This window comes from Glandiceps talaboti, chromosome 3, assembly GCF_964340395.1.
Source record: "Glandiceps talaboti chromosome 3, keGlaTala1.1, whole genome shotgun sequence".
NCBI lineage: Eukaryota > Metazoa > Hemichordata > Enteropneusta > Spengelidae > Glandiceps > Glandiceps talaboti.
In genome coordinates, this window is record NC_135551.1 from 4,162,056 (window position 1) to 4,223,003 (window position 60,948).

Here is a 60,948-nt window from a genome sequence, read left to right on the forward strand (position 1 = left end):
TTTTAATCGTATTGCTCACCACCGACAAGGACTATCGCTACCTCCTTGACCTTGTACTTGGGGAAGGTTTAGCTAGACTCTGTGCAGTATTGTACATGTATACAAATGCGACGGTAACGTCGATTTTTCAGGCCAAACACTCCCCATGCGACAATTTACATGTCAACTCTTGTTTTTTGTAAATTCATGATCGTAGATTATCTTGTATGGTTTGATATAATCATGAATTTACAAGAAATAATAGTTGACAATGTAAATCGTTGCAAGGGGAATGCTTGTGGTGAAAAATCGAAGTTACTGTCAAATTTGTATGTAGTATACAGCACATTGTCTAGCTAATACTGAAATCCAGTTTGTTTATTTATCAAAATTATCCGGACAAATTTACCTACGGTTTGACAATTTCCAAACTGCATATCATTACATAAATGACTGTCGTGCATTAACTTTTATTTAAAACATGACATTTATCAACACGCACTTCACACAAAAATTGTTGTGTGCAGACAATTTACAGTATCCATAGTATTGACTCATAACTATGTTTTCTTCTCTCCATTGAAAGGATACTCCATGGCTCCAGGAATATTACAGAAAGTGAGAAGACAGATCGTAAAGAGGAAGAAATGTTGTGCCGGACAAGTTTTGACGATCATCGTACACATGCGGTTTGCTTTTTTAGGCATTCATCATATTGATATTGTTTTAATACTGTAATGCAATTTATGTTTGGAATAAAATTGGGTTATAACTAAATGGGGAAGTGTTACTAGTTTATATGGATGTTTTTATGCAATAATGAGCATGAAAGGGCCATAAAATTGGTGAAGACCATGATAGCTGGTACATGGCTGTGAGAATAGCTGTAACGGGGTGTGAACACGGGCTGCTGCTACATGGTATGATTCTATAGCTGGTACATGGATGTGCACAACTGTGTGCTAGGTATGTTGTGTACAGCTATGTTACATAGCTGTGAGAATAGCTGTAATTGGGATGTGAACAAAAGGACTGCTACAGGGTATACTCTGTGGGAGTAGCTGTAACAGTATGCTGTACACAGCTATGGCACATGACGTTGAGAATAGCTTTAACCAACTGAGATGTGGATAAAAGGGCTGCTACAGAGTATGATTTCAACATAGCTTTTACATGGATGTGCACAGCTATGGTACTGGGGTGTACAAAACAATCATGGCACATAGTCATAGGTGGTATGCTCATCCATGTAACAGGCATATTTTTCACAAGAACTTAGCAGAGCTGTGGAAAATATACCCTGTGTGCGGGGCACACAGCTAGTACATAGTTGTGCTCCTCTTCCTGGCACTAGGGTGTGGCCATATCCTAGCACTAGGATGTGCACATCCTAGTGCTAGGATGTGCAAGGTTCCCTGTGAATGCTACGTGCTTGCCATGGTTCTAGGTGTAGACTTTCGGCTTCAACAAGAACTGTGTGTAGCCTGAGCTAATTCCCTAAAATTCAAGTGATCCCGGTACTTGTATAGAAGTTGAGTCGGTACATGAGATGTGAGAGTGATTCGAGTGTAGTTACTTGATCTGTCAGCTGAGTGCGAAGATCAGAAAGTAACATAAGTTTACGGTAAAATGATAATAAGCAGACATGATATAAAGTGACGAATGTTTCCTTATGCAATGCAATCAATGACATGTTCCATTCTTTATTGCAGCATAAAGAATGGTATATTTACCACAAGAGTACTGGTGTTGTGCAATAAATCGAATATTCGATCAACAAAATATTATTTTTAGAAATTGAATAAGAATATTTACCGATAAACTGAAAGTGTCATTAATGTGCCCAGTCCCTAAATAAGAACTTCAAGACTCCTTTAATGACCGGCCCGAACTTTCGGTAGACACCTATAGAATGGACTCAACTGATCGAAAATAACTATTTCATAGCACAAATCTCTCTGCAGTAGTTTTAATTGAAATTGTAGAACATATAACAAACTAAATATACAACACAATACACACGTCATTTGCTATGAGAAATAAAGTGCAATGATACACAAGTTTATTTATTTTTTATGATTATTATTGACGCGATAAAAATGTAATGGTAAATTGATAAAAGATAATACATCCCTATAGCTAGTGCTAGTAAATACTGTCTCAATCAGAACAAGTGGAAAATTAATCAAGACTAGTGGATTTCATTTCCACTGGTACTGGTCTAGTATGTTTTGACAGAAAAATGTTAACCCCTGTGTATGTTAAAAATCATTCGATCTGTACTGGTGGCGGTGGTGGTGGTGGTGGGCCGTTATTTATGAGTAAGGACCAACAGTTTCTGCAAGGGCCAATAGCTTTTGATGCCTTTCCGTCTTTATACCCAACAGTCATTTTCCTTAATTTCACAAACTGAAAGTGATAGGTGAAGATTGTCAGGGACTCTATAGGGTAACAGGACAAACGCCCCCCGGACAAACGCCAAACGCCCCGGACAAATGCCCTCCGGACAAACGCCCCCGAACAAATGTTTATGGTAGGACTATGGCGCACGATTCGACAAAGAAAGGCATGTTTTAGGGTTACTTGGAATTACTACTATAGTGCGAGTGAAAGGAGTAATTTCAGGCGGTATACTTAAAATATGGCTTTATCACGGACTTGTTATGTATATAACAGTGACTGTGTTTGAGTTAAGTCATTTTTAACATAAGTATACCACTGAAATCACACATTTCTTGGTAATTGGTCGAATTAAACATCTTCCCGGCCAGCTTCAGTCCATTCATCAATAATACAACAGAATCGTTAAAAAGCGTATTTTAAGTAAGCCGCCCCAAAATGCGCCTTTCTTGGTCACATTAGCGGCTTTATAAGCATGTTTTTGGTAATAATTAATAAAAGTGATAAAACCAAATCATGCCCTGTTTGGTCGAGTTCAACTTAGAACATCTGTCTATTCATCGAACAATAAAAGTGATAAAACCATATTTTAAGTGGACTACCCAAAATCTGGATTTTTTTTATCTCTATTCGTAGGCAATGACAGTCCTACCGGGGGGCGTTTGTCCGGGGGGGGGGCGTTTGTCGGGGGGCATTTGTCAGGGGGCGTTTGTCCTAGAACCACTCTACAGAACTTACAAGGGGGTATTGGGAGGGATTAACCTTTTCCAAATAGGTTCTCAGGGGAGTACCATATTTTCACAAATGTAATGAGTGGAGGGTCACACTTTACTTTGTTGCTTTGCTTTATCTAACTGAACGTTTGCATTATTTAGTGATTTTGGCATGATCCCATTGCTGCCACATCTCGCCCCTCCCACGATTGTGCCATAATACTGTATTACTGATATAACATATCAGTCTTATCGCTAGTGACAATTGTGCGATGTCACGTGAGTAGAGGAGTGGGTATCACTGAGTGGAAATTAAACAATGCCAGATAACGTTGTGATCCAGGAGAGAGAATGTTCACCATGGTCACAATGTCAGTATTGCGCCAATCTAGTCTTTGGCAGCTCTGGCCTTGAGCTCTGCCAATTAGATCCAATCACGGGAAATTAATTAATGCATTGCCTTCACACACATTCACTGTGTTAGTGGTGGTAATAGTGGGAAACAGCCAGTGCCATTGAAATCATCAATGTGCTACAGCGGTCGGATCGAGTCTATACCATTGATTCTGGTACTCGTGTCACCTTTCGTGCTTAACAGCATTTATTACAAAACAAACATTTGAACATGGGAGGGTCATGTTTTAAAGGAAGGGTTTTGAGGAGGTGCTAATTTTTAGAGTTTTACCTTTTAATGCAAAAGGCTTATATGGTGGAAATACTTTGTTATCAATCCATGTTTTATTCTGATATTCTGAGTTGGGGTGATTCTGCATTGTACATGTGAAGAGCACCATTATTTAGTACTTTCCGCACAGTTGCCAATATCAGTACCACGAGGATATTTGTATATAGATGTAATTGTTGCTAACTGTTTTTATGGCAACTATATTATATATGTGTTGTCGTTGCAGAATATTACACTCCGTAAATCAGACATTAGAAAGAGCTTTTGTCCCTCTGAGATTCTCATTTTAAACCAATCCTTGGATCATTAAACGATCGCGTTAATTTCATGTTATTTGTCACTGCGTTTCTATCTTTTTAGTGTCATGTGCGTGTTAACCTTTTCAAGTATTAATTTTCAATTGCTGGTATCTTTCCAATCGTTAGTATTTAATTCCAATTATATCCATATCTTTTTATGAATGCATGTGGAAAGCTAAAATCCAATACATTATGCAAATGGAAATAAAGTTATATTATTACTATTGTCATTAAAAGTCTAGTGGAGGTGACACCCCTCCTATGTTTTGCATGTCAATCAAATCATCTCATTTTGGTCTGAGAACACAAAATTAGTGTTTTAAAGATGAGATGAATTTCCTTGTATATTTATCAGTAATCCTTTCATGAAAATGCTTCTGTTTTGTTTTAAAGGTACATTTGAGTGGTGCATCACCAGGTAAGAGTGACACTATTAAAGAAAAGTAACGTTTGAATATTGTATACATTTCCATCTGTTTCCATTCACTGCATCATCTAAAATTTCCAAATGAGACGTAATTGTATCTTTGATACTTAAGTTGGTGACATCATCGTAACAATTGGTTTGGTTTGGTTTGGTTTGGTTTGGTTTATTGATTTCACCAGGAAAAAAACATACATAACAAATAAATTAACAAAATATATAAATTAAATTAAGTCAAAGAATATTCAATCAAATACATGTACATCAGTAATTACATGGACCTGGTGGGGGTTGTAGGAATAGTTCTACAGAACTAGTCAAGCCCACAACCCTTACAGAATGAGTTATAAAGTCGAAAATACTGGGTAAAACTCGGGTAGCGGAAAAATAAACAAAATGTGATAAGAATAATTGTCAAAATAATGCTTTGCATGAACGAATAAATAGGATTTACAACAACAACAACAACAACAACAAAAACAGCAAGATAGACATACATACATACATTGAAGTACCTATTACTAAGTACTTACTTACTTATTGAAGTAAGTAAGCTTTTAAGGCATGTTTGAATGAATGTCTGTAGGATATGTTTTTTATGTAGTCTGGGAGTGAATTCCAGTGTGTTACAGCTGCATAATTGCTCTATGCATACAACGTTTATCCACGAATTATAATTATAATTCAAATTTTTACTTCTAATATTCAATTCTATTTCATTCTGATTTAGATTTAAATTTAAATTTTAGATATATAATAATTTCAATTCAGATTAAAATTTACATTTTTGATTTTAAATTTAACTATAAAAAAGACAGATTAAGATGGACTTTCCGTACTTTTATTGTGGACAAGTATGAACAAATATTATTCGAAGGGGAATATATTTGATGCATCAGGATGTATATTTGTAGTATAATTGGTCATGTATCCCTTTTAACTTAAACACACCATCCCAGTACATTAGTATCATTGGTTTAATGCCAATGGCAGTTTGCTTTTGCCATATATTCACATTTCACCAACTTGAAGTCATATTTGTAGTCGAAAATCAATATGGACTTTTTAACTAAAAAGCTATAACACATACATACTTCCTCCCAGTGTCTACCAATATCTTATGATGTGTAAGCATTGTTTAACAGAATTCACCTTTAATCTTGATCTGCAGGTTCAAAATTGTCAAAACCTAGGTAATCTACACATTTAAACCTTCCTTTGGGTGTATTTCTCAAATGAATCAGATAAGAGTTATCAAGTTTCCTTCTGTTAACAAATCAATATGATGTACACTTCCAAATGATTTAACAAAAATTCTCAGCAAAGGCAATAAATCTAATCACGTTGGTATAATTCTTTTCAACCCCTAGAATGTACCAATGCCGTAACTTTACCAACAACCAACACTGAAGTAGTAGTTCAAGCATCTGTGCCACAATTGTCTGCACTAACAACATGTATCTGGATGAAAGTTAATGACAACCAAATTGGTACACTTGTCTCCTATGCTGTACCTGGTACTGATAATGAGTTTCTCATGTACAACACATCAGGCCTGTATATCTTCATCAAAGCAGCCAATAAGAAAACAAATCTGAATTTAAATGATGGCACTTGGCATCATGTTTGTGCTACATGGTCGTCTACTGACGGTAGCTGGACGTTATACAATGATGGTGGCCGTTATGATGGTGGTACTGGTTTCAAACGGGGAAGTACGATCACTGCTAGTGGTAGTTTGGTTCTCGGTCAGGAACAAGATGTCGTTGGTGGAGGATATGATCATAACCAAGCTTTCAAAGGCATCATCGCCTTTTTCAATATGTGGTCTAAAGCTCTGTCAGCAGCTGAGATATTCGATGTTTATACAGACTGTTCAATTGGTGGTGACGTGTTTAGGTGGAGTCCTGCTAGTCTAGACATCAGTGGTGATGCTACCTTGACCTGTACAGATGTCTGTGGTAAGTTGAAGATTTAATGGCTTGTAATTAGTCCCATGAAAGCGCCCTATTCATATCTGACAGTTTCTTTAGCGCCCTATTCATATCTGACCAATTGTGGTCATACTTATCGTCAGAAATCAATGCGTACTGCACAATTCAAAAACCTTAAAGACATAGACCCTTCATCCAATTGTCTACTCCTATATTATGATATGCAAGCATTCTTTAATAACATTCACCATTACACTAAATTACTTTGACTTTCAGTTTCAATTGTAAAAACGTGCGCTATCAACGAATTTAAAACTTCCTTTGGGTGTATTTCTGGAATGATTAAAATCAGAGTTATCAAGTTTCCTTCTGTGAACACATGATTTATGCTTGCGAAAGGTTTAACAAAAAAATTCTCAGCAAAGGCATAAATGTAATCAAATTGGTATAATTCTTTTCAACCCCTAGAATGTACCAATGCCGTAACTTTACCAACAACCAACACTGAAGTAGTAGTTCAAGCACCTGTGCCACAATTGTCTGCACTGACAACATGTATCTGGATGAAAGTTAATGACAACCAAATTGGTACACTTGTCTCCTATGCTGTACCCGGTACTGATAATGAGTTTCTCATGTACAACACATCAGGCCTGTATATCTTCATCAAAGCAGCCAATAAGAAAACAAATCTGAATTTAAATGATGGCACTTGGCATCATGTTTGTGCTACATGGTCGTCTACTGACGGTAGCTGGTCGTTATACAATGATGGTGGCCGTTATGATGGTGGTACTGGTTTCAAACGGGGAAGTACGATCACTGCTAGTGGTAGTTTGGTTCTCGGTCAGGAACAAGATGTCGTTGGTGGAGGATATGATCATAACCAAGCTTTCAAAGGTGTCATCGCCTTTTTCAATATGTGGTCTAAAACTCTGTCAGCAGCTGAGATATTCGATGTTTATACAGACTGTTCAATTGGTGGTGACGTGTTTAGGTGGAGACCTGCTAGTCTAGACATAAGTGGTGATGCTACCTTGACCTGTGTAGATGTCTGTGGTAAGATGAAGATTTAATGGCTTGTAATTAGTCCCATGAAAGGTGATGGTATTACAATGCGTTCCACCCATATGTGTATATCCGTTACGTTGGTAATACTTCATTTCTAGAAAAATGAAATATTCATATTCTTTTAAACCTATCACATCACATACCGTATGAAGCGTTCAAATGGCAGTTTCTTTAGCGCCCTATTCATATCTGACAATATGTGGTCATACTTATCGTCAGAAATCAATGCGTACTGCACAAATCAAAAACCTTAAAGACATAGACCCTTCATCCAATTGTCTACTCCAATATTATGATATGCAAGCATTCTTTAATAACATTCACCATTACACTAAATTACTTTGACCTTGAGTTTCAATTGTAAAAACGTGCGTTATCAACGAATTTAAAACTTCCTTTGGGTGTATTTCTGGAATGATTAAAATCAGAGTTATCAAGTTTCCTTCTGTGAACACATGATTTATGCTTGCGAAAGATTTAACAAAAAAATTCTAAGCAAAGGCATAAATGTAATCAAATTGGTATAATTCTTTTCAACCCCTAGAATGTACCAATGCCGTAACTTTACCAACAACCAACACTGAAGTAATAGTTCAAGCATCTGTGCCACAGTTGTCTGCACTGACAACATGTATCTGGATGAAAGTTAATGACAACCAAATTGGTACACTTGTCTCCTATGCTGTACCTGGTACTGATAATGAGTTTCTCATGTACAACACATCAGGCCTGTATATCTTCATCAAAGCAGCCAATAAGAAAACAAATCTGAATTTAAATGATGGCACTTGGCATCATGTTTGTGCTACATGGTCGTCTACTGACGGTAGCTGGTCGTTATACAATGATGGTGGCCGTTATGATGGTGGTACTGGTTTCAAACGGGGAAGTACGATCACTGCTAGTGGTAGTTTGGTTCTCGGTCAGGAACAAGATGTCGTTGGTGGAGGATATGATCATAACCAAGCTTTCAAAGGCGTCATCGCCTTTTTCAATATGTGGTCTAAAGCTCTGTCAGCAGCTGAGATATTCGATGTTTCTACAGACTGTTCAATTGGTGGTGACGTGTTTAGGTGGAGACCTGCTAGTCTAGACATCAGTGGTGATGCTACCTTGACCTGTGTAGATGTCTATGGTAAGATGAAGATTTAATGGCTTGTAATTAGTCCCATGAAAGGTGATGGTATTACAATGCGTTCCACCCATATGTGTATATCCGTTTATACGTTGATAATACTTCATTTCTAGAAAAATGAAATATCCATATTCTTTTAAACCTATCACATCACATACCGTATGAAGCGTTCGAATGACAGTTTCTTTAGCGCCCTATTCATATCTGACCAAATGTGGTCATACTTATCGTCAGAAATCAATGCGTACTGCACAATTCAAAAACCATAAAGACATAGACCCTTCATCCAATTGTCTACTCCTATATTATGATATGCAAGCATTCTTTAATAACATTCACCATTACACTAAATTACTTTGACCGTGAGTTTCAATTGTAAAAACGTGCGTTATCAACGAATTTAAAACTTCCTTTGGGTGTATTTCTGGAATGATTAAAATCAGAGTTATCAAGTTTCCTTCTGTGAACACATGATTTATGCTTGCGAAAGATTTAACAAAAAAATTCTCAGCAAAGGCATAAATGTAATCAAATTGGTATAATTCTTTTCAACCCCTAGAATGTACCAATGCCGTAACTTTGCCAACAACCAACACTGAAGTAGTAGTTCAAGCACCTGTGCCACAATTGTCTGCACTGACAACATGTATCTGGATGAAAGTTAATGACAACCAAATTGGTACACTTGTCTCCTATGCTGTACCCGGTACTGATAATGAGTTTCTCATGTACAACACATCAGGCCTGTATATCTTCATCAAAGCAGCCAATAAGAAAACAAATCTGAATTTAAATGATGGCACTTGGCATCATGTTTGTGCTACATGGTCGTCTACTGACGGTAGCTGGTCGTTATACAATGATGGTGGCCGTTATGATGGTGGTACTGGTTTCAAACGGGGAAGTACGATCACTGCTAGTGGTAGTTTGGTTCTCGGTCAGGAACAAGATGTCGTTGGTGGAGGATATGATCATAACCAAGCTTTCAAAGGTGTCATCGCCTTTTTCAATATGTGGTCTAAAACTCTGTCAGCAGCTGAGATATTCGATGTTTATACAGACTGTTCAATTGGTGGTGACGTGTTTAGGTGGAGACCTGCTAGTCTAGACATCAGTGGTGATGCTACCTTGACCTGTGTAGATGTCTGTGGTAAGATGAAGATTTAATGGCTTGTAATTAGTCCCATGAAAGGTGATGGTATTACAATGCGTTCCACCCATATGTGTATATCCGTTTATACGTTGGTAATACTTCATTTCTAGAAAAATGAAATATTCATATTCTTTTAAACCTATCACATCACATACCGTATGAAGTGTTCAAATGGCAGTTTCTTTAGCGCCCTATTCATATCTGACCAAATGTGGTCATACTTATCGTCAGAAATCAATGCGTACTGCACAAATCAAAAACCATAAAGACATAGACCCTTCATCCAATTGTGTACTCCTATATTATGATATGCAAGCATTCTTTAATAACATTCACCATTACACTAAATTACTTTGACCCTGAGTTTCAAATGTAAAAACGTGCGTTATCAACGAATTTAAAACTTCCTTTGGGTGTATTTCTGGAATGATTAAAATCAGAGTTATCAAGTTTCCTTCTGTGAACACATGATTTATGCTTGCGAAAGATTTAACAAAAAAATTCTCAGCAAAGGCATAAATGTAATCAAATTGGTATAATTCTTTTCAACCCCTAGAATGTACCAATGCCGTAACTTTACCAACAACCAACACTGAAGTAGTAGTTCAAGCATCTGTGCCACAGTTGTCTGCACTGACAACATGTATCTGGATGAAAGTTAATGACAACCAAATTGGTACACTTGTCTCCTATGCTGTACCTGGTACTGATAATGAGTTTCTCATGTACAACACATCAGGCCTGTATATCTTCATCAAAGCAGCCAATAAGAAAACAAATCTGAATTTAAATGATGGCACTTGGCATCATGTTTGTGCTACATGGTCGTCTACTGACGGTAGCTGGACGTTATACAATGATGGTGGCCGTTATGATGGTGGTACTGGTTTCAAACGGGGAAGTACGATCACTGCTAGTGGTAGTTTGGTTCTCGGTCAGGAACAAGATGTCGTTGGTGGAGGATATGATGATAACCAAGCTTTCAAAGGCATCATCGCCTTTTTCAATATGTGGTCTAAAGCTCTGTCAGCAGCTGAGATATTCGATGTTTATACAGACTGTTCAATTGGTGGTGACGTGTTTAGGTGGAGTCCTGCTAGTCTAGACATCAGTGGTGATGCTACCTTGACCTGTACAGATGTCTGTGGTAAGTTGAAGATTTAATGGCTTGTAATTAGTCCCATGAAAGCGCCCTATTCATATCTGACAGTTTCTTTAGCGCCCTATTCATATCTGACCAATTGTGGTCATACTTATCGTCAGAAATCAATGCGTACTGCACAAATCAAAAACCTTAAAGACATAGACCCTTCATCCAATTGTCTACTCCTATATTATGATATGCAAGCATTCTTTAATAACATTCACCATTACACTAAATTACTTTGACCTTCAGTTTCAATTGTAAAAACGTGCGCTATCAACGAATTTAAAACTTCCTTTGGGTGTATTTCTGGAATGATTAAAATCAGAGTTATCAAGTTTCCTTCTGTGAACACATGATTTATGCTTGCGAAAGATTTAACAAAAAAATTCTCAGCAAAGGCATAAATGTAATCAAATTGGTATAATTCTTTTCAACCCCTAGAATGTACCAATGCCGTAACTTTACCAACAACCAACACTGAAGTAGTAGTTCAAGCACCTGTGCCACAATTGTCTGCACTGACAACATGTATCTGGATGAAAGTTAATGACAACCAAATTGGTACACTTGTCTCCTATGCTGTACCCGGTACTGATAATGAGTTTCTCATGTACAACACATCAGGCCTGTATATCTTCATCAAAGCAGCCAATAAGAAAACAAATCTGAATTTAAATGATGGCACTTGGCATCATGTTTGTGCTACATGGTCGTCTACTGACGGTAGCTGGTCGTTATACAATGATGGTGGCCGTTATGATGGTGGTACTGGTTTCAAACGGGGAAGTACGATCACTGCTAGTGGTAGTTTGGTTCTCGGTCAGGAACAAGATGTCGTTGGTGGAGGATATGATCATAACCAAGCTTTCAAAGGTGTCATCGCCTTTTTCAATATGTGGTCTAAAACTCTGTCAGCAGCTGAGATATTCGATGTTTATACAGACTGTTCAATTGGTGGTGACGTGTTTAGGTGGAGACCTGCTAGTCTAGACATAAGTGGTGATGCTACCTTGACCTGTGTAGATGTCTGTGGTAAGATGAAGATTTAATGGCTTGTAATTAGTCCCATGAAAGGTGATGGTATTACAATGCGTTCCACCCATATGTGTATATCCGTTACGTTGGTAATACTTCATTTCTAGAAAAATGAAATATTCATATTCTTTTAAACCTATCACATCACATACCGTATGAAGCGTTCAAATGGCAGTTTCTTTAGCGCCCTATTCATATCTGACAATATGTGGTCATACTTATCGTCAGAAATCAATGCGTACTGCACAAATCAAAAACCTTAAAGACATAGACCCTTCATCCAATTGTCTACTCCAATATTATGATATGCAAGCATTCTTTAATAACATTCACCATTACACTAAATTACTTTGACCTTGAGTTTCAATTGTAAAAACGTGCGTTATCAACGAATTTAAAACTTCCTTTGGGTGTATTTCTGGAATGATTAAAATCAGAGTTATCAAGTTTCCTTCTGTGAACACATGATTTATGCTTGCGAAAGATTTAACAAAAAAATTCTCAGCAAAGGCATAAATGTAATCAAATTGGTATAATTCTTTTCAACCCCTAGAATGTACCAATGCCGTAACTTTACCAACAACCAACACTGAAGTAGTAGTTCAAGCATCTGTGCCACAGTTGTCTGCACTGACAACATGTATCTGGATGAAAGTTAATGACAACCAAATTGGTACACTTGTCTCCTATGCTGTACCTGGTACTGATAATGAGTTTCTCATGTACAACACATCAGGCCTGTATATCTTCATCAAAGCAGCCAATAAGAAAACAAATCTGAATTTAAATGATGGCACTTGGCATCATGTTTGTGCTACATGGTCGTCTACTGACGGTAGCTGGACGTTATACAATGATGGTGGCCGTTATGATGGTGGTACTGGTTTCAAACGGGGAAGTACGATCACTGCTAGTGGTAGTTTGGTTCTCGGTCAGGAACAAGATGTCGTTGGTGGAGGATATGATCATAACCAAGCTTTCAAAGGCATCATCGCCTTTTTCAATATGTGGTCTAAAGCTCTGTCAGCAGCTGAGATATTCGATGTTTATACAGACTGTTCAATTGGTGGTGACGTGTTTAGGTGGAGTCCTGCTAGTCTAGACATCAGTGGTGATGCTACCTTGACCTGTACAGATGTCTGTGGTAAGTTGAAGATTTAATGGCTTGTAATTAGTCCCATGAAAGCGCCCTATTCATATCTGACAGTTTCTTTAGCGCCCTATTCATATCTGACCAATTGTGGTCATACTTATCGTCAGAAATCAATGCGTACTGCACAAATCAAAAACCTTAAAGACATAGACCCTTCATCCAATTGTCTACTCCTATATTATGATATGCAAGCATTCTTTAATAACATTCACCATTACACTAAATTACTTTGACCTTCAGTTTCAATTGTAAAAACGTGCGCTATCAACGAATTTAAAACTTCCTTTGGGTGTATTTCTGGAATGATTAAAATCAGAGTTATCAAGTTTCCTTCTGTGAACACATGATTTATGCTTGCGAAAGATTTAACAAAAAAATTCTCAGCAAAGGCATAAATGTAATCAAATTGGTATAATTCTTTTCAACCCCTAGAATGTACCAATGCCGTAACTTTACCAACAACCAACACTGAAGTAGTAGTTCAAGCACCTGTGCCACAATTGTCTGCACTGACAACATGTATCTGGATGAAAGTTAATGACAACCAAATTGGTACACTTGTCTCCTATGCTGTACCCGGTACTGATAATGAGTTTCTCATGTACAACACATCAGGCCTGTATATCTTCATCAAAGCAGCCAATAAGAAAACAAATCTGAATTTAAATGATGGCACTTGGCATCATGTTTGTGCTACATGGTCGTCTACTGACGGTAGCTGGTCGTTATACAATGATGGTGGCCGTTATGATGGTGGTACTGGTTTCAAACGGGGAAGTACGATCACTGCTAGTGGTAGTTTGGTTCTCGGTCAGGAACAAGATGTCGTTGGTGGAGGATATGATCATAACCAAGCTTTCAAAGGTGTCATCGCCTTTTTCAATATGTGGTCTAAAACTCTGTCAGCAGTTGAGATATTCGATGTTTATACAGACTGTTCAATTGGTGGTGACGTGTTTAGGTGGAGACCTGCTAGTCTAGACATAAGTGGTGATGCTACCTTGACCTGTGTAGATGTCTGTGGTAAGATGAAGATTTAATGGCTTGTAATTAGTCCCATGAAAGGTGATGGTATTACAATGCGTTCCACCCATATGTGTATATCCGTTACGTTGGTAATACTTCATTTCTAGAAAAATGAAATATTCATATTCTTTTAAACCTATCACATCACATACCGTATGAAGCGTTCAAATGGCAGTTTCTTTAGCGCCCTATTCATATCTGACAATATGTGGTCATACTTATCGTCAGAAATCAATGCGTACTGCACAAATCAAAAACCTTAAAGACATAGACCCTTCATCCAATTGTCTACTCCAATATTATGATATGCAAGCATTCTTTAATAACATTCACCATTACACTAAATTACTTTGACCTTGAGTTTCAATTGTAAAAACGTGCGTTATCAACGAATTTAAAACTTCCTTTGGGTGTATTTCTGGAATGATTAAAATCAGAGTTATCAAGTTTCCTTCTGTGAACACATGATTTATGCTTGCGAAAGATTTAACAAAAAAATTCTCAGCAAAGGCATAAATGTAATCAAATTGGTATAATTCTTTTCAACCCCTAGAATGTACCAATGCCGTAACTTTACCAACAACCAACACTGAAGTAGTAGTTCAAGCATCTGTGCCACAGTTGTCTGCACTGACAACATGTATCTGGATGAAAGTTAATGACAACCAAATTGGTACACTTGTCTCCTATGCTGTACCTGGTACTGATAATGAGTTTCTCATGTACAACACATCAGGCCTGTATATCTTCATCAAAGCAGCCAATAAGAAAACAAATCTGAATTTAAATGATGGCACTTGGCATCATGTTTGTGCTACATGGTCGTCTACTGACGGTAGCTGGACGTTATACAATGATGGTGGCCGTTATGATGGTGGTACTGGTTTCAAACGGGGAAGTACGATCACTGCTAGTGGTAGTTTGGTTCTCGGTCAGGAACAAGATGTCGTTGGTGGAGGATATGATCATAACCAAGCTTTCAAAGGCATCATCGCCTTTTTCAATATGTGGTCTAAAGCTCTGTCAGCAGCTGAGATATTCGATGTTTATACAGACTGTTCAATTGGTGGTGACGTGTTTAGGTGGAGTCCTGCTAGTCTAGACATCAGTGGTGATGCTACCTTGACCTGTACAGATGTCTGTGGTAAGTTGAAGATTTAATGGCTTGTAATTAGTCCCATGAAAGCGCCCTATTCATATCTGACAGTTTCTTTAGCGCCCTATTCATATCTGACCAATTGTGGTCATACTTATCGTCAGAAATCAATGCGTACTGCACAAATCAAAAACCTTAAAGACATAGACCCTTCATCCAATTGTCTACTCCTATATTATGATATGCAAGCATTCTTTAATAACATTCACCATTACACTAAATTACTTTGACCTTCAGTTTCAATTGTAAAAACGTGCGCTATCAACGAATTTAAAACTTCCTTTGGGTGTATTTCTGGAATGATTAAAATCAGAGTTATCAAGTTTCCTTCTGTGAACACATGATTTATGCTTGCGAAAGATTTAACAAAAAAATTCTCAGCAAAGGCATAAATGTAATCAAATTGGTATAATTCTTTTCAACCCCTAGAATGTACCAATGCCGTAACTTTACCAACAACCAACACTGAAGTAGTAGTTCAAGCACCTGTGCCACAATTGTCTGCACTGACAACATGTATCTGGATGAAAGTTAATGACAACCAAATTGGTACACTTGTCTCCTATGCTGTACCCGGTACTGATAATGAGTTTCTCATGTACAACACATCAGGCCTGTATATCTTCATCAAAGCAGCCAATAAGAAAACAAATCTGAATTTAAATGATGGCACTTGGCATCATGTTTGTGCTACATGGTCGTCTACTGACGGTAGCTGGTCGTTATACAATGATGGTGGCCGTTATGATGGTGGTACTGGTTTCAAACGGGGAAGTACGATCACTGCTAGTGGTAGTTTGGTTCTCGGTCAGGAACAAGATGTCGTTGGTGGAGGATATGATCATAACCAAGCTTTCAAAGGTGTCATCGCCTTTTTCAATATGTGGTCTAAAACTCTGTCAGCAGCTGAGATATTCGATGTTTATACAGACTGTTCAATTGGTGGTGACGTGTTTAGGTGGAGACCTGCTAGTCTAGACATAAGTGGTGATGCTACCTTGACCTGTGTAGATGTCTGTGGTAAGATGAAGATTTAATGGCTTGTAATTAGTCCCATGAAAGGTGATGGTATTACAATGCGTTCCACCCATATGTGTATATCCGTTACGTTGGTAATACTTCATTTCTAGAAAAATGAAATATTCATATTCTTTTAAACCTATCACATCACATACCGTATGAAGCGTTCAAATGGCAGTTTCTTTAGCGCCCTATTCATATCTGACAATATGTGGTCATACTTATCGTCAGAAATCAATGCGTACTGCACAAATCAAAAACCTTAAAGACATAGACCCTTCATCCAATTGTCTACTCCAATATTATGATATGCAAGCATTCTTTAATAACATTCACCATTACACTAAATTACTTTGACCTTGAGTTTCAATTGTAAAAACGTGCGTTATCAACGAATTTAAAACTTCCTTTGGGTGTATTTCTGGAATGATTAAAATCAGAGTTATCAAGTTTCCTTCTGTGAACACATGATTTATGCTTGCGAAAGATTTAACAAAAAAATTCTAAGCAAAGGCATAAATGTAATCAAATTGGTATAATTCTTTTCAACCCCTAGAATGTACCAATGCCGTAACTTTACCAACAACCAACACTGAAGTAATAGTTCAAGCATCTGTGCCACAGTTGTCTGCACTGACAACATGTATCTGGATGAAAGTTAATGACAACCAAATTGGTACACTTGTCTCCTATGCTGTACCTGGTACTGATAATGAGTTTCTCATGTACAACACATCAGGCCTGTATATCTTCATCAAAGCAGCCAATAAGAAAACAAATCTGAATTTAAATGATGGCACTTGGCATCATGTTTGTGCTACATGGTCGTCTACTGACGGTAGCTGGTCGTTATACAATGATGGTGGCCGTTATGATGGTGGTACTGGTTTCAAACGGGGAAGTACGATCACTGCTAGTGGTAGTTTGGTTCTCGGTCAGGAACAAGATGTCGTTGGTGGAGGATATGATCATAACCAAGCTTTCAAAGGCGTCATCGCCTTTTTCAATATGTGGTCTAAAGCTCTGTCAGCAGCTGAGATATTCGATGTTTCTACAGACTGTTCAATTGGTGGTGACGTGTTTAGGTGGAGACCTGCTAGTCTAGACATCAGTGGTGATGCTACCTTGACCTGTGTAGATGTCTATGGTAAGATGAAGATTTAATGGCTTGTAATTAGTCCCATGAAAGGTGATGGTATTACAATGCGTTCCACCCATATGTGTATATCCGTTTATACGTTGATAATACTTCATTTCTAGAAAAATGAAATATCCATATTCTTTTAAACCTATCACATCACATACCGTATGAAGCGTTCGAATGACAGTTTCTTTAGCGCCCTATTCATATCTGACCAAATGTGGTCATACTTATCGTCAGAAATCAATGCGTACTGCACAATTCAAAAACCATAAAGACATAGACCCTTCATCCAATTGTCTACTCCTATATTATGATATGCAAGCATTCTTTAATAACATTCACCATTACACTAAATTACTTTGACCGTGAGTTTCAATTGTAAAAACGTGCGTTATCAACGAATTTAAAACTTCCTTTGGGTGTATTTCTGGAATGATTAAAATCAGAGTTATCAAGTTTCCTTCTGTGAACACATGATTTATGCTTGCGAAAGATTTAACAAAAAAATTCTCAGCAAAGGCATAAATGTAATCAAATTGGTATAATTCTTTTCAACCCCTAGAATGTACCAATGCCGTAACTTTGCCAACAACCAACACTGAAGTAGTAGTTCAAGCACCTGTGCCACAATTGTCTGCACTGACAACATGTATCTGGATGAAAGTTAATGACAACCAAATTGGTACACTTGTCTCCTATGCTGTACCCGGTACTGATAATGAGTTTCTCATGTACAACACATCAGGCCTGTATATCTTCATCAAAGCAGCCAATAAGAAAACAAATCTGAATTTAAATGATGGCACTTGGCATCATGTTTGTGCTACATGGTCGTCTACTGACGGTAGCTGGTCGTTATACAATGATGGTGGCCGTTATGATGGTGGTACTGGTTTCAAACGGGGAAGTACGATCACTGCTAGTGGTAGTTTGGTTCTCGGTCAGGAACAAGATGTCGTTGGTGGAGGATATGATCATAACCAAGCTTTCAAAGGTGTCATCGCCTTTTTCAATATGTGGTCTAAAACTCTGTCAGCAGCTGAGATATTCGATGTTTATACAGACTGTTCAATTGGTGGTGACGTGTTTAGGTGGAGACCTGCTAGTCTAGACATCAGTGGTGATGCTACCTTGACCTGTGTAGATGTCTGTGGTAAGATGAAGATTTAATGGCTTGTAATTAGTCCCATGAAAGGTGATGGTATTACAATGCGTTCCACCCATATGTGTATATCCGTTACGTTGGTAATACTTCATTTCTAGAAAAATGAAATATTCATATTCTTTTAAACCTATCACATCACATACCGTATGAAGCGTTCAAATGGCAGTTTCTTTAGCGCCCTATTCATATCTGACAATATGTGGTCATACTTATCGTCAGAAATCAATGCGTACTGCACAAATCAAAAACCTTAAAGACATAGACCCTTCATCCAATTGTCTACTCCAATATTATGATATGCAAGCATTCTTTAATAACATTCACCATTACACTAAATTACTTTGACCTTGAGTTTCAATTGTAAAAACGTGCGTTATCAACGAATTTAAAACTTCCTTTGGGTGTATTTCTGGAATGATTAAAATCAGAGTTATCAAGTTTCCTTCTGTGAACACATGATTTATGCTTGCGAAAGATTTAACAAAAAAATTCTAAGCAAAGGCATAAATGTAATCAAATTGGTATAATTCTTTTCAACCCCTAGAATGTACCAATGCCGTAACTTTACCAACAACCAACACTGAAGTAATAGTTCAAGCATCTGTGCCACAGTTGTCTGCACTGACAACATGTATCTGGATGAAAGTTAATGACAACCAAATTGGTACACTTGTCTCCTATGCTGTACCTGGTACTGATAATGAGTTTCTCATGTACAACACATCAGGCCTGTATATCTTCATCAAAGCAGCCAATAAGAAAACAAATCTGAATTTAAATGATGGCACTTGGCATCATGTTTGTGCTACATGGTCGTCTACTGACGGTAGCTGGTCGTTATACAATGATGGTGGCCGTTATGATGGTGGTACTGGTTTCAAACGGGGAAGTACGATCACTGCTAGTGGTAGTTTGGTTCTCGGTCAGGAACAAGATGTCGTTGGTGGAGGATATGATCATAACCAAGCTTTCAAAGGCGTCATTGCCTTTTTCAATATGTGGTCTAAAGCTCTGTCAGCAGCTGAGATATTCGATGTTTATACAGACTGTTCAATTGGTGGTGACGTGTTTAGGTGGAGTCCTGCTAGTCTAGACATCAGTGGTGATGCTACCTTGACCTGTACAGATGTCTGTGGTAAGTTGAAGATTTAATGGCTTGTAATTAGTCCCATGAAAGCGCCCTATTCATATCTGACAGTTTCTTTAGCGCCCTATTCATATCTGACCAAATGTGGTCATACTTATCGTCAGAAATCAATGCGTACTGCACAAATCAAAAACCTTAAAGACATAGACCCTTCATCCAATTGTCTACTCCTATATTATGATATGCAAGCATTCTTTAATAACATTCACCATTACACTAAATTACTTTGACCTTCAGTTTCAATTGTAAAAACGTGCGCTATCAACGAATTTAAAACTTCCTTTGGGTGTATTTCTGGAATGATTAAAATCAGAGTTATCAAGTTTCCTTCTGTGAACACATGATTTATGCTTGCGAAAGATTTAACAAAAAAATTCTCAGCAAAGGCATAAATGTAATCAAATTGGTATAATTCTTTTCAACCCCTAGAATGTACCAATGCCGTAACTTTACCAACAACCAACACTGAAGTAGTAGTTCAAGCACCTGTGCCACAATTGTCTGCACTGACAACATGTATCTGGATGAAAGTTAATGACAACCAAATTGGTACACTTGTCTCCTATGCTGTACCCGGTACTGATAATGAGTTTCTCATGTACAACACATCAGGCCTGTATATCTTCATCAAAGCAGCCAATAAGAAAACAAATCTGAATTTAAATGATGGCACTTGGCATCATGTTTGTGCTACATGGTCGTCTACTGACGGTAGCTGGTCGTTATACAATGATGGTGGCCGTTATGATGGTGGTACTGGTTTCAAACGGGGAAGTACGATCACTGCTAGTGGTAGTTTGGTTCTCGGTCAGGAACAAGATGTCGTTGGTGGAGGATATGATCATAACCAAGCTTTCAAAGGTGTCATCGCCTTTTTCAATATGTGGTCTAAAACTCTGTCAGCAGCTGAGATATTCGATGTTTATACAGACTGTTCAATTGGTGGTGACGTGTTTAGGTGGAGACCTGCTAGTCTAGACATAAGTGGTGATGCTACCTTGACCTGTGTAGATGTCTGTGGTAAGATGAAGATTTAATGGCTTGTAATTAGTCCCATGAAAGGTGATGGTATTACAATGCGTTCCACCCATATGTGTATATCCGTTACGTTGGTAATACTTCATTTCTAGAAAAATGAAATATTCATATTCTTTTAAACCTATCACATCACATACCGTATGAAGCGTTCAAATGGCAGTTTCTTTAGCGCCCTATTCATATCTGACAATATGTGGTCATACTTATCGTCAGAAATCAATGCGTACTGCACAAATCAAAAACCTTAAAGACATAGACCCTTCATCCAATTGTCTACTCCAATATTATGATATGCAAGCATTCTTTAATAACATTCACCATTACACTAAATTACTTTGACCTTGAGTTTCAATTGTAAAAACGTGCGTTATCAACGAATTTAAAACTTCCTTTGGGTGTATTTCTGGAATGATTAAAATCAGAGTTATCAAGTTTCCTTCTGTGAACACATGATTTATGCTTGCGAAAGATTTAACAAAAAAATTCTAAGCAAAGGCATAAATGTAATCAAATTGGTATAATTCTTTTCAACCCCTAGAATGTACCAATGCCGTAACTTTACCAACAACCAACACTGAAGTAGTAGTTCAAGCACCTGTGCCACAATTGTCTGCACTGACAACATGTATCTGGATGAAAGTTAATGACAACCAAATTGGTACACTTGTCTCCTATGCTGTACCCGGTACTGATAATGAGTTTCTCATGTACAACACATCAGGCCTGTATATCTTCATCAAAGCAGCCAATAAGAAAACAAATCTGAATTTAAATGATGGCACTTGGCATCATGTTTGTGCTACATGGTCGTCTACTGACGGTAGCTGGTCGTTATACAATGATGGTGGCCGTTATGATGGTGGTACTGGTTTCAAACGGGGAAGTACGATCACTGCTAGTGGTAGTTTGGTTCTCGGTCAGGAACAAGATGTCGTTGGTGGAGGATATGATCATAACCAAGCTTTCAAAGGTGTCATCGCCTTTTTCAATATGTGGTCTAAAACTCTGTCAGCAGCTGAGATATTCGATGTTTATACAGACTGTTCAATTGGTGGTGACGTGTTTAGGTGGAGACCTGCTAGTCTAGACATCAGTGGTGATGCTACCTTGACCTGTGTAGATGTCTGTGGTAAGATGAAGATTTAATGGCTTGTAATTAGTCCCATGAAAGGTGATGGTATTACAATGCGTTCCACCCATATGTGTATATCCGTTTATACGTTGGTAATACTTCATTTCTAGAAAAATGAAATATTCATATTCTTTTAAACCTATCACATCACATACCGTATGAAGTGTTCAAATGGCAGTTTCTTTAGCGCCCTATTCATATCTGACCAAATGTGGTCATACTTATCGTCAGAAATCAATGCGTACTGCACAAATCAAAAACCATAAAGACATAGACCCTTCATCCAATTGTGTACTCCTATATTATGATATGCAAGCATTCTTTAATAACATTCACCATTACACTAAATTACTTTGACCCTGAGTTTCAAATGTAAAAACGTGCGTTATCAACGAATTTAAAACTTCCTTTGGGTGTATTTCTGGAATGATTAAAATCAGAGTTATCAAGTTTCCTTCTGTGAACACATGATTTATGCTTGCGAAAGATTTAACAAAAAAATTCTCAGCAAAGGCATAAATGTAATCAAATTGGTATAATTCTTTTCAACCCCTAGAATGTACCAATGCCGTAACTTTACCAACAACCAACACTGAAGTAGTAGTTCAAGCATCTGTGCCACAGTTGTCTGCACTGACAACATGTATCTGGATGAAAGTTAATGACAACCAAATTGGTACACTTGTCTCCTATGCTGTACCTGGTACTGATAATGAGTTTCTCATGTACAACACATCAGGCCTGTATATCTTCATCAAAGCAGCCAATAAGAAAACAAATCTGAATTTAAATGATGGCACTTGGCATCATGTTTGTGCTACATGGTCGTCTACTGACGGTAGCTGGACGTTATACAATGATGGTGGCCGTTATGATGGTGGTACTGGTTTCAAACGGGGAAGTACGATCACTGCTAGTGGTAGTTTGGTTCTCGGTCAGGAACAAGATGTCGTTGGTGGAGGATATGATGATAACCAAGCTTTCAAAGGCATCATCGCCTTTTTCAATATGTGGTCTAAAGCTCTGTCAGCAGCTGAGATATTCGATGTTTATACAGACTGTTCAATTGGTGGTGACGTGTTTAGGTGGAGTCCTGCTAGTCTAGACATCAGTGGTGATGCTACCTTGACCTGTACAGATGTCTGTGGTAAGTTGAAGATTTAATGGCTTGTAATTAGTCCCATGAAAGCGCCCTATTCATATCTGACAGTTTCTTTAGCGCCCTATTCATATCTGACCAATTGTGGTCATACTTATCGTCAGAAATCAATGCGTACTGCACAAATCAAAAACCTTAAAGACATAGACCCTTCATCCAATTGTCTACTCCTATATTATGATATGCAAGCATTCTTTAATAACATTCACCATTACACTAAATTACTTTGACCTTCAGTTTAAATTGTAAAAACGTGCGCTATCAACGAATTTAAAACTTCCTTTGGGTGTATTTCTGGAATGATTAAAATCAGAGTTATCAAGTTTCCTTCTGTGAACACATGATTTATGCTTGCGAAAGATTTAACAAAAAAATTCTCAGCAAAGGCATAAATGTAATCAAATTGGTATAATTCTTTTCAACCCCTAGAATGTACCAATGCCGTAACTTTACCAACAACCAACACTGAAGTAGTAGTTCAAGCACCTGTGCCACAATTGTCTGCACTGACAACATGTATCTGGATGAAAGTTAATGACAACCAAATTGGTACACTTGTCTCCTATGCTGTACCCGGTACTGATAATGAGTTTCTCATGTATATCTTCATCAAAGCAGCCAATAAGAAAACAAATCTGAATTTAAATGATGGCACTTGGCATCATGTTTGTGCTACATGGTCGTCTACTGACGGTAGCTGGTCGTTATACAATGATGGTGGCCGTTATGATGGTGGTACTGGTTTCAAACGGGGAAGTACGATCACTGCTAGTGGTAGTTTGGTTCTCGGTCAGGAACAAGATGTCGTTGGTGGAGGATATGATCATAACCAAGCTTTCAAAGGTGTCATCGCCTTTTTCAATATGTGGTCTAAAACTCTGTCAGCAGCTGAGATATTCGATGTTTATACAGACTGTTCAATTGGTGGTGACGTGTTTAGGTGGAGACCTGCTAGTCTAGACATAAGTGGTGATGCTACCTTGACCTGTGTAGATGTCTGTGGTAAGATGAAGATTTAATGGCTTGTAATTAGTCCCATGAAAGGTGATGGTATTACAATGCGTTCCACCCATATGTGTATATCCGTTACGTTGGTAATACTTCATTTCTAGAAAAATGAAATATTCATATTCTTTTAAACCTATCACATCACATACCGTATGAAGCGTTCAAATGGCAGTTTCTTTAGCGCCCTATTCATATCTGACAATATGTGGTCATACTTATCGTCAGAAATCAATGCGTACTGCACAAATCAAAAACCTTAAAGACATAGACCCTTCATCCAATTGTCTACTCCAATATTATGATATGCAAGCATTCTTTAATAACATTCACCATTACACTAAATTACTTTGACCTTGAGTTTCAATTGTAAAAACGTGCGTTATCAACGAATTTAAAACTTCCTTTGGGTGTATTTCTGGAATGATTAAAATCAGAGTTATCAAGTTTCCTTCTGTGAACACATGATTTATGCTTGCGAAAGATTTAACAAAAAAATTCTCAGCAAAGGCATAAATGTAATCAAATTGGTATAATTCTTTTCAACCCCTAGAATGTACCAATGCCGTAACTTTACCAACAACCAACACTGAAGTAGTAGTTCAAGCATCTGTGCCACAGTTGTCTGCACTGACAACATGTATCTGGATGAAAGTTAATGACAACCAAATTGGTACACTTGTCTCCTATGCTGTACCTGGTACTGATAATGAGTTTCTCATGTACAACACATCAGGCCTGTATATCTTCATCAAAGCAGCCAATAAGAAAACAAATCTGAATTTAAATGATGGCACTTGGCATCATGTTTGTGCTACATGGTCGTCTACTGACGGTAGCTGGACGTTATACAATGATGGTGGCCGTTATGATGGTGGTACTGGTTTCAAACGGGGAAGTACGATCACTGCTAGTGGTAGTTTGGTTCTCGGTCAGGAACAAGATGTCGTTGGTGGAGGATATGATCATAACCAAGCTTTCAAAGGCATCATCGCCTTTTTCAATATGTGGTCTAAAGCTCTGTCAGCAGCTGAGATATTCGATGTTTATACAGACTGTTCAATTGGTGGTGACGTGTTTAGGTGGAGTCCTGCTAGTCTAGACATCAGTGGTGATGCTACCTTGACCTGTACAGATGTCTGTGGTAAGTTGAAGATTTAATGGCTTGTAATTAGTCCCATGAAAGCGCCCTATTCATATCTGACAGTTTCTTTAGCGCCCTATTCATATCTGACCAATTGTGGTCATACTTATCGTCAGAAATCAATGCGTACTGCACAAATCAAAAACCTTAAAGACATAGACCCTTCATCCAATTGTCTACTCCTATATTATGATATGCAAGCATTCTTTAATAACATTCACCATTACACTAAATTACTTTGACCTTCAGTTTCAATTGTAAAAACGTGCGCTATCAACGAATTTAAAACTTCCTTTGGGTGTATTTCTGGAATGATTAAAATCAGAGTTATCAAGTTTCCTTCTGTGAACACATGATTTATGCTTGCGAAAGATTTAACAAAAAAATTCTCAGCAAAGGCATAAATGTAATCAAATTGGTATAATTCTTTTCAACCCCTAGAATGTACCAATGCCGTAACTTTACCAACAACCAACACTGAAGTAGTAGTTCAAGCACCTGTGCCACAATTGTCTGCACTGACAACATGTATCTGGATGAAAGTTAATGACAACCAAATTGGTACACTTGTCTCCTATGCTGTACCCGGTACTGATAATGAGTTTCTCATGTACAACACATCAGGCCTGTATATCTTCATCAAAGCAGCCAATAAGAAAACAAATCTGAATTTAAATGATGGCACTTGGCATCATGTTTGTGCTACATGGTCGTCTACTGACGGTAGCTGGTCGTTATACAATGATGGTGGCCGTTATGATGGTGGTACTGGTTTCAAACGGGGAAGTACGATCACTGCTAGTGGTAGTTTGGTTCTCGGTCAGGAACAAGATGTCGTTGGTGGAGGATATGATCATAACCAAGCTTTCAAAGGTGTCATCGCCTTTTTCAATATGTGGTCTAAAACTCTGTCAGCAGCTGAGATATTCGATGTTTATACAGACTGTTCAATTGGTGGTGACGTGTTTAGGTGGAGACCTGCTAGTCTAGACATAAGTGGTGATGCTACCTTGACCTGTGTAGATGTCTGTGGTAAGATGAAGATTTAATGGCTTGTAATTAGTCCCATGAAAGGTGATGGTATTACAATGCGTTCCACCCATATGTGTATATCCGTTACGTTGGTAATACTTCATTTCTAGAAAAATGAAATATTCATATTCTTTTAAACCTATCACATCACATACCGTATGAAGCGTTCAAATGGCAGTTTCTTTAGCGCCCTATTCATATCTGACAATATGTGGTCATACTTATCGTCAGAAATCAATGCGTACTGCACAAATCAAAAACCTTAAAGACATAGACCCTTCATCCAATTGTCTACTCCAATATTATGATATGCAAGCATTCTTTAATAACATTCACCATTACACTAAATTACTTTGACCTTGAGTTTCAATTGTAAAAACGTGCGTTATCAACGAATTTAAAACTTCCTTTGGGTGTATTTCTGGAATGATTAAAATCAGAGTTATCAAGTTTCCTTCTGTGAACACATGATTTATGCTTGCGAAAGATTTAACAAAAAAATTCTAAGCAAAGGCATAAATGTAATCAAATTGGTATAATTCTTTTCAACCCCTAGAATGTACCAATGCCGTAACTTTACCAACAACCAACACTGAAGTAATAGTTCAAGCATCTGTGCCACAGTTGTCTGCACTGACAACATGTATCTGGATGAAAGTTAATGACAACCAAATTGGTACACTTGTCTCCTATGCTGTACCTGGTACTGATAATGAGTTTCTCATGTACAACACATCAGGCCTGTATATCTTCATCAAAGCAGCCAATAAGAAAACAAATCTGAATTTAAATGATGGCACTTGGCATCATGTTTGTGCTACATGGTCGTCTACTGACGGTAGCTGGTCGTTATACAATGATGGTGGCCGTTATGATGGTGGTACTGGTTTCAAACGGGGAAGTACGATCACTGCTAGTGGTAGTTTGGTTCTCGGTCAGGAACAAGATGTCGTTGGTGGAGGATATGATCATAACCAAGCTTTCAAAGGCGTCATCGCCTTTTTCAATATGTGGTCTAAAGCTCTGTCAGCAGCTGAGATATTCGATGTTTCTACAGACTGTTCAATTGGTGGTGACGTGTTTAGGTGGAGACCTGCTAGTCTAGACATCAGTGGTGATGCTACCTTGACCTGTGTAGATGTCTATGGTAAGATGAAGATTTAATGGCTTGTAATTAGTCCCATGAAAGGTGATGGTATTACAATGCGTTCCACCCATATGTGTATATCCGTTTATACGTTGATAATACTTCATTTCTAGAAAAATGAAATATCCATATTCTTTTAAACCTATCACATCACATACCGTATGAAGCGTTCGAATGACAGTTTCTTTAGCGCCCTATTCATATCTGACCAAATGTGGTCATACTTATCGTCAGAAATCAATGCGTACTGCACAATTCAAAAACCATAAAGACATAGACCCTTCATCCAATTGTCTACTCCTATATTATGATATGCAAGCATTCTTTAATAACATTCACCATTACACTAAATTACTTTGACCGTGAGTTTCAATTGTAAAAACGTGCGTTATCAACGAATTTAAAACTTCCTTTGGGTGTATTTCTGGAATGATTAAAATCAGAGTTATCAAGTTTCCTTCTGTGAACACATGATTTATGCTTGCGAAAGATTTAACAAAAAAATTCTCAGCAAAGGCATAAATGTAATCAAATTGGTATAATTCTTTTCAACCCCTAGAATGTACCAATGCCGTAACTTTGCCAACAACCAACACTGAAGTAGTAGTTCAAGCACCTGTGCCACAATTGTCTGCACTGACAACATGTATCTGGATGAAAGTTAATGACAACCAAATTGGTACACTTGTCTCCTATGCTATACCCGGTACTGATAATGAGTTTCTCATGTACAACACATCAGGCCTGTATATCTTCATCAAAGCAGCCAATAAGAAAACAAATCTGAATTTAAATGATGGCACTTGGCATCATGTTTGTGCTACATGGTCGTCTACTGACGGTAGCTGGTCGTTATACAATGATGGTGGCCGTTATGATGGTGGTACTGGTTTCAAACGGGGAAGTACGATCACTGCTAGTGGTAGTTTGGTTCTCGGTCAGGAACAAGATGTCGTTGGTGGAGGATATGATCATAACCAAGCTTTCAAAGGTGTCATCGCCTTTTTCAATATGTGGTCTAAAACTCTGTCAGCAGCTGAGATATTCGATGTTTATACAGACTGTTCAATTGGTGGTGAGTGTTTAGGTGGAGACCTGCTAGTCTAGACATCAGTGGTGATGCTACCTTGACCTGTGTAGATGTCTGTGGTAAGATGAAGATTTAATGGCTTGTAATTAGTCCCATGAAAGGTGATGGTATTACAATGCGTTCCACCCATATGTGTATATCCGTTACGTTGGTAATACTTCATTTCTAGAAAAATGAAATATTCATATTCTTTTAAACCTATCACATCACATACCGTATGAAGTGTTCAAATGGCAGTTTCTTTAGCGCCCTATTCATATCTGACCAAATGTGGTCATACTTATCGTCAGAAATCAATGCGTACTGCACAAATCAAAAACCATAAAGACATAGACCCTTCATCCAATTGTGTACTCCTATATTATGATATGCAAGCATTCTTTAATAACATTCACCATTACACTAAATTACTTTGACCCTGAGTTTCAAATGTAAAAACGTGCGTTATCAACGAATTTAAAACTTCCTTTGGGTGTATTTCTGGAATGATTAAAATCAGAGTTATCAAGTTTCCTTCTGTGAACACATGATTTATGCTTGCGAAAGATTTAAGAAAAAAATTCTCAGCAAAGGCATAAATGTAATCAAATTGGTATAATTCTTTTCAACCCCTAGAATGTACCAATGCCGTAACTTTACCAACAACCAACACTGAAGTAGTAGTTCAAGCATCTGTGCCACAGTTGTCTGCACTGACAACATGTATCTGGATGAAAGTTAATGACAACCAAATTGGTACACTTGTCTCCTATGCTGTACCTGGTACTGATAATGAGTTTCTCATGTACAACACATCAGGCCTGTATATCTTCATCAAAGCAGCCAATAAGAAAACAAATCTGAATTTAAATGATGGCACTTGGCATCATGTTTGTGCTACATGGTCGTCTACTGACGGTAGCTGGTCGTTATACAATGATGGTGGCCGTTATGATGGTGGTACTGGTTTCAAACGGGGAAGTACGATCACTGCTAGTGGTAGTTTGGTTCTCGGTCAGGAACAAGATGTCGTTGGTGGAGGATATGATCATAACCAAGCTTTCAAAGGTGTCATCGCCTTTTTCAATATGTGGTCTAAAGCTCTGTCAGCAGCTGAGATATTCGATGTTTATACAGACTGTTCAATTGGTGGTGACGTGTTTAGGTGGAGACCTGCTAGTCTAGACATAAGTGGTGATGCTACCTTGACCTGTGTAGATGTCTATGGTAAGATGAAGATTTAATGGCTTGTAATTAGTCCCATGAAAGGTGATGGTATTACAATGCGTTCCACCCATATGTGTATATCCGTTACGTTGGTAATACTTCATTTCTAGAAAAATGAAATATTCATATTCTTTTAAACCTATCACATCACATACCGTATGAAGCGTTCAAATGGCAGTTTCTTTAGCGCCCTATTCATATCTGACCAAATGTGGTCATACTTATCGTCAGAAATCAATGCGTACTGCACAATTCAAAAACCTTAAAGACATAGACCCTCCATCCAATTGTGTACTCCTATATTATGATATGCAAGCATTCTTTAATAACATTCACCATTACACTAAATTACTTTGACCTTGAGTTTCAATTGTAAAAACGTGCGTTATCAACGAATTTAAAACTTCCTTTGGGTGTATTTCTGGAATGATTAAAATCAGAGTTATCAAGTTTCCTTCTGTGAACACATGATTTATGCTTGCGAAAGATTTAACAAAAAAATTCTCAGCAATGGCAATAAATCTAATCAAGTTGGTATAATTCTTTTCAACCCCTAGAATGTACCAATGCCGTAACTTTACCAACAACCAACACTGAAGTAGTAGTTCAAGCATCTGTGCCACAGTTGTCTGCACTGACAACATGTATCTGGATGAAAGTTAATGACAACCAAATTGGTACACTTGTCTCCTATGCTGTACCTGGTACTGATAATGAGTTTCTCATGTACAACACATCAGGCCTGTATATCTTCATCAAAGCAGCCAATAAGAAAACAAATCTGAATTTAAATGATGGCACTTGGCATCATGTTTGTGCTACATGGTCGTCTACTGACGGTAGCTGGTCGTTATACAATGATGGTGGCCGTTATGATGGTGGTACTGGTTTCAAACGGGAAGTACGATCACTGCTAGTGGTAGTTTGGTTCTCGGTCAGGAACAAGATGTCGTTGGTGGAGGATATGATCATAACCAAGCTTTTAAAGGTGTCATCGCCTTTTTCAATATGTGGTCTAAAGCTCTGTCAGCAGCTGAGATATTCGATGTTTATACAGACTGTTCAATTGGTGGTGACGTGTTTAGGTGGAGACCTGCTAGTCTAGACATAAGTGGTGATGCTACCTTGACCTGTACAGATGTCTGTGGTAAGATGAAGATTTAATGGCTTGTAATTAGTCCCATGAAAGGTGATGGTATTACAATGCGTTCCACCCATATGTGTATATCCGTTTATACGTTGGTAATACTTCATTTCTAGAAAAATGAAATATTCATATTCTTTTAAACCTATCACATCACATACCGTATGAAGCGTTCAAATGGCAGTTTCTTTAGCACCCTATTCATATCTGACCAAATGTGGTCATACTTATCGTCAGAAATCAATGCGTACTGCACAATTCAAAAACCTTAAAGACATAGACCCTTCATCCAATTGTGTACTCCTATATTATGATATGCAAGCATTCTTTAATAACATTCACCATTACACTAAATTACTTTGACCTTGAGTTTCAATTGTAAAAACGTGCGTTATCAACGAATTTAAAACTTCCTTTGGGTGTATTTCTGGAATGATTAAAATCAGAGTTATCAAGTTTCCTTCTGTAAACACATGATTTATGCTTGCGAAAGATTTAACAAAAAAATTCTCAGCAATGGCAATAAATCTAATCAAGTTGGTATAATTCTTTTCAACCCCTAGAATGTACCAATGCTGTAATTTTACCCACAACCAACACTGAAGTAGTAGTCCAAACATCTGTGCCACAATTATCTGCACTGACAGCATGTATCTGGATGAAAGCTATTGGCAACCAAATCGGTACACTTGTCTCCTATGCTGTACCCGGTACTGATAATGAATTTATCATGTACGACACATCGGGCCTGTACATCTTCATCAAAGCAGCCAATAAGAAAACAAATCTGAATTTAAATGATGGCACTTGGCATCATGTTTGTGCTACATGGTCGTCTACTGACGGTAGCTGGTCGTTATACAATGATGGTGGCCGATATGATGGTGGTACTGGTTTCAAACAAGGTAGCACAATCACTGGAGGTGGTACTTTGGTCCTTGGTCAGGAACAAGATGTCGTTGGTGGAGGATATGATCAAAGCCAGGCTTTCACCGGAGTTCTGGCATTCTTCAATCTATGGTCCAATGCATTAAGTTCATCCGAAATTGCCAAAGTGCATGATGGATTTCCATTAGACGGCAATGTGTTTTCATGGTCTGTGGAGGGTCTTGCAATGAGAGGTGATGCAAGTACTACTTGTGTCGTCAAAGAGTAATATGGAAAACTTCATTTCAATAATTACTTTCGTAGCTCTTTACTATCATTTTTAATTTTTCTAGCCATTGCATAAATAACGGTTCAAATATAGATTATTCTATTTACCTATTTGCTTGCATGATTTCATAGAATTTAGAGTATGAAATGTTATTATCAATTGGATAGTCATATGATAAGTAGGCGTGAATAAAATTGAATAAAACTAGCAATGTGAAGAGAACAATTAAACGAATAATATCCAAACGGTTGAAGGACACTTTAAAGAAATAAATCGATATTTGGTTTATTTTAATTACATCTCTGACATGCAGATTTGATGGTGATAAAACGTATGTAATTGTTATACATTTTCTTTTTAAATTTGTTGGTAATGTTACGGATCATAAATGGATCATATTCACTGCTAATTCCGATTAAAGGTGAACCATTGGAAAGAACATAATTATATTCTTTTAAACTTATACTCCATTAATCATGGGATGTGTTTTCAAAAACCAAACATCTTGATGTTGGTAAAACGTGTAGTTGTTTGCAGTGGTCGTTATACTTTTAACTTAATATGTTGGTTAAAACACGGAACTGTAAACCTTAGCAGAAAAGTTGTTTCTAGTAAATAAGTATTATTGTTTGTGACAAACAACACACGTTTCTTTGAATTTCATTAAAACATTTTAGCTTCTTACAAATACCGATTTAACACATTCATTGTGTCTACGATTAATTGGCAATAAACTGTTATTCACACAAACTTTCTGGTCGACTTGCTATTTGTTCAGTTATAATTATTATTTTTGTTGAGACTATCGACCAAATACTCATTTTTTCACTCCTTACCTTAAAGTGCTGCTAGACACTTTCAAAACGCTTAAAATGATATGCAAGACATCTAGACTGACAAAAGATAACTACAAGGACTAGTTGAAAAGCAAACAGTAGCTAGAAATTACATTTATTGCCTAGCTCTGAGGGCACAATTAGACGTCTACCACTTTGAGGGATGTTATGCAGCAATGTTTTCCGAGGTAATATGTTTATAACACATATTCCCAGGCCACGCTCTTTCCAACGCAAATCACTGGTATAATTAACGTCAGTGCTACAGCACTAACAGGGAAAGTAGAAAACAAATAATGCCCCTGTACAAATGTATGTAAATTGAGGTCACTATGGGTCAATGGTCCATACCATGTGACACGGTCTAAGCCAATCACTTAAGGCTGTATACAACGTTATGTGTTATAATATTTGATCATATCAAATTACAGTATGATTTAGTTCAATGGTGCACATAAAACCACAAGGGATATGGATTTTTGCTGCTTAAGAAGAAACAAACATTTAAAAGGGAATGATAAATTTGCCATTACTATCAAAATGATATGACAAGTTGCGCTACCATGCCAAGCTCAAAGAAAACTTGGAGTTATTATTTCTTAAAACGTGTATTTTGATCTTGAATTTAGCTGTCACAGTGTTAAGTGCCTGGGTAAAACGTTATGCCAAAAGTGAGTTCATGTGCTAAAGGTGCTTATTAAAGTACAAGGAGATTTGGAACTTTCGTGTGCACTGTTTATTAAAATTCATTGGTAACCAAACTATGTCGTTATGTCACTTTTACATCATATCTGTATACCTGATTAGAGCCCTACCAGTTACTGAACATGATTCAATAGGTTTTAGTAGTTGAAGTAATATAAGGATACTCTTAATATCAAACAAAGGCAACCACAAAGTCTATCAAGTAACAGACTGCACCACTTTAAACAAAACTAACCACCAGAGACCATAAAGTTACTGAATGTGCCCCTGTAAACAAAAGTAGCCACACACACCATAGATTTACAGACTGTGTCTCTGGCAAGAAAAGTGTTCTCAGACCATGAATGTACAAACGTAGCCAAAAAGACCATCAAGTTACAAAGGTAGCCACAAAGACCATCAATTTATAGACCATGTCACTTTAAACAAAAGTAACCACAAGGTTCATACAGTTACAGATCAAAACGTAAGTAACCACTAAGTCCGTATAGTTACAAACTGTGTCCCTTTAATAAAGGTAACCACAAATTTAAAGGCCATTAACTTACAGACTGTACCCTTTAAACAAAGGTAACGAGTAAAGACCATACAGTTATAGCCTGTGCCCTGTTAAAATAAAGAAACCAACAAAGACAATACATCAGTTATTGACTGTACCCCTTTCCACCAATACCGGTAAGTACCAAAGACCATAAACTTAAATATTGCATCCCTTTAAACAAATATAAGGTAACCAGCAAAGACCATAACGTTACTGACCTTGCCCCTTAGAACAAAAGTGGCCACACAGACAATACACTTACATACTGCACCCCTTTAAACAAAGGAACTACCAAGGACCATAAAGTTACAGACTGTAACCCTTTAGGACCGGTCAGTTTCTCCAGCCGGTATGGGGGTGGTAGTGTTGGTGGTGGATTTTTCCATCGAGCTGACGAAAAGTCACTGCCCCCCCTTCTAGCTCTCTCTCTCTCTCTCTCTCTCTCTCTCTCTCTCTCTCTCTCTCTCTCTCTCTCTCTCTCTCTCTCTCTCTCTCTCTCTCTCTCTCTCTCTCTCTCTCTCTCTCTCTCTCTCTCTCTCTCTCTCTCTCTCTCTCTCTCTCTCTCTCTCTAAACCAAAAACAGGCTAACACCCCCCACCCCATCACATAATTCTAAAACGTAGTGACCCCCATATATCATATTTACATGACAGGTATTTGGTCGTGACTCAGAGTGGATTGCTTGACTAAATACTTTAAATGATAGCATTATACTAAGTTAGCGACTACACGGTAAATATATTCACAAAGACGTTGAATAGCATCTTGGCAAAGGTAGAGGAAATGCTTTGTATGAGAAGTACATACACCTCTCATGCGGATATTGGAGGTTTATTGACACTTAAAGCCAATTTCTAGGCTATTCAGACCATTTCAGACAATATTTCCAAGGTTTCCAAGACCGCACAAAGATGTAAATTGTAACTACACAGTGATAAAATGTTTGATAGCATCTTGACAGGTACGGGGAAGAGTTTTAGACTGGGATATGAGATATGTTCACGGCTCGTGAGGGGGGGGGGGGTCTTAGGGTCTCCCCCTTGAAGTCCTGGAGCTTGTTTACTCTTACAAAATTGTAAAGCCAACATGATGTATGCTATTCAGAGCCCTTCAGACAATAACTACTTCCAAGCTTTACAAGACAGCACCATCACCATCAGGTATCCGTGATCAAACTATTATTTACACATAGGGTTGAAATATGTTCGATATCATTACAGTAAAGGTCAGCACATCTGATGGTTGCATCATTGGCAGGGGGAGAGTTGACATTACCATTACAGATATAAAGTCACTATTAGGTTAGAGAACTTTAGTAGGTGCTCATACCTACTATATATGTACATAATAGAAACTGGAATCTGATGAGATGTGGTGATTTGTAGTGTAGATACATGTAACGTGTAGTGCCCGAAATAGAAAGCATACGATGTGTATTAATCCCTTCATACTGAGGGGTAGAACAAGTTAGATTAACTTTTTTTATAAACTATCTAGGAAGATTACCATTACAGAAATTTCAACATTTGCCTTACAGTGTAATTATTTGAAGCTTTATTGGCCATTGATTGTGAAATACCCAAGTATATTTATATGACATATTCTGTAACTAGTGTAGTAGGTAATACATGTATATGTATAGTTATGTTTGAGTGTCACTCCGGGTGAAGTAATATTTAAAAGACTATAGGTAGGAAACAGGGACAAAAAAAAATTCAAGTTCAGACAAGGTTATGCCACTGTAGATTAATGGATTTTTTCTACCATCAAAACCCAGAACACAATAACTCCCTATCCACAATTTCCAAAACAGGATGACCCCCAATCCCAATCCAAACCCCCCTCCCCCTTTAAGCAAACGTAACCATTAGCTTTTCGTATCATCATGTAAATTTCTGCTGAGAAACTAAATTTTGTGTGAGCATTCCTAGTTAACGTTGCCATATGGATGACAAGGTGATAGTTATTTTAGATTGTTTATTCATAAACCAACTTTACTATGTTTTCCTACTTGAAAAAAAAAACAATGTGAAACAACAACAGTGATGAGTCCTTGTATGTTACTCAACAATTGCAAAATGTTATAACAAACATTGTTTAGATTTTGTACAATTCATCGAGTAACAAAAAGGGACTTGGTATATATTTCACATACTGGTTTCAAGTATGAAAACACAGTAGAGTTGATATATGAACAACAAATCTAAAACAAATACCAACTTTTCATCCCTATTGCCACTTTAAAACTGGGTAGGCTTTTGTAGTATGGGGTCCCTATGACGAAAGAGACAAGTGCTGCCCTTTAACCTGATGTGTGTAAATCTGAGCACATGCCACTTGATGGCGCTGTTCACAAAACCCAGACAAGTAATCATTGACAACTACTTTGTTTTCAGGTTGACCTTAATGGCTGTAACACAAAACTACAGCTTTGTGATTAAGGTAAATCTGTGTGCAATTCTTGCCATTCACAATAACCAAAACGCGAAAGCTACAAAGTGACAAACTGCCTAGGTTGTTTCATAACCCACCATGATGCCCTGTTCCCGGGACCTGTTCTTAGAGAGTCAATATATGCCATTTCGTTATGACTGCATAAATATATTCCAGGAGTCGAAAGACCATAATATATTTGTGTAATAATGTATTTGCCTTGTCACTAGGAAACATGAAACATGCAGTTTCCATCGTCAGAAAAACCACTAACCTCTTTACGGCAGCGTTTAACAGACGCCCCCGTATATTTTTCGTTGCGTCAGTAGAAAAATTTACTCAGATTTGTGAGGAATGGAAATTTCGAGTGTATTTTTAGTAATTTTTAATAAAAATATGATATTGGAACTTTCAATACAGAATAAGGAGCTGGTCACTGTTTTTGGTGGGGATGTCAGCAGAATGATACCGCCTATAATTTAGTTTAATATTGAGACCCCCCCCCCCTCACCCCCCCCCCCCCATTTTTTCACATTTCGGGTAGCCAATCAAAGTCGTGACTCGAAGGGTAGAGTGACTCTAAATCTCGCATACAATATATATGTGATACTTTACAAGACACCATTATCATATATTAGGTACTTATATTTACACAGAGTGACTCTAAATCTCGCATACAATATATATGTGATACTTTACTAGACACCATTATCATATATTTGGTACTTATATTTACACAGAGTTGATTTTTTAAATTAATAACAGCATGACAGTAACAGATCATCTAATGGGCAGCGGTGTCAATGGGTTGTTGTTGTTGATGTTGTTGTTGTTGTTGTTGTTGTTGTTGTTGTTGTTGTTTTGGGGTTGTTTGTTTTTGAGACAGACAGACAGACAGACAGACAGACAGACAGACAGACAGAGAAAGGTAGGTAGACAGAGAAGGGAACTGTCCTCTAAAGGTTTTTTCACTCGGCCATGAGCGTCAATTTTTACGCTGTACGTAGACTTGAAGGGAGGTGGGAGTGGGTTTGTTACTGTCGATGTTTGTTTTGTGGAAAGGTTGAAATTAGTTTCTAGTCATTAATTTCAATATATATGCACAAATTAAGATATAAACAAGCCTTTACACCTTCCAAATCGCGTCTGTGCAGATTTTAATTAAAGAAGCCAAAAAAAATCAAGTTTAAAAGAAAATAAAGTTCTCGATTCATTTTATGATAACACGCTACGTACTCAACAGTAACTTGTAATATCATTCTGACAGTTCCGATAGTGTACGTGAATACTAGCTCCTTGATACGCAGGGTTTGTTCCTGTTCCCGGGTACATCACCTATTTTCAACTTCATAGGACATGAATAGACGGAGGATATTTTGAAATAGCGTCCCCAGCGGTGAAACTGGTAGCTGAAAGTATATGGACGCGTCACCCAGTAATATCATCGACTAGAACAATTATGGAAACAACATCCTTTTTCTTAAAAAATAAAATGTGTTTTCTCCAAATGTGCCATGATAAATTCATTAAACCAGGTTGAATCCATGCAATCAGCAAGTTAGACATCCTAAATATATTGGTTAGGAGCTTGACATCACAGCTGTAACCAAGTGTTGACTACCTTACATGTGATATAATATATATATATATATATATATATATATATATATATATATATATATATGTATATGTATGTATGTATTTCAGTGTCCTCCCTAACCATATTGTTAATATTTGCCAGTGTTGCAGAAAATTTAAATAACAAAATTTTAATCATTTATGTATTTTCTCCTTTTTGTTTTCAAGCTTCCATGATGTGAAACCTCAAACACAAAGGTCTATAGAACACCCCTCTTTTTTATAATGGTGACAACCACATTTCTTATAATGGCGGGGGGGGGGGGGGGGGGGGGGGGGGGGGGGAGAGAATCCTGCAGTTACATAAACTTGCAATACCATTCTGAAAGTTTGTAGACATACAATACCCCTCAGACCATCAAACACTCCCAACAACAGCTACAATCACACAAAATTTGCCTATGTCCTTCCTACTGGCAGATTTCAAGTACGTCTTTTGTGGAGAGCATGTGGTCGATATCTACCAGCACAAAGGATCTAGTCTACTGTATACTAAATGTTCATATGATAAACTTACAAGAACACACTAGATCATCCATTTCTCCACTCTGTAAAACACTAAAAACTACACACTTTTAGTAGTTATATGGTAAAATTACATTTATTCTATTTCAAATTACATTTTGAATTATCCAAAATTGGAATCACTTTTTTCACAATTGATATCTAGTAGGAGTTGATTAAACAACGTCTATAACAAGTACTACTCATATACATGCAAACATAAATATTTTTTTTTAAAAACATGTTGGTGTGTACAAAGCCTCTTATTGCCAAATATGAATCCGTTCACACTTGCAAACAAAACATACGGTGTCGTTGATGATAAATTTTGATTGTTTTATGCTCCAAAACTCTACTTGTTGACTCATTTTACTATCACACTATTTATACTATGATGTCTTCTCTACATCCCATCAGTCAGAATTATAAGCAACACTGAAAGAATCAAAATAATTATGAATATTAATATTTATATAATATAATATGATGCACGGTTTTATTTGTATAAAGTATGATATGGCAATTCATCATATTAAAATTGAGAACAATGGTCTCCCCTGTCTGAATACACTAGAATCAATCTTAACATTTACATTCCCTTGGTGCAGGAAAGGCAAATATAAAATACCAAGTCAATGTCTGTAGACTGACTATTAGAATATGATAATGAGATAAATATGAGAAATAATTCTTGTTCCTGTCATGTTTTCAATATTTGTAAGGCATGTTCTATATGGTATGGATATTGCATTATTAGACACTTCAAATTTCAATGAAGATAAAAACACATCCAACCATGCATAGATGGTCTTTTAGTAATACTGTAGTTAAAAGGTGAGAGTGGATTTACAATGCCAGTTCCATTGGCCCAGTGAAGGTATTTAAATAGAGAAGGTGAAAATTAATTTGCCTGTAAACAATTGGACACATAATAGTATACATGTACCCTTTCTAACTTTTGGTTTTCAGGGGTTTCCATTGACTGTCAACCTGTCTACTGACATTGGTTTCATCTTGGTATTCAACTTTGAACATTATGCTATACATTGATATAGAAAGGCAAAGACACATTCTAACAGTTTGTTTTCAATTCTTCTTTCTCAGAAATGTTAGATTATTTCAAAGCTGAGCTTTGATATGTTGCCTGTTGGTCTGAATGCCACCATGGTCTGTAAACCAGTGAGAGGAGGTGTAAATCGTAATGTGGTCCGTAAACCAGTGAGTGGAGGTGTAAATCGTAATGTGGTCCGTAAACCAGTGAGTGGAGGTGTAAATCATAACATGGTCTGTAAACCAGTGAGTGGAGGTGTAAATCGTAATGTGGTCCGTAAACCAGTGAGTGGAGGTGTAAATCATAAAGTGGTTTGTAAACCAGTGAGTGGAGGTGTAAATCGTAACGTGGTCTGTAAACCAGTGAGTGGAGGTGTAAATCATAACATGGTCTGTAAACCAGTGAGTGGAGGAGTAAATTGTAATGTGGTCTGTAAACCAGTGAGTGGAGGAGTAAATCGCAACATGGTCTGTAAACCAGTGAGTGGAGGTGTAAATCGTAATGTGGTCTGTAAACCAGTGAGTGAAGGTGTAAATCGTAACGTGGTCTGTAAACCAGTGAGTGGAGGAGTAAATTGTAATGTAGTCTGTAAACCAGTGAGTGGAGGTGTAAATCATAATGATACCATATAGGGACTAGACTAATAGCCTATTAACTGACACTCTATTTCAACTTAGTATTCATCTTTCAACATTAAATTCTACATTGATGTCAGAAAACAACCACAACAAATTCAATTCCTATTTCTGAACTTATGTTTGATGATACACAACATTGGTTTGATTAAATATTTACCGTTTAACATCATGTTACATTTACAGATATAGAAAGGCAAATACTTTATTTAAGTCAACATACTAGAAAAAAAAATAAGTATCAGAACAAAATTTGTGATAAATTTCTGTGTGAGTTCCACAAGATACTGAAACCCATAGTGAAGGTGGTTGATACCCACATACATGTACCTTGGTACCAGTAGAAAGGTTATGGTCGGTCATTGCTACTTTGCATGTAGTACTGTACTTTCAAGAAAATATAAGAGGCTTATCAGACATACTAACTGATTGTTACCCTGGGTACATTTGAACTTTAACCCACTCCTTCTATTGACTGGTGTTGACTGATTTGTGTTTAGCCATACACCCTTGTGTGTAGGATCTAGGGTTTAGCAGACAACTCTATGGTTTGATCTTGATTGTAAACAATATTACATCACTCAACAAAGCAGGGCAGGGACTGCTGACTACAATGTATATGCAAGTCATCTCTTATATAACACCCATCACAATTTACTGGCAGACAGTACAGCCTTGACATGCATGTAACACAATGAAGTCTGTCTAGACTAGAACCATAGGCAGTTAAGTGGAAATTGTCTATCCTAGAACTGCTATTTCACTGTGACACCATGCATAGATACTTACTCTTATTTACACATTGCATAGACGGCCATTACTGCAGCCTTCATACATTGAATCCAAGTTTTCTCATACACTCTTTGTGAGCTTCTATCAGGTCACCACATTCTTCAGCACCCTTCTCAACAATGCTAATTAATAATAATGAGGAAAAAAAGCCAAGATTTACTAACTTTGCTCTCTTTCAAAACAAGTTTTCTACATTTAAACGTGTTACATTATGAAATAAATGGCAATGATAATGAAACATAATTATCTTAATCTTGCTTTATTTTTAAAAACACTGATACATGCTAACTTTCCAGGAGATCCATGCAGCAAGTTGATTGTATACTTTTTACCAATTGTGAACCTTTCATATTTCATTTTTTGCTTCAAAATGTGTATCATACCACACTCTCTGGTAGTGTGTGTAGTGTAATAAAGACTGGAAGAAATATTTTAAATGTGTCTGGTCTCCATTCACGGTGACAGTATACTATGTACCTGTCTTTGTCAGGTTTAGGTCAGAGTTCATGGTTGGTTAATGAACCCCGGACTTCAATTCAATCAATCACCCTAGATCCCTGCCCAGGGCAAATATATTTTCCAGGGGCCATGATAATACAATGATTGCAGTATCAAGAACTTGGAAATGTAGATTTTGTTATTCAAACATATCAAATAAAATTATGACTACATGTATGTAAATACACTGATCTTGTTTACATGTTTATGTTTATCATCCCTTTCAGTCTACTTCTAGTAAAAGGAACTAAATTCCAATGCTTTACTCATCTATGAATACTGGGTCTTTAATAAGTTCTTCGCTCTCACACGTACAAAAACTTTATAACTATTTGATTCCCACAACTTTCCTATATAAACAGGGGAAACATGATTCTGAATATGAAATTGCATGAAGTCAATTGCAACTGCTTTTGACACTTCTTTCGCAGTGAGTGAACCTGCGCGATCACAGAAACAAGTGTAATTTTACCCCTTTCATATATAAACTTGGCTAAATACGTCAATATTTACGATATTATCGACATTTTATTGTATTCTGATAAAAATACTCTGAGACATAACTCGGGAAACAAATGCCTGTGTGTATTCAGATGATTGATACTAGCATTGGGTTACAGTGTCGTCAGATGACACACTGCTACTACTACTACGGCATATACGGCAATGTACGGAGGAAGATCTGATGACAAAAATAGTCTGAAGCTACTTTTCCGCAAATAGTGTAGGAATTTCGACGTGTCTTTTTTTTTCTATCCAACACTTCAACCCGGTTATTATCAGCTGTGTAATATATTGATGATGTAAGTATCTCATGATCTTACCAAGCATCTCTCGCCTGTTTCGTTTCTGGACACACACAGCATGGTTTCAGTTTTGGCTTTTCTTCAGCTGCTACCTCTTCAACAGGCACTTCTGCAGCAACTTCCGCGACTTCTTCGTTTGTTGGTTCTGGCATATTGTCTGTCTATTTCACCTGAGAACGAAGTAAGAGTATGTTGTGTGCGATCTCTGTACAACAAGTACTGCAATGCAAGTCATGTGGTTTAAATTTACGTAAAGAGGTGATTGACCAGGTTTGACCTGACCTTTAATATTCAACTTCCTGTTTACTATACGCAAACGAAAATATGAAGCATTAGAACCAAAGAGGGATAAAATTACTTTTGAAATAATTACTTTCAATTTCTAATATCATTATTGAAGCAAAACAAAAACACACAGCAGTAGTGTAAATTTACCAACGCTTAAATTGATGTACCCACAATGCACTGAGATATTTTATAAACATGGCCGAAGGAGGAGCAGGAGAAGTAAGTATTTCGTTCATTCCGTGAAACGGTAAATATGTGACCAGTCGTCTTTATTCAACCGAGTACGGTAATATTTGAGTAGGTAGTATTTACTGAAAATGTAGAGTAGGAGCATTGCTAGGTATGGTTCCACTTTACTCAGGAATTATGCAGTGTTTGATTCTGGTGGTAAACATCGGAACGAAAAAAGGCACAAAAAAGACGACAAGCCCTCAAAATCACATCAAACGCTACAAAAGTACAATTATTGCAGCTACATGTACATATAACAGAGCAGCATTGCAGAAAATGAACGCATCAAAAAGTCAAGACATTCACAAATTAATAAGAACATTATACCTGAAAGCAATAACACTGTACAAGAAAACAAGGCTGACAGTGCAAACAACATACAATTAGCTAGATGCACATTGTACCAACTAATGGTGGCAGGACTGCATGTCAGAAATTATCTTAACCTTTTTATCTGCAACAATGTCAAGATTCCAGTGTGCCCTCTAACAATAGCAAAATGTTGTTGTTGTGAGTCAAAATGAGAAAAAAACTTGGATTTCTTGTGTGTCACCACATAGTAAGAAATAGGGGAACACCAAATGTTGGTGCGTCACTAGAAATTGTGTGCGTCAGTTGTACCTCAAATTGGCTTAGAGGGCAGACTGCTATATATGTAATATCATCCCAAGGCTCCTGAATGGATTGGAAGTTCAAACACTTAGTAAACAAGACATCACTATGTTAGAGACATACCAGAAAAAGGTTCTAAAACAACTACATTTACCAGACCGATGTCCTTATGCAGCTACACTTCTCTTAGTGGGTGCCCAAAAAATCAAAGCCATATTAGACAAAAGAAGGATAACTCTATTCATGAACATCTGCAGAAACACCAACTCTGTAGAATACAATCTTGCACTTACACAATGTGCAGTGAAAAATCTCAACAGTAGGAGCTGGTTCACAAATATATTTATTTAAGCATCTATTAGACAAATACGCTAACTTAATTGAAAACCCACCAACAAGACTTCTTCAAAGAACGAAACAGCTTCAAAAGAACAATATTAACACATACTGGCATGAACTACAACTTAGAAGAAGCCAAAGACAAGTCATAAACTTCAATGCCTCGCCTGTGAAATTACTTGCTGCCATCCTCTATGGTCCACTGTCAACACTAACATCAGAGATGTGGAAAGAGCATGTCATGCCAATCTACATGTACAAATGTAGTTACTTGGTCAGACATCTTGAAGCCTAATAGATCAAAGCTCAACCAAAATAAAATATACCCAACATGCAAGCTATGCCATTCTGCACCCAGAGGACAGAGAACACTTTCTATGCCACTGTGTAAAAAGAAAACCCAATTGGAATAAATATCTACTAGTGTTGTGGAACATTCTATAAAAACATAACAACCCACACATTCTACAACTCATTCAAAACTCAAACTCAGCACTGCTTAAACTGCTTCTAGATGCTAGTAATCTCAGTAAGCTTATTGGCACATCACCCCAACATCTTACCCTCCTATGCAAACTTGAAGATGTCTCCAGAAAATTCATTTTTGATTGCCACGTCATATGTATACGTCTCCTGGGTGATGGTGATTGAACTCTCATTACATACAAAAACTAAATGTAGACCTCTTCAGGGGGTGATCCTATAAACAGAAGGGATCTCACAACAACAAACCAAGCAACTAGTCAATTTTAGAACTTGAGTCAGAGGAAACCACAGACTTTAAGCCTCTCTCAAACGTCTATCAGAAAACAAAGGAGATTGTGACATGTTAGGGTTAGGTCTGGAAAGGTTTTTGATTAAAAAGATAGAGACAATGTCCACTTTACTTAACACTGAGTCCTGTACTTTTTATGAAGAAAGAAAGACATGACATCAAAACTGGGCACAGTATTGTCCAGATCACAGACAAGGATCCGTGTCTGTGTCCGGGTGCACCATCTGACCAGGTTTTTCAGTCAGTGAACATTGTATGCTATGCAATATATTTTATAGTCCGAGCAAAGTCAAGAGTCAATATTTTTTGGTATGACATAGTTCAGAGACCTAAAGAAAATTTTTAAAAGCTTTTTTGGTGTATTTATTTGAATAGATAATGAAATTTTGTGTAAATTGATTTGAATAGATAATGAAATTTTGTGTAAATTGATTTGAATAGATAATGAAATTTTGTGTAAATTTAGACAATCTGCATCACCTCAAAACAGCTCAATGATATGTGTACATTGTAGGTTCTAAAGATTTAGAGGACTGCTTTGTCTTTGACCGACTAAACTACCTGGCCCTTATTAAGTCAGAAGTGCCTTAGTCTAGACAATTGCCTTGATGACATTAAAATAGCATCACTGTGATAAAATTATGATAAAATATTACCATCACAAAACCCTCAACTATCCTCTTTGTTAGTAGAGTTTGACAAAAGATGTTATCAGTTATATCATGTACATGTAAAGTATAGAACCTTTGTCTGATATCACCTTGAAAAAACATTTTACATATCAGGTATACATATAATGAATGACGTTGATTCAATATTATATTTCTAACACTTAAGTTCATCTCAGCCAGCAGTACTGAACTTCTTTGATCTATTACTGATGAAGGTACTGCGTGCAGGACCGAATCATAAAAATAAAAGCTTTTAAATTCAACCTCATTGGGAGCAATTTCTTGTCATTTCATATCAAACTCATATCTATCTCAAGTTCTTGTTTCCCCATGGTGTGTATTCACTGTAGTTGGACTGGTCTTTGTTTATTCAACATACGTATTAATTCACTGAGTGTAGGTAAACTGATATTTCAGTAATTATTTCATTATATATCTCTATCTAGATTGGTGAGTTTCACCAGTATCTCTTGCCAATGATAGTAAACAAACATTCCAGTAATGATTTCATTTCTAAGATCTTATTTCTCTATCTTTGTAGTATGATGAGGAGTTTCATGACACAACCACAGAGACACAAGACACTGGTGAAAGTAGCCAAGGCAAGAAGAAGAAACTCTTTTCTAAAGAATGTAAGTTTTTTCCTCAGCTTGTGAAAAATAAGAATCAAACTATTTGGGTTTACAGCTTTGTCAGAACTACATGTATATATACAAGACAATGAAGGTATAGAGGGGTTCTCAACAGATGAATAAACTGTAGGTAGTGGGTTTCCTAAAAAAAAATAATGAAAAAATTGATCTGTGTTGACCTGGTAAACCATTGTATCCAATTGAACTTTAGTTCCAAACACAAACTTAAAAATTGTCACCTGAAATGTTTGACTGCAAACTTCAGTCTCTCTTTCAAGAGATTAACCCACAACACTATATGTACTGGTACATTGTAATTGTATTTCATTAAACTTCCAAAGTTTGTTTCCCACAGTTACGGATTAAGATTATCGTACAAATGAAGACACAAGGATTAATTAATCCTGCTTTGAGTCTGACCAAACTAGTAATTATTTGTAGACAAACAAACAAATATCCCCTTGGGAGAAAGCAAATTAAATGACTCATTTGTCCAGGACTCATTTGTTAGTATAATTCTGTCAGACAACTGTACTTCACACCCAAAGTTTAATTCCTAATTTGACATTGATTTTAATCTTCCTCCAGTTAGCTGTGTTAAGATAAAAGCAAACATGTAATTAGCTCTGATTTTTCAGAACTGCAAGCTGTTACACATTCTAAAAGTCTAAATTTGGAATTGCGGAACCTTTATAAACCTACATGTAGCTCAGCAACTGAAAAGAAAGTCGTTAGTGTGTATTATATGCATATATATATATAATGACTTTTATGACCATTTCAATAATTCGTTGGGTATCTTTTATTTTGTCAGTACGATGTATGATGTATGGTTTTGGAGATGATCAGAATCCTTACACAGAAACAGTTGATCTTTTAGAAGATTTAGTCATTGAATTTATGACTGAAATGGTAAGTTTTATTGAAGGGCGCCCTCTGTAGTTGTAAACTACCAAATGTTCCTGCATACCCATTCTGTGGATAATAATGGTGACTGGCATTCTATAACTATCTCTTCCATTTGGGAATAAACACAAATGGAAGTAACTTTTCATATATTTATATTAACTAGACTGAAGTGTTCCCTTCTTCCACAGACAGGGAATCATATTTGTCCTTGTCCATAGAGCAAATTGTGAATGACACTACAAAGGTGTGTACTTTTGTAGCCATTCATTTACTGCATCCAACCTTCCAGTAAATAAGCCAACCACTAAATGTATTGATCAATTTCTGATTGAAATATGTGTACTTAAACTCTGCTATGTACAATTTTACTGAAGTGTAGAGATTTCTTAACCAGTTTGTGTACCTTGTAATAGAGTTGGGGAGTGGGTCACTGATGGTTGTTGTTCTCAGTACTCCACACATTATAACATTCACCATTATCATGATCTTCTCAATATTATCATAACATTTTTCATCATTCCTAACAAAATTCCTACTCAGTCAAAATCTGGAAGCAAATCCCAAATTTTCAACATCATCAGCCTCAGGGTTATACTACAATGGGCTATTATTGCTGATAAGATGTCTGCAAAAATGTGGGATTCTCTTCCAAGTAATTTTTTGACTTTGTTACCAGAAATTGTCATCAGTAGCTATGAACCTGGGAATATTCATTTATAATCTTTCTACATTATCTTGACATTTTCGTTGTTATTTTTCCTAGACTCATAAAGCCATGGAAGTTGGAAGACCAGGCAGAGTGCAGGTGGAAGATATTGTATTCCTTATACGAAAAGACCCCAGGAAATACTCAAGAGTAAAAGACTTACTGACAATGAATGAAGAACTGAAGAAAGCTAGAAAAGCATTTGATGAGGCTATATATGACATCAAGGTGGACTAAATCATTGAAAGTCAGCTTTACTAGAACTGTATAGTCAATATATTTTCACAGAATTAGCCGATTACATCAATGATCATACTGGCTATGCCAAAGAGAAGCCTCCTCTAACTTCTGTATATAATGCTTTTCTTCACAGTGGGTGTCAACAGATTGGATTAATTTATTGTTGATCTTCCCACACATAAGTCCCATAAGAAGTCCCTTAGGCTTGTATGGGAAACTTTATCATGCAATGGGCCAGTTCGAGACCAAACATATAAGGTCATTGCTCACTTCCATGAATGTGTCCTCCGTCTAACCAACCCCCCAACCCCCCCAACCCCCGGAGAAAGCTGTTGTCATCTCGTTTGTATTTCTCATTCAAGAATGTAGTAATAGAGGGAGGAGTTAGGATACTGATAATGGATGATAGATATATACATTTATACACATTTGTTTTCTACACCATGAAGATGGATTTTAAATACATTTGTTTTTTTTCGATACCATGAAAAGGTTGTCTTTGTTATTTTCTGGTTATGTGATTTTGTGTGTGATTGACATGATCTGTAACTACTAGTACCTGTAGCCGTCATGACACCAGCTGATCAGTCCTGTATACTTTCAGTTTGCAGCTACATTTTCATGACCTGTGTCAGACATTCAAAATGTAATTTAGATCAGAATCATTATTCTAACTGATAACACTGATTATACCATGTGCAAGCCAAGTTATTGTCTTTGAACAAAATATATGGATTATATACCCTGGTCAGGCTATGTCACGACAACTTGTCTCCACATCACTGGCTCAAAATGTGAGTTAAAACATTGCAAATCTCCATTTTTCCTGGTTTTGATAAATAATACTTTAGGAGGTGTAATTATATTACTCCCCAATATTTTCATTCATTTGACCGGAGAATACATGTGACCCAAGGGTTTGCCACAGCTCATCTAGCGACTCGTAATGACAAGACCCCTTAGGTCACTTGTATTTTCTTGGGTTGAATGAAGACAAATATCGGCAAATAATATCTATTTATGGTGAGATCAGAGTGATTGTGGACATGACAATGAAATGAAGTTCTTGATAACATAACATAACATAAAAATGACAACCCGTCAATTTATTTTTATTTCAATGAAAATTTGGTACTTACAATGTCACAAAGGAAGATGTAAGGATTGCATAATGCCAAAATCTATTAGAGTATCCAGCCCATGACTTGGGTTTCAGAGCTGCGTTTCACACCTTTCATCTAAGCAGTTTGATATTCACTAATATTAGACTTCTGTGATTTATCATGCTTAATCTGTTGGTAATAGTAATCAGTTAGTCTTTCTCTGGGGTCTTTCTATTTCTCTATCTATCTATCTATATATCTATCTATCTATCTATCTATCTCTCAGTATAGGAGTCATTTCAGACTACATCGCACTGTTAGTCTATGCATACATGCTCACAATATCATGTATTAGTGCTAGCCAGAAAAATGCTGACTGGTAAGGCATTATTGTCATCAGAGACATTAGTGTAAGTCAACTCTATACTTTCTTTTTCTATACATGCTTTACCTTGTAATCAGACTGTCTGTTGAATAGATCCAACTTGTATTCACACTGCCAAATGCACCCAGGTATGCTGACTTCTCCCTTGGCTGTGGTGGGAATGTCAGTCACTACCAGTGACCATTGTCTGCCTGACTGTGATCCAAATGAAGAACGTTGACAGCTGTTTTACCTACCAATGGGAGTGCATGGCATTCCGGAAAGACTTAAAACAGTGAATAAGATTAGGGTAAAAGGTCATGGCATGTCAATAACACACTACGATTTACTAGTACTACTAGTCAGCGAATGGGAACACATATATGCATCCAGTTTTGAATAAGACCAAAATACAGAAATGCTAAATCTAACTTGATTTATTATTTACCAAAGATATTCATATGCTTTTGTGGCATTTAATTCCCACTTTCTTTACTTATTTACCAAAGATATTCATATGCTTTTGTGGCATTTAATTCCCACTTTCTTTACTTATTTACCAAAGATATTCATATGCTTTTGTGGCATTTAATTCCCACTTTCTTTACTTATTTACCAAAGATATTCATATGCTTTTGTGGCATTTAATTCCCACTTTCTTTACTTATTTACCAAAGATATTCATATGCTTTTGTGGCATTTAATTCCCACTTTCTTTACTTATTTACCAAAGATATTCATATGCTTTTGTGGCATTTAATTCCCACTTTCTTTACTTTTTACAGAGAGGACATAAAAACAATTTGATATTTTTATCAGCTATATGTTAGTGCTGAAAGATGCCAACTTGGCAGCAACTGTAATAGATTATAGTGATGTGAGGTAAATTAGGACATATCTACCAAATAAATTATACAATACACAACCTCCCAGTCAAATGGGTTCATATGTCACCTTAGTAAATAATACTTAACTAGAACAGAGTGAGGATCTTATTGCAGTGAATAACAAGGCAAACAATGAAGCATGGTACTATCTGGTATACCAATATAATATACAAGCTGTGCCTTCTCTTTAAAATCGTTTTCTCAATAAACTTAGACGTATTTCTCACTTGTCTTGACACCAAGTAGGGGGAGGGGGAGGGGAGGGGGGCTACGTTAGTTTTTCATTAGGCGGAGAAACAAAATGTGTATTTCCGATAACATGGTCCCAGAAAATAGGTAGGCCGGGAGTTGATTTGATCTTTATATTTTTAATGCATTTTTGAAATATATTACTTTCAGTAGACAAACTAAATGTGGATCAGAATATTCCCCTCTGTGATACTTTTATCAGTTTTTTGATCAGCAAGTATTGGAGTCAAAAGATAAACTACTTATGACACGATGTGTGGAGTAGGTAGATTTTTGAAATATTTTCTTGTATATTTGGTTTTCATGTGCTAGTTCAGGTAGTTATGTTTTCCGTTGTTTTCCATATGGTCTCTGTGTTATTGGTTTCTTCTCATCAGATGTACAGCCATTACAGATTGGAAGAACAGTTTTATATTGTCAGTTTGTGCATCCACTGTTTCTTGTGAGACTTCACAATGTTCGCGATTTTACTCTTTTTCTCTCTTGAGAACGTAAAAACAAGTTTAGTGTCGGCAGTGAATAAGAAAAACTAGGTGGGGTCGGGTAACCGGAACCGAACAATTTTGTTTAGGCCTTAAACACAGGAACAAAACCAGATTTAAAGTGAATGCCTTCCGTAAGGGTATAGTCTTGCAATTTCATGATTTATGCAAGAAATTTAGCTCTACATCTGTGATTTTTCAAGTCCCAATGAAAGTTAGTTGTCAAGTTATTATTTTTTTGACCTTAAAGCATTTGATATGATCAAATGATACAAGTAACTGTTAATATCCTGGAGCTGCAATATTATCCCATACAAAATTAGATTATAAAACAAACTAAATGCTTCTTTAATTAACCTGTTACCTTTGAAATATAAATATTGCAGACTTCATCATTTGTGTAAAATATTAGAGACTCCCCCAACACTTCACAACAAATTTGAGTAAATTAAACAAATATTTCCTTGTAAATTATGAAAACATTTTTGAATCTCAATTAATTTGTTTATAGTGTTTATGGATTGATTTTACAATAATAGCAGCTTAATTATTGCATACCTGTTATTTTAATTTTTCCCAAATAAATGTATGAGAAGAATTTGATACACGTGTAAATGTCTACTTACAGACTTGGCAAAATATCACAACATTAGGGACGATCACACAATGTCACACAAGCACAATAAACAAGCATAGTTTGTTTAGGACAAAAGCCCCTCCCCGTAAATGAACATTCACAAGTGTGACATCACACATTTATATATATATACGATGTAAACCATGATGAAAATTGTAGTGGTCACACCACTACAACAATGGTAAAAACATGAAGGTAAACAGTGAGTAACCTTATGAACCTGTTTATTGAGTTGATGGTAAAAACATCAAAATATCAATATTACAGGAAACCCAGCACTCCATATCACACCAGAACTAAATGTTTATCAACTTATCAACATCCCAGTAGTAAATACAGATGCTGTTACAACTCAAAAGGGTGAAATTTGGTTAGAAGTGCGAAAATGAAGTTCAGCAATTGCATTGATGCCAGACCTCTTCCCCCTCCCTCCCCCTCCCCCTCCCTTAGAAAGAAATTAACAAGAGCTTAGAGCTACTTTTCCATATCAACATTAAATATAAAATTCAACAAATCTCATTATGGATAGCTAGTACAATATGGAAATTCACACTGAAGGAATTTACAGAGTAGGATAAAAGCAATAACACCACGTTGCTCCTGACAACACATGCAGGTGCAGTGTAAATGAGAGATGGCAATGCAGTTGTATATAAATACACATTATCATACATAATCAATAAGTTGTTTATTTATCATCTATAGCTTTAAGTTATTACAGTATTTGGATCATTGTTTAACTAATTTACATATTTTCATTTTCAGGAGAATTCTCTATTTATAAAGTAATCAATATACACAAATACATATTTTCCTAGAAATTATCATACATAACAAACTTTCTTCTTACTTGTCAGTAAATTATTCCTAGTACCAGCAATAGCCTCTTATTTTGTGCTAGCCAAATTTTGTTGTGGGTCAAAATGATAAAAGCTAGCATTTCTTGTAAGTCACCACATAGTAATCACTAGGCTAGTTATATAGGTTTATACTTCAACATGTACAACATAAATCATCAATCAGTCTATGTATACAAACATGTCCTAAAATATCACTGTTATAGCTATTGCAGGTTTAATCAAATAAAGCTAAAAAAAATCCAAAGAGAATATCTGAACTCGACTTTGAGAAATGACTACTTCTTTTCAATCTTCTTAACACTATCATACAAAGCCTTGATGAGTCCTTGGTATTTTGGTGCATCTCCCATACCCTTAACGGACAATGTGTTGGCTTGGTAACCAAACGCTAGATTGTTGTCGTAATCAAAAAATCCTGCCTGTCCACCATGTCCAAGGTGACCAACCACTCTGTCCATATTTAGCTGTAAATGATAGAAATGAGGAAATAGAGTATATTATACCATGCACGAGCCACCAAGTTTAACAAAAAATATGGAATATATACTCTGGTCATTCTACATCACGACAACACGCGTCTATATCACGACAACACATGGCTACATCACTGGTTCTGCTCAGAAATATGAGTTAAAACGTTCATTTTCCTTGACTTTTCAAGAAGAACAATATTGGGGAATAACATCTAAGTGTAAACCAACCAATGAATAATTAATGCAATATATGTAAATTATGCCAAATGAATATATAAAAAAGGTGACAATGGCAGAGGCAAATGAAAATTGCAAATACATTGACAAAATATGCAAATGATCAAATTAATATGCAAACAAGAAAATATTCACAAAATATGCAAATTATCAAATTAATATGCAAACAAGAAAAGTCATGTCACTGAAACTCAAGTGAAAGTGCTTAGACCTTTTTCAATTGTCCATTTGCTAAATTCCTATCATATAAAGGCCTCCAATAGTCTGACACACAACAACATGACAAAATTATTGACCATTATCAGATTTGTAACATTTCAGTCCAGATATAGGCTTGAAGGGCACAGTTTCTGGGCTAATTTTGTGGTCAGCCGAAACCTCTTTGTTAATTTTAAATGTGGAGTAAGAAACATTGCACAGCTATGTATTTCAAATTCAACAGTTCACATGATGTCATGTTCTAATACCACTTGGTGTGTGCATCATTCTTGGAACACTTTATCACTGCATAATTAAATATGATGAAGATGTTTTCTAAAACAAACTCACCCCCTCTGGAGCATTGAAATGGTAATGAAAACCTGTGCACCGGCCAATTTTTCCAAACTCCAGTTTTAGAACCTTATCAGGACCTTTGCTTTTATCACACTTTGGTAAAGTTTCTACCATTTTCTTAGACAACAACTTTTTCCCTTCCAATGTTCCACCATTTGCCAGTATACTGTACAGTCTAGCCAAAGCTCTGGCTGTACCTACACCATTAACTGCAGGAATTTCAACAGCTCTAAAAGCATAAGTGTTTATACGTTCAAACTGAAATAAATTTGTAAAAAATATAATTAGGTGAAGTATGTACCTTGGGAAACAACCTCCCTGAAAATCAAGTTCTAAAAGTCTGTCCAAACTTCACCCAGATACTTGTTATTCACTTCATCTACTAATCCTACATTCACTTTCTGATCTAGTAATCCTACATTCACTTTCTGATCTACTAATCCTACATTCACTTTCTGATCTACTAATCCTACATTCACTTTCTGATCTAGTAATCCTACATTCACTTTCAGATCTAGTAATCCTACATTCACTTTCTGATCTACTAATCCTACATTCACTTTCTGATCTACTAATCCTACATTCACTTTCTGATCTACTAATCCTACATTCACTTTCTGATCTACTAATCCTACATTTAACGCCAAGACTCACTCTTAAATGCACAGAAATCTCTTTTGAATTTGAAATTACAGCCAACAGCTCTGTTAATATCTTCAGAAGTGGTTTATTTACCCAAATTTATAAATGATAACAGAATAATGGTAACACAAAACAAAAGAGAGCAGGCCTAGGGTAAATGGGAAGTCAAGAAATGGCTTACAGCTACTCTAGCCTGACCCCCGACATTGTACATTGTGAATGATAACAATAAGAGGGTTCATCCATCAATGTGACTGAAATACATACATAACTGGGAGAAAAAATAAATAAATGTACACACAAAAGTCTTTTTTTTTAAATACATGAACAGTGTATACAACAAACAAAAAGTCTATACCTTTCTAAGTTTACAATTTAATCACCTGTACTTCTCTACTTAATTTTCAAATATTGAATAAGCCATTTGTTATTGACCTGCGCATTAAATTCCTGCAATAGCGGAAATTTGTGGTGAAAGGGTTAAGTCATGTTGGATTGTGATTACATTAAAAGTTTTCAAGAAAAAAATAATATTAATCTGTAGAAAATAAGCTCTTAGGAGTCATGAATATTCACTGTGCATGTAATGAATATTCATGTTTGCTAAGACCCATGATGCAATAGTGTATCACTGAAAGAACAATACAGGTGAGAAAGAGTTTTTCAATTTGATCTTTCTTGGCAACCAAGTGAAAATTATGTGATGTGAAATCACGATATGACTCTCCAGAACCCAAAGTTTAGGAAAATTTCTTTATTTCTTGCAGTGATATTCCCTTTTAAATCCATCTAAGTGTATCTTTGTACTTACTGGTTCCATTACACCATCAGTTTTCAATGCATTGACAAGTAAACCATCTGGTTCAGTGAACATGTTAATAATCATGGGACGTACAGCTGGAATAAGTATCATTTCCAAAAATATGTATGGATTGTCTAAAAGTTTGGCAACTCGGTAATCTTCTTCTTTAGGTAAACCAATAAAAAAATCAATATCTGTAAAGAAAAATAAAGAAGTTTTACAGTTTAGAGAAATGTGTATGGGTTATGGTATACATCAAGTAAAACTGATATGAGATATTATATCATACACAAGCCAGGTTCAACAAAAAATACAGAATATATACTTGTTCTACATTACGAAAAGTGTGTCTATGTCATGAAAACTTGTGTCTACGTCACTGATTCTGCTGTGTTCAAAATATGGGTCAAAACACTAAAAATTGCCATTACTATCCCTGATTTTTCTTGGATATTACTGGCACAGGAATAATTATTTTATTCTCAAATAGTTTTCCTCATTCAGCTGGAAAATACTCATGACCCAAGGGTTGTCACTACAAGTCTAGAAACTCATAGTGACAAAGGCGCCTTGGGTCACTTGTATTTTCCTTCGTTGAACGAAGACAAATATTGGAAATAACATCTAAGTAGTCCCTAGTATTTTCCTTCCTTCAGGTCCTGAGTATTTTCATTTTGAATTAAGAAAATATGGAGGAATAATATAATTATACCTCTTCAAGAGTAATTTATAAAAAAAAAAGTTGAGAAAATTAATGGCAATTCTGAACGTTTTGACTGATATTTATTTCAAACACCTCAGAACCAGTGTCATAGGCATGGATTATTCTGATGTAGAATGACCTAGGTATACAATCCATACTTTCTGTGCAAAGACAATAACTTGGCTTGTGCATGGTATGATACACTTTATTGGTCCAAATAAATGAAGAAATTTATTGAATAGTTGCCATAGTAACCACTGAGTAGTGCCTTAGTGTGCTAGTGTTAAAGCATGAGAAAAACAAAGTACCAGTACTCTGGGAAAACCTGTATTATTTGGTACTATCAAACTGACTATCACTCTTCTAGTTAATTTCTCATCCAACCTAGCCACCACTGGGTGGATTCAAATACAGACACAAGGAGAGACACAAACTAAGCAGTCAGCTATCAACAACTTGCAGCTGGAATGATTTTTTTGGTATGATATTTTTCTTTCTTTACCTTTAAAGTGGAACAGGCTGAGTTTATAAGTTTTTCACTAAATGAAAATACTTACAAAAAACTTTGATTAACACTTTCTACGTATAGTATAATGTTAGTGTCAATGTATGTCTTCTAAGACATTAGAATTGTCTTAAACTATTCTAGTACAATGTTTTACTAAAAAAAGTGAAAATACTTACAAAAAACTTTGAGTAACTTTCTATATATAGTATAATGTTAGTGTTGATTACATGTCTTCTATGACATTATAATTGTCTTCTGGCATTATTAGAACTGTTCATTCACAGTAGGGACTTCGTATACATTTTATATGTATGATAAATTACATCATCGGATCATTAATAAATAACTAGTATATCCTAACACAGGTTTGAGTTCAGTCAATTAGAAGTGATGGTTAAGTATACATCAGTAAGTAGAATACTGTGAGTACTTTTAATATGCAGAAAAAAATTACACCCAAAAACATATAACCTCAGCTTGTGTCCCTTTGAGAGTATACAATTTAAATGATAAAACTAGAGTTTGAATAAAAGGACAAGTCCAAGTCTGGTTAAAACTTCTGCTTTATTGATAAAACTAGTCAACAAAACTACATGTAATACAAATTTATTACTTACCAAATGGCTTAGCAATCTCTTCTTGGAAGAACTGTCCAATAGTTCTATGTTTGGGATCAGCACGTCTTAATACCTCTGTTAGGAGCCATCCAAAATTGACAGCATGGTATCCGGTTGCTGTACCTGGTTCCCATTGTGGTTCAGATGCTGCCAGAACTTTACCCAACCAGTCTAAATCTTGTAACATCGCCATGGTTGGAGTCTCAGAGGGTACAGGTATACCTGCCTAAAAAGTATAAAGAGAAATACTTCTCATTGGAAAATCTGATCATAAAATATGGTGGTATTAAAGGGTCCACTTGGTGGTTAGTTTATATATAAGGGGTACAATCTGTATATTTGTGGGTTCTTTTGTTATATCATAACTAGGCAAAGCCCATAAGCTCACGCAGGGTAGATTCATTTGTGACCGGCTGCCTCACGATGACATTGTAGATAGCGCACTCCGCATGGAGAATGCGAGTAGTATATAGAACACGCACACATAGTCATTGTGCCGCAATGTATCCTTCGGTAAAACTCCCCCAAAAACATCTCATAGTATGCAGAACACGCATGCGTACTAGTCATTGAGCCGCTACATGGCCTTAAAGGGGTAAAAGCTGTCTAGTTGTGGTTACTTTTGTATTAAAGGAGTACAAGCTATCTGTTTGTGGTCAATCTGTCTACTTAGTACTTGGTTATTTTTGTTTTAATAATAATAATAATGATAATAATAATCATTATTTATACTGGATAGCTCTTTAAGCATATAAACACTTGTCTCCCAAGAAGTCCAGTTAAGGCCATCCCTCATGGGTACAGTGTTATAATGCAGGAGGAAACCGGAGTACCTGGGGAAAACCTGCGTTGTTCGGTAGAGTCAAACTGAACAACACTCTTCTTACTTACAGCGTGGTAAATTTTAATCGAACCCTGAATGGGTTCGAACCCTGACCGCAGTGGTAAGAGGCAAGTGGTTTAACCACTCGGCCACCGACAACCCAAGGGGTACCAACTTTCTACTTGCTGATTGTTTTTGTATTACAGAGTGGTTACTTTTGTATTGAAGGGGCATATACCTCATGTATCAAGGCTTATGAATACCAACCTTGTGTATCTACGTTTATAAATACATACCTCATGGTCGACAAGTTGTTTCAAGGTAACATTTTCCTTTCCTTTCTGTGCAAAATCTGGCCAATAATACGCCACTTTTTGGTTATAGTCCAGTAAACCACGATCAACTGCTACTGCTATGCATATTGCTGCAACACCTTTGGTTGTAGAATACACAACTGACATGGTATCTTGTTGCCATGGATCCTCAGCTTCCACATTAGCATAACCGCCCCATAAATCTACCACTTTCTTGCCTTTGTAATATTATAAGCAGAGAATGCTGAACCTGTTTCCAAGCCTTGCTCATGGTTATTTCTGTTAAAAGATAACACAATGGTTTTCCAGGTGTTCAGAAATATTACACTGGCACTGACACATAATAGGAAACTTGCAATCTAGACTGAGCATGCTCAGATGCAAGGGACTATGGGATTATCTGTAGTTATCTTAATACCTAATCTGGAACTATCAATAGAATAAATCTCCTACAATGGTCAGGGTAACCATGAATTAATTAGTTGTTTTTACAAACTATGTAACACAATTGGTTACAAACCTTTTTAACATCATATTTCCCATGATGCAACATTCAAGATGGCGTGTTTGTAAGTTCCCCATTGCTTACACTGACATTATTTCAGTGATAACTTAGTACATTTTCTATAGCATTAAAGAAACATTCACATCCTGCCAGACTTATTTATAGTTTTGGGACACTTGTAATTATTACAGCTATCACTATCAGTATCATAGACCCTAAACGAAATATGATTTTGGATGATTACAATTTTTATTCATCTTCAAATTCAAACCAATTGAAGCCCTATAGCTCGTAAACTTGGCCATTTAGGACATTTCCTGCAATGGCTTATGGGAAACATCTGGTGATGACATCACATTTACAATCATCTCTTTAATTTGTCTCAACAAATACAGAGTATCAAGACAAGGAGATTGTGTAATAATGTCACCTCACTTGACCATTTCCAAAATTTACCCTTGCAGGAAATTCCCAAATGGCTGAACCATGCCAAAGTGCTACAGGCTTCATTTCAACCAATCTGATTAAAATCTGGCCTTGAAGAAAACAATCACCCAGAACAAAACAAAGCACAAAACACTGATGGAAAGAGAGGTAATTTATAGTCTAGTTCTTGACGGACCATATGCCGTAGTACGTTAACTTCACTCTTATACCGTCTAGTCAAGCCTGTGACTCTCGCACAGAATTCTGTGCTCCCACCTACAGTGTTCATATAAACATGATGACGTCATCGCGTCTCCACTTGATTTTAGTTTAAACAGACTGGAGGTGGAGTCCTGGTTGGACATTGGACATAGTGAAAATAGCTGTATCAAATGAATGAGATGACGACAGCCTGTCAATTTGTGATGGATTACTACTGACTGTTTGCGCTTCGCTCACCATGGGGTTGAACCACAATTAACGCCTTGAGTAACAGGATTGACTAGACGGTATAAGTGTGAGTTAACAAATAGTACTGAATATGGTCTGTCAGGAACTAGACTAAGGTAAATATAGACATCTGACCGCATTCAAAATATCAGATTTTAATCAGATTTTCATTGCAACATACATTCTTTAATAGAAGGGATTTCTCCTATTTCACTTTGACATCAATATTCACATAATAATAATGACATTCAGAAACCTTTAGGGTGGGGGGGGAGACATTTAAAAAGGGGGGGGGGTAAAGAAAGTTTTTCCATAATCCAAATAGTAACGTCAAATTGTAATTCCAAATGGCAATTCGAACTATATTGAAAGTTTCATTGTCTAAACATGAAAGACATTTCATAAAAAGCATAAGAATGTTGACACTTAATTTTGTATATTTTACATGTCATTATACCAGCCATCATATGTCAACCCCCACCTCCCAATTAGATTGCATAGAGGCCTCTTTTCTGCTGCAGAGACAACACTATTAAACTGTATTTTTTATCACAGAAACTGGAACAACAGCATACACACACATGCATGCACGCACGCATACATACATACATACATACATACATACATACATACATCATACAGACAGACAGAGAGACAGACAGACAGACAGACATGATTATACCATGTCCACAGTTCAAGTGCTGTACTGAAAAATGTCATTGGATTTATGTTAATTTTATACACGTATTCATGAATATATGATATTCGATTACAACAATACACCTGCTACAAGTTCAACCTTTTCAAAGAAATGAGACACACTGTGTCACGTGTCTCATATATCTATTAAATATGACTCATGCTCACGAGACAATGATAAATGTGCACTAGCACAGACAATTTGTCTGTGGCACTAGTAAGTTGTAGTTGTACACATACATACCTGAACACCCGTTCAACTTCCTCAAATCCTGGTTCTACAGTACCATCTACATGCACTGGTAACTGTTTACGAAGTAAAACTGGTAGAAAAGTGACTAGTATTGCAGTGGTTGCAACTAAAGCGGCGCTTCGTAGAAAAGACATCCTAACTGTTCACTTGGCATAGTTACAAAGGAAAGGTTAAAGGTTGTCTTACCCTGGAATTTGAGGTCACATTAGACATCTAGACATGATTTAGTCAGTGTTATAATATCAGATAGCAATACTCTGACTCATGTTTGACCACATATCTAAATGCATTGACCATTTCATTGTGTCAACATGTCTGTGTACGCAATGATTCGTTACCATGGTTACAGGACTAGCTCGAGCTTGTACAAACTTTGCTGCTTTTACAGCAAAGTTTGTACGAGCTAGTCCTGTAACCATGGTAACGAACGTCATTCAGCATCTCTCTTCCTTGTCCCCGTTATTCATCTCCCGTTATT

General features: G+C 36.7%; 4 protein-coding genes across 4 annotated transcripts; 2 read left to right on the forward strand and 2 right to left on the reverse strand.

Annotated features, from left to right (window-relative positions):
- Positions 1-30,710: 30,710 nt before the first annotated feature.
- On the forward strand, positions 30,711-32,763 carry LOC144432861 (neuronal pentraxin-1-like). Its single transcript, XM_078121158.1, has 2 exons — positions 30,711-30,886; positions 31,447-32,763. The coding sequence occupies exons 1-2, from the start codon at positions 30,748-30,750 to the stop codon at positions 32,037-32,039; spliced, it is 732 nt and encodes a 243-aa protein (XP_077977284.1). The 5' UTR covers positions 30,711-30,747; the 3' UTR covers positions 32,040-32,763.
- Positions 32,764-38,765: 6,002 nt separating this feature from the next.
- LOC144432667 (cytochrome c oxidase copper chaperone-like) lies at positions 38,766-42,734 on the reverse strand. The gene is made up of 3 exons (XM_078120930.1): positions 42,497-42,734; positions 41,172-41,296; positions 38,766-39,131 (listed from the first exon to the last, which is right to left on the reverse strand). Exons 1-2 carry the CDS (start codon positions 42,628-42,630, stop codon positions 41,212-41,214), a joined length of 219 nt encoding a protein of 72 aa, XP_077977056.1. The 5' UTR covers positions 42,631-42,734; the 3' UTR covers positions 38,766-39,131; positions 41,172-41,211.
- Positions 42,735-42,885: 151 nt separating this feature from the next.
- Positions 42,886-48,180, forward strand: LOC144432801 (transcription initiation factor TFIID subunit 13-like). The gene is made up of 4 exons (XM_078121080.1): positions 42,886-42,985; positions 45,936-46,026; positions 46,841-46,938; positions 47,699-48,180. The coding sequence occupies exons 1-4, from the start codon at positions 42,962-42,964 to the stop codon at positions 47,876-47,878; spliced, it is 393 nt and encodes a 130-aa protein (XP_077977206.1). The 5' UTR covers positions 42,886-42,961; the 3' UTR covers positions 47,879-48,180.
- A 4,533-nt stretch (positions 48,181-52,713) lies between these two features.
- Positions 52,714-60,604, reverse strand: LOC144432679 (beta-lactamase domain-containing protein 2-like). The gene is given in 7 exon segments (XM_078120944.1): positions 52,714-52,927; positions 53,723-53,986; positions 55,182-55,366; positions 57,001-57,226; positions 58,120-58,365; positions 58,368-58,416; positions 60,462-60,604. Coding segments are annotated over 7 exon segments (1,302 nt in total). The 3' UTR covers positions 52,714-52,738.
- Between the last annotated feature and the right edge of the window lie 344 nt (positions 60,605-60,948).

Coding starts and splice junctions, on each gene's coding strand:
- LOC144432861 (XM_078121158.1), top strand. CDS start 30,748: ATGTGGTCTAAAGCTCTGTCAGCAGCTGAGATATTCGATGTTTATACA. Junction 30,887..31,446: donor GACCTGTACAGATGTCTGTG/GTAAGATGAAGA, acceptor TTCAACCCCTAG/AATGTACCAATGCTGTAATT.
- LOC144432667 (XM_078120930.1), bottom strand. CDS start 42,630: ATGCCAGAACCAACAAACGAAGAAGTCGCGGAAGTTGCTGCAGAAGTG. Junction 41,297..42,496: donor AAACAGGCGAGAGATGCTTG/GTAAGATCATGA, acceptor ATTATTAATTAG/CATTGTTGAGAAGGGTGCTG.
- LOC144432801 (XM_078121080.1), top strand. CDS start 42,962: ATGGCCGAAGGAGGAGCAGGAGAA. Junction 42,986..45,935: donor CCGAAGGAGGAGCAGGAGAA/GTAAGTATTTCG, acceptor CTATCTTTGTAG/TATGATGAGGAGTTTCATGA. Junction 46,027..46,840: donor GAAACTCTTTTCTAAAGAAT/GTAAGTTTTTTC, acceptor TTATTTTGTCAG/TACGATGTATGATGTATGGT.